At 32.9% G+C, this 63,943-nt stretch overlaps 1 protein-coding gene across 1 annotated transcript; it reads left to right on the top strand.

Moving 5' to 3' along the window:
* Nucleotides 1-17,483: 17,483 nt before the first annotated feature.
* On the top strand, nucleotides 17,484-27,217 carry LOC105800048 (centromere/kinetochore protein zw10 homolog). The gene is made up of 14 exons (XM_052633519.1): nucleotides 17,484-18,308; nucleotides 18,468-18,605; nucleotides 18,832-19,005; nucleotides 19,269-19,430; nucleotides 21,681-21,914; nucleotides 21,989-22,138; nucleotides 22,747-22,839; nucleotides 23,741-23,836; nucleotides 24,565-24,693; nucleotides 25,623-25,700; nucleotides 25,803-25,961; nucleotides 26,045-26,198; nucleotides 26,689-26,771; nucleotides 26,863-27,217. Exons 1-14 carry the CDS (start codon nucleotides 17,760-17,762, stop codon nucleotides 26,947-26,949), a joined length of 2,286 nt encoding a protein of 761 aa, XP_052489479.1. The 5' UTR covers nucleotides 17,484-17,759; the 3' UTR covers nucleotides 26,950-27,217.
* Nucleotides 27,218-63,943: the final 36,726 nt, after the last annotated feature.

Genomic DNA, 63,943 nt, shown 5'->3' with positions numbered 1-63,943 from the left:
CTTACTATATAGAATAAAATACAGTTCCTAAAATATTATTTCTTTTGTAGTTAAAATATATACCATGAAGTGAGTCGAATTACTGTTTAGCTAAAACATATTTTTATGTAAATTTAATTATAAATATTTTATACGGTAAACTGAGACTCCAGCTAAACCTGGGAAGAAAACAAACTACTAATGGATAAAAATTTTACAATAAATTAAATTTTTCGGATCAAAAATTATATAACAAATATACCTATAAAATTTCATATAAATATTAGAATTATTTTGATTAAAATGGTAAAATAAAAGTTTTATGGGTAATATATGTAGAAGCTCAATTTCATCTAGCCCAAACAAAAATCAAAAAATAAATAAATAAAATAAAAAGTCGATTAATACTATGTCTATTTGCAAGAACCCAAACCTGCTAACTGAACCCAATACACCCAAGCCCGAATACAAAAAAACTCAAAAGCCCAAAACTTAAAAATTTTTTAAAACCCTAATCCCTTTCGCACCGCAGTCTCGTCACGTCGGCAGGCGTGCCATTTGACACTTCCTCTGCCACTACCGCCGTTGACTTCGCCCTCTACCACCACCACTTGTAAAATAGCAAGAAGACAAAAAAGCAAAAGACAGGAAAACAGAAATAGCGAACAAGCAAAAAGAAATAAATAAAAAACAAAAACAAAGAAAAAATGACAATATATTTGTATTTTGATTTGGCTACAAAAGCCAAACAAAAATCCTATGTGATTTTTTACACTGAGAAATCGAATTCAAAAAAGAACAGAGTTCTAAAAAAATAGTTTTTTTGTTCTTTTTATTCGAAGCAAACATAAAAACAAAAAACAAAAAACAAAAACAAAAAAAGAAAAGGTTTTTACCTATTTATCGGTCACTGTCACCACGGTGGTCTTCGCCGATTTGAAAGGTCTTCGAATCCAGTGAGATTCGACGAGGGCCTCGTCGAAAAAGATTGAAACTAAAAGGTTTTTTTTTTCTTTTTTGGACGGCATTTTAGGGGTTTTTTACCCTAGATCCGCGGTCTATACGTCAAAGAGTCCAAAAGGAGAATTTTTTTTGGTACTCTGGCCACCGGAGGCGGCGGCCTTCGCCGCCGATGACCGATGGCTATGGCGGAGACCAACTGCACTAGGGCTGGACAGAGGGGACATTTCAGAGACAAGGGGAAGAAAGAATTAAAAAAAAAAACTAAACTCAAATGATTTTTTATTCTCTATTTTTTTTTACTTGTATAAGTGTCTAATACGACACCGTTTTGGGTTTGACTTCCAAGCACCCAAAACGACGTTGTTTAAGGGACAACCCAAAATTCGACCCGACCCTTCCTAAAATCCGCGTGTTTTTTAAGGGAGGGGATAATTTTCTGCTAAGTCCTTCTGCCTTTAAGGGTTTTTCAAAGTGATCCTAATTTTGTTCTGTTTCCTTTTTTAAAATTATACCACTTAATTTTGAATTGTTTCATCTTAGTCCCCAGACTATCGACCCTTTGGGGAATGACGTGTACTAGGTTTGGGTTATTTCCCCTTTTGGTCCCTGCACTTTACTAAATTTTTAATCTGACCATTTTTTACTGTTTTATTTATTTATGCCCTAAAATTTCATTATTGTTTCGATTTAATCCTCTGTTTATTTAATCCCACCCCTTTACTTTCTGTCATTTAATTTCCATCACTTTTAATCTCCTTATTTATATTTTTACCCTATAATTTGCGTAACTTGCATTTTTATCCTTAAGGTTCTTGATCATTTCATTTTAGTTTTTTTTAAATGTTGATGTAGTTGTTAAATGATTGTTATTGCTAATTAATGTTTTATGTTTAACATTTTGTCATTGCTAATATTATACAATCATGATCATAGCATTATCATACTTTCTTTTATTATTTTACTATTATTACCATTATTAAGTAGTATTATTAATCAACTAATTTTTTCCCACTACTACTTTTATTATTATTTTATTATCATTGTTTTTACCCACGTAAGTTATTTTATTTTTCCCACTACCACATTATACAACACGTTTAAATATTCATTCATTTTTATACCAACACTCGAATAAATTAATCGCATATTGCACTGAATGTTGTGTTCGTTTTTATACGACGCATATTTGGTCATTTGAATTGATGCAATGTTCTTTATTTTGAGGATTTGAGAAATTGCGCCCCTAGCTTACGAGGTACGATTTTCTCCTTGAATCGAAATAATCGAATATCCCTCTTTTTTTAAAAAAAATTAAAAATATATAAGATTTTGACAATAATTCAACAGTGAGCGTTCTTATTCAAGATTTTGTGCCCCAACTTACGGGACATGACTTTTCGTTTTGGTTGACCCGAAATGAAAAAAACCTCCTCACTAAAAATTCAATTTAGATTGAGACATTTTCAATACAATCAAATAACATCGCGTGAAAGGGATCGTGTTTTAAATCCTCTTCAAATTCTCAATTTTTGACGCTAAGACTCCAAGTAATCAACTAGGTACCAATTTTGGGCGTTATGAGTGTGCTAATCCTTCCTCATACGTAAGCGACTCTCGAACCTATTTCTCAGATTTTGTAGACCGAAAATTATCGTTTTAGTAAAATTAACCTTTTATTAAAATGATTAAATCTCGAGGTGATCCAATCACACCTAATAAAAAGGATTGATGGCGACTTCATCTTCATTATAAAATAAAAATTGATTTCCAAAAACGGTTTCGACAACTTGGCGACTCTACTGAGGACTAATAAAAGAGTCAAGCCATGAGTTGATTACTTTTTGGTCTTTTTGTTGGAAATCAAGAATTTAAGTTTAATTTAATTTGTGATCTTTTCTTGCATTTCATCATTCATGTTTTGGTGATAAATAATGTCTTTATTATCTCGGGTTACATACATTTATTTTATTGGTTCGAGATCTTCTCTTTGTATATTTTCGCATATATTGCTCGTCATAATCGTTCCATATCACCCTTTTTAAGTGGAAGTGAGAAGCTATTTCCTTTGTGGGGTCTTCACCTCCGTGTAGGATAGTGGATTACTTTCGGGATACATCCGTACCTATGTAGTGAACCCTAAGAGCCTGCCCTAGGAAGAACCATGTCAAACCTTTAGCGGTTACCCAAATAGATTACAAAGAAGAAACATTTTAATTGGTATCATTTGTTTTGTTTTCAAGCTTTATACAAAATATTGACTTGTTTCTTTTTGTTTTGGTTGTGGTTGCCCATTTTCATCTTAGAGGAAAGGTGTTGATTCATGTTCAGTTGCTAAATAGAGAGTTTGTCATAGAAAAAAGGGTTTCTTGATAAAGTGGAAGTATTCGTTTTATGTAAAGAAACTCGTTTTCTAATAAAGTTGTTCTAATAGAATTGAACTAAAATTAGTGCCATTTTGTATGCATCTTTTCCATTCTTTACATGCATTAAATTTCATGAAATCCAAAAGTGCGTCGAGTTCAAAACTCTAGCACAAAGCCTGATAGACAACAAAGAATTGGAACTCTTTGAAGATATCGAGAGGGAAAGATGTTTGTGCCTCTAAAGAGGTAATTGAAAAAGAGAACTTATCAAGAATTTATCAAGAACTTGTCCCTACACCCCTGGAAATGTTCTGAACAACTGGATTGTTGAAGAAATCTTTATAGTTTTTAAAACTACTTCAGAGTAATATTGTTCAGAACATACCTATTGCTCTAAGTCTGGAAACAACAGGGATCCTTTTGTGAAAAAGACGCATATCAATTATCTTTATTCCAATGAAAACAATGCATTTTTATGTCCCATTTGGCAAATATTTTACTATTTCCTTCATTATACTCATACCACACATATAATTTTTCTTGAATTTATTTATTCTTTGGGTCTTCTTTTAGTCCTATAACAAGTCTCCAGGTATCAATAATATGGGTAACACTGCTACTCACTTGGAGTTTCCTCTTGAGCAAGATATGTGTCTAGAGGAACCTCATGACTTTGAAGATGATCGAGATTATAACTTGTTTCCTGATTTGTTAATGATGGTAAAGCAAGATGAGAAATAGATCCTACCCCACAAAGATTCAATAGAAATTGTGAGCTTAGGGGATGAATAAGCAAAGAAAAAAGTGAAAATCGAAACTTGCATCATAGCAGAGATAAGGCGAGATCTCGTTGAGTTACTCCAAGAATTCAAAGATGTCTTCGCATGGTCGTATTAAGAAATACCTAGTCTAAGTACTGATATCGTAGTGCATCGGTTTCCTATAAAGGAAGAATATAAGTCGGTTCAGTAGAAACTTCGAAGGATGAGACCCGACGTCCTATTGAAAATAAAAGAAGAGGTCAAGAAATAATTTGACGTTGGTTTCCTACAAGTGGTCAAATATTCGAAGTGGGTACCAATATAGTCCCCGTCTCTAAAAAAGATGGGAAAGTGCGAATGCGCGTGGACTACAGGAATTTAAACAAGGTCAGCCCAAAAGACTATTTTCTGTTGCCTCACATGATAACCTAGTGGACAACACGACAGGTCATTCACTGTTCTCCTTCATAGATGGTTTCTCCATATACAACCAGATAAAGATGCATCCTGAAGATATGGAGAAGACCACATTTGTAACAATGTGGGGAACATTTTGTTATAAAGTGATGTCATTCAGACTGAAAATTACGGGAGCAACATATCAAAGAGTCATGGTAACTTTATTTCATGATATGATCCACAAAAAATTGATGTTTATGTCGATGATATGATAACAAAATCCAAAACAGAGAAAGAGCATTGGAAAATCTTGAGGAAACTATTTTTGAGGTTGAGAACATTCCAACTAAAGCTGAATCCAGCAAAATGCTCTTTCGGGGCCACGTCAAGTAAATTGCTGGGATTTATAGTCAGCAAGAAAGGGATCGAGATTGACCCGAAAAAATTCAAGGCTATATAGGAGTTACCACCACCGTGTACCCAAAAGGAGGTCCGGGGTTTCCTAGGGAATTTAAATTACATTTCTCGGTTCATTTCACAACTAATTCAGAAATGTGACCCCATATTCCGTCTCCTTAAGAAACATGATGAGTCGGTGAGGAAAGAAAGAGCAATCTATTACCTCAATGAGAAGTTCACTGAATGCAAGACAAGATATTCGTCAATCGATTAAGCTGTGTTACACCTTAATTTGGACAACCTGGAGGCTGAGACAATACGTGTTGTACCATACGACTTGGCTCATCTCAAAAATAGATCCTCTAAAGTAAATGATGGAGTCGACCGCGTTGAATGGAATAATGGCTCAATGGAAAATTCTACTCTCTAAATTCAATTTAATCTATGTAAACCAGAAGGCAGTAAAGGGGAGTGCAATAGTAGATTTCCTAGCTAGCAGAACTCTAGAAGATTACAAGCCTTTAAATTTTGATTTCCCAAATGAGCATCTAATTTATATTGCAACCACTGAAGAAGGTGATCCAAGAGAACATCCCTAGAAACTAAATTTTGATGGTGCCTCAAATGCCATGGGTAATGAAATTGGGGCAATCTTGGTATCCCCATACGGAGATCATTATCCTTTCACCAGTAAACTTGATTTTGATTGCACAAATAATATGGCAGAATACGAAACGTGCATCATGGGTATCCGTGCAACTATAGAATGTAAGATCAAGACACTGGAGGTAAATGCGGATACTGCACTAGTAATCTATTAACACAAAGGTGAATGGGAAACGAGAGATCCCAAGTTGATTAATTATTGAAAGTTGGTTCTCGAGTTAATTGAGGAGTTTGATGACATCACCTTCTGTTACCTCCCGCGATATGAAAATCAAATAGCCGATGCCTTGCTACCTTAGCTTTCATTATCAAAGTGAACAAACAAGAGGATGTAAAAACCTATCCAGATGAGCATTTATGAGGCCATGGCCCATTGTTACAACGTTGAGGAAGAAGAAAGGGATTATCACCCTTGGTACCATGACATATTGCAATATGTAAAGAATCGTAAATACCCTGAACAAGCGACTGAGAATGATAAAAGGATGCTAAGAAGGCTAGCCAACGAATGTGTCCTTGATGGGGAGATTCTATACAAAAGAAGGAAGGATTAGGTGCTACTAAGATATGTGGATGTTGTTGAGGCCAACAAAGTCCTAGAAGAAATCCATTAGGGAATTTTCGGAACACACGTCAATGGTTTTAAAATGGTCAGGCTAATCATGAGATAAAAATATTATTGGTCCATCATGGAAGGGGACAGTTTAATACGATGCCATTTTCGGTTTGACTTCCAGACGCCCAAAGCGATGTCGTTTAAGGGCCGACTCGAAATCCGACCCGACCCCTCCTAAGATCCGCGTGTTTTTGAAGGGAGGGGCTAATTCCCTACTAGGTCCTTTCGCCATTAAGCGTTTTTCAATGTGGTCCTAATTTTGTTCTGTTTCCTTTTTTAAAATTATATCACTTAATTTTGTATCGTTTCATCTTAGTCCCCAGACTATCGACCCTTTGGGGAATAACGTGTACTGGGTTTAGGTTATTTTCCCTTTTGGTCCATGCACTTTATTACATTTTTAATCTGACCGTTTATTTACTATTTTATTCATTTATGCCCTAAAATTTCGTTATGGTTTCGATTTAATCCCTTGTTTATTTAATCCCGCCCCTTTATTTTTTCTTATTTAATTTCCAACACTTTTAATCTCTTTATTTATTTTTTTACCCTTTAATTTGCGTAACTTGCATTTTTATCCTTAAGTTTCTTGATCATTTCATTTTAGTTTTTTATTTTTAAATGTTGATGTTGTTGTTAAATGATTATTATTGCTAATTAATGTTTTATGTTTAACATTTTGTCATTGCTAATATTACACAATCATGATCATAGCATTATGATACTTTCTCTCATTATTTTACTATTATTACCATTATTAAGTAGTATTATTAATCAACTAAAATTTTTCCCACTACTACTTATTACTATTTTGTTATCATTGTTTTTACCCACGTAAGTTATTTTATTTTGCCACTACCATATTATACAACACATTTAAATATTCATTCGTTTTCATACCAACACTCGAATAAATTAATTGCATATTACATTAAATGTTGTGTTCGTTTTTATACGATGTATATTTGGTAATTTGAGGATTCAAGAATTGTTCCCCTAACTTACGGGGTATGATTTTCTCCTTGAATCGAAATAATCAAACATCTTTCATTTTTAAAAGAAATTAATTAAAAATTATAAGATTTTGGCAATAATTAAACGGTGGTCGTTCTTATTCGAGATTTTGTGCCTCAACTTATGGGACATGACTTTTCGTTTTGGTCGACCCGAAATGAGAAAACCTCCTCACTAAAAATTTAATTTAGATAGAGACATTTTCAATACCATCAAATAACATCACGTGAAAGGGATCATGTTTTAAATCCTTTTCAAATTCTCAATTTCTGACGCTAAGACACCAAGTAACCAACTAGGTACCAATTTTGGGAGTTATGAGTGTGCTAATCCTTCCTCATACATAACCGACTTCCTAACCTATTTCTCAAATTTTGTAGACCAAAAATCATCATTTTAGAAAAATTAAGCTTTTATTAAAATGATTAAATCTCAAGATGATCCAATCACACCTAATAAAAAGGATTGGTGGCGACTCCATCTTCATTTTAAAATAAAAAACCAATTTCCAAAAAGGGTTTCTACAGCATGGCGACTCCACTGAGGACTAATAAGAGAGTCAAGCCGTGAGTTGATTACTTTTCAGTCTTTTTGTTGGATATTAAGAATTGAAGTTTAATTTTATTTGCGATCTTTTCTTGCATTTCATCATTCATGTTTTGGTGATAAATAATGTTTTTATAATCTCGAGTTACATATATTTATTTTATTGGTTCTAGAGCTTCTCTTCGTATATTTCCACATATATTGCCTAGTATAATCGTTCTATTCACTTTTCTTAAGTGGGAGTGAGAAGCTATTTCCTTCGTGAGGTATTCACCTCCGTGTAGGATAGCAGATTACTTTCGGTATACATTCATATCTATGTCTTCGTGAGGTCTCCAGCTCCGTGCATACGTAGGGAAATGTATTCTCCTCAAATGAATTCAGTTTGTATGAGCCTATGATGGGTGAAGATTAAGGAATCTGCCAGTTTGAGTACCCTTACTTTAAAACCAAACAACATGTAGTGAACCCTAAGAGCCTGCCCTAGGAAGAACCATATCAAACCTTTAGCGGTTACCCTAATAGATTATAAAGAAGAAACATTTTAATTGTTATTTTTTGCTTTGTATTCAATCTTTATAAAAAATATTGACTTGTTTTATTCTATTTTGGCTATGGTTGCATTGCATTTTCATCATAAAGGAAAGGTAACGATTCATGTTCAGTTGCTAAATAGAGAGTTTGTCAAGGAAAAATGAGTTTCTTTATAAAGTGGAAGTATCCATTTTATGTAAAGAAACTCGTTTTCTAGTAAAGTTGTTTTAATAGAATTGAACTAAAATTAGTGCTTTTTTGCATGCATATTTTCCAGTCCTTAATGCATTAAATTTTATGAAATCCAAAAGTACGCTAAGTTCAGAACTCTAGTACAGAGCCTGATGGATAATAAAGAGTTGGAATTCTTTGAAGATATCGAGGGGGAAAGATGTTTGTGCCTCTAAAGAGGGAATTGAAGAAGAGATCTTATCAATAATTTGTCTATACACCCCCGAAAATGTTCTGAACAACTAGACTGTGGAAGAAATCTCTATAGTTTTTAAGACTACTTCAGAGTAATGTTCAGAACATACCTATTGCTCTAAGCCTGGAAGCAATATGGATCCTTTTATGAAAAAGGCGTATGTCTATTATCTTTATTTCAATGAAAACAATACATTTTTATGTCTCATTTGGCAAACATTTTATTATTTCCTTCATTCATACTCATACCACACATATAATCATTCTTGAATTTATTTATTCTTTGGGTCTTCTTTTAGTCCTACAATGGGTCTTTGGATATCAATGACACGAGTGACGCTACTGCTCACTTAAAGTTTCCTCTTGAGCATGATATGTGTCCAGAGGAACCTTATAACTTTAAAGATGATCGAGATTATAACTTGTCTCCTGATTTGTTAAGGATGATAGAGCAAGATGAGAAACAGATCCTACCTCACAAAGAGTTAGTAGAAATTGTGACTTAGAGGATGAATAAGAAAAGAAAGAAATGAAAATTGGAACTTGCATAATGGCAAAGACAAGGGGAGACCTTGTAGAGTTACTCTAAGAATTCAAAGATGTCTTTGCATGGTCATATCAAGACATGCCTGGTATAAATACTGATATCGTGGTACAACGATTTCCCATAAATGAAGAATGCAAGCTGGTTCAGCAGAAACTTCGAAGGGTGAGGCCTGACGCCCTGTTGAAAATAAAAGAAGAGGTCAATAAACAATTTGACGTTGGTTTCCTTCAGTGGTCAACTATTCGAAGTTGGTAGCCAATATAGTCCCCATCCCTAAGAAAGATGGGAAAGTGTGAATGCGTGTGGACTACAGGGATTGAAATAAGGCCAGCCCAAAGGACAATTTCTCATTGCCTCACATCGATAACCTAGTGAACAACATGACAGGTCATTCACTGTTCTCCTTCATGGATGGTTTCTCCGGATACAACCAGATAAAGATGCATCCTGAAGATATGGAGAAGACCACATTTATAACAATGTGGGGAACATTTTGTTATAAAGTGATGTCATTCAAACTGAAAATTGCGAGAGCAACATATCAAAAAGCCATGGTAACTTTATTTTATGATATGATGCAAAAAGAAATTAAGGTTTTTGTCGATGATATGATCATAAAATCCCGAATAGAGAAAGAGCATGTGAAAGTCTTGAGGAAACTATTTTTAAGGTTGAGAAATTCCAGCTAAAGCTTAATCTAGTAAAATGCACTTTCAGGGTCATGTCAGGTAATTTACTGGGATTTATAGTCATCCAAAAAAGGATTGAAATTGACTTGGAGAAATTCAAGGTTATACAGGAGTTACCACTATCGCGTACCCAAAAGGAGGTCCGGGGTTTTTTAGGGAGATTAAATTACATTGCCCGATTCATTTCACAACTAACTGAGAAATGTGACCCCATATTCCGTCTCCTTCAAAAACGTGACCTAGGAGTATGGGATGAAGAATTCCAGAAGACTTTCGACAAGGTTAAACATTACTTGTCTAATGCTCAAGTGCTGATGCCACCTAGCCCAGATAAACCACTGATACTGTACTTGCCAGTATTTGAAAGTTCTATGGGATGCGTACTAGACCAACATGATGAGTCAGGGAGGAAAGAAAGAGCAATCTATTACCTCAGTTAGAAGTTTACTGAATGCGAGACAAGATATTCGCCAATCGAGAAGCTGTGTTGCGCTTTAATTTAGACTACCTAGAGGCTGAGACAATACATGTTGTACCATACGACTTGGCTCATCTCGAAAATGGATCCTCTAAAGTACATGATGGAGTCGACCACGTTGAATAGAAGATTGGCTCAATGGCAAATTATGCTCTCTGAATTTGATATAATCTATGTAAACCAGAAAGCAGTAAATGGGAGTGCAATAGTGGATTTCCTAGGTAGCAGAGCTCTAGATGATTACGAGCCTTTAAATTTTAATTTCCCAAATAAGGATTTGATTTATATTGCAACCATTGAAGAAGGTGATCTAAGAGAATATTTCTGGAAACTAAATTTTGATAGTGTCTCAAATGCTATGGGTAATGAAATTGGGGCAATCTTGGTATCCCCAGATGGAGATCATTATCCTTTCACCAGTAAACTTGATTTTGATTGCACAAAAAATAAGGCGGAATACGAAGCGTGCATTATGGGTATTCGTGTAGCTATAGAACGTAATATCAAGACACTAGAAGTAAATGGGGATTCTGTAGTAGTAATCTATCAACTCAAAGGTGAATGGGAAACGAGAGATCCCAAGTTGATTAATTATAGGAAGCTGGTTCTCGAGTTAATTGAGGAGTTTGATGACATCACCTTTTGCTACCTCCCATGGTATTAAAATCAAATAGCTGATGCCTTGGCTACCTTAGCTTTCATGATCAAAGTGAACAAACAAGAGGATGTAAAACCGATCCAGATGGGCATTTATGAGGCTCTGGCCCATTGTTACAACGTCGAGGAAGAAGAAAGGGATGATCACCCTTGGTACCATGACATATTGCAATATGTAAAGAATTGTAAATACCCTAAACAAGCTAGTGAGAATGATAAAAGGATGCTAAGAAGGCTGGCCAACGAGTATGTCCTAGATGGGGAGATCCTATACAAATGAGGGAAGGATCAGATGCTACTAAGATGTGTGGACGCTATTGAAGCCAAGAAAATCCTGAAAGAAGTCCATAGGGTGTTTGCGAAACACATGCTAATGGTTTTACAATGGCCAGGCAAATCACGAGATTCAGATATTATTGGTCCACTATGGAAGGGGATTATGTTAATTTTGCCAAGATGTGCTATAAAAGCCAAATTTATGGGGACAAAATTCATGTGCCTCCTTCACCTCTCCAGGTGAAAACTTCTCCATGACCTTTCTCTATGTGGGGTATAGACGTCAATAGGTCAATCTTGCCAAAGGCTTCCAATGGTCATCGATTCATCTTCGTGGCCATTGACTACTTCACCAAGTGGGTAGAAGTCGCTTCTTATGCTAATGTCACAAAGTTGGCAGTTAGCAAATTCTTGAAAAAATAGATCATATGTGGGTATGGAATGCTAGAAATGATCATATCTTACAATGCATTGAATTTGAACAATAGTACGTTAGCGAAAGTCTGTAGTCAATACAAGATCAAACATCACAACTCGTCACCATATCACCCAAAAATGAATGGTGTAGAGGAGGCGGCTAATAAGAATACTAAGAAGATTGTTGGGAAAATGATACATACTTATAAAGATTGACATGAGAAATTACCATTTGCCTTCTATGTTTATCGAACGTCTGTCAGAACCTCCACCGGGGCAACACCTTTTTCATTGGTTTATGGAATGGAGGCAATTTTACCCATTAAAGTTGATATTCCTTCTCTCTGAGTTTTATCAAAGTTGAAGTTAGATGAAGCAGAATGGATTCAATCTCGATATGATCAGTTGAACTTGATAGAAGAAAAGAGGCTAAAAGCTATCTGTCATGGTCAGGTGTACCAAAAATGAATTATGCGAGCTTATGAGAAAAAGGTTCGCCTCAGAGAATTCAATGAGGGAGACCTAGTGTTGAAAAAGATCCTTCCCATACTAAAGGACTTTAGGGTAAAATGGATGCCGAATATGGAAGGACTTTATGTGGTAAAAAAACCTTTTTTGGAGGAGCGCTGATTTTGACTGAGATGGATGGCAAAAACTTGGCCAATCTCGTGAATTTAGATTCAGTCAAGAAATACTTCACCTAAAAAAAGGGGAAAGGCCAAGGTAAAAACCCGCAAAGGGCTTCTTGAGACCAAAGGAATTTTGAAATGAAAACCTGAAAGGGGTGACTCAAATTTTGATCGAAGATTGGGTGTGTAATAATCGTTTCCCCTCAAAGGTAACATGGAGGAAAAACTTTACATCTTGGGCATCAAAAAAGTACTCTAGATAACCTAAACACTTATCAGGCTCAGAATGGTCTTCAACAAGTTTGCTTAGAGAAGCTCATACTGCGATATCTAGGGCACCTAATTTCATCTTACTCACTTTGTATTCTGGCAGCGTTCTCCACTTTGATTAATCTTTTCATTAAGAGCTTTGCCCTCAATAAATTTCAGTCTTGTCCATTGTTATGACCTTTTTCAAGCATTTTTTTTGCATTGAAATAACGATTAATGGACTAACAATATTAAAGTAAAAGGATTTCTACATATTGCTCTGAAAGATTTCTAAATAGTACAGGGGCCTGAAACAGGACCACTAGTTTGAACTAACCAAGTTAGAAGATCTTGAAACGAATAGTCCAGATTACCATTACCTCTTCGGGTTTCCTATGAAAGATACCAGACCTGAACAAGAGGGCATGGTAACGCATTAGTAATAGAACCTTGATGAACAATGAGCAATGTCAGCCTAAGCACTAAAAGGGGACCATTCTCGAAAACGACATTTCGCATTTATACAAATATCATTCATATACATCTAGTTAGGAGCATTTGATTCATTTTGATCATATCATTTTAATCGTTTGGCATAAAATATAAGCATATTAAATGGATTCTACAAGTCTTGTTCCCTAAAGAGCGGTGTAATAGATCAATGAAACCATAAATCCTATACCCCTAAAGTTGCAGTGGGTCGGATTAAAGCTACAATAGCGAATATTATCTCCCTGAAGCTGCAGTGGAGCAAGATAAAGCTACAAATCTTATACCACATAAGTTGTAGTAGGTCAGATTGAAGTTACAATAGCGAATCTTATCTCCCTGAAGTTATAGTGGAGCAAGATGAAGCTACAAATTTCTATACCCCTGAATTGTAGTGGGTCGGATTGAAACTACGATAGCGAATCTTATCTCCCTGAAGTTGTAGCGGAACAAGATGAGGCTACAAATCCTATATCCCTAAAATTGCAATGGAATGGATTGAAACTACAATGGCAAATCTTATCTTCTTGAAGTTGCAATGGAGCAAGATGAAACTGTAACACTAAATCTTACCTTCCTAAAGTTGTAGCGAAGCGGATACAGTATAGTAGAGTAACCAATGGACTGAAAGAGTGGACTATTTGAAAAAGAGTGGACAAAATTGGTCCTCTTTTAAGGTCTTTGCTCCATTCCCATTACACGACAATGAGCAAAGAGGGGCAGCTGTAGAGGCCCAATTTTGTCCAGCCTAAACAGAAACCAAAAAATAAATAAATAAAATAAAAAGTCCATTAATACTAAGTCCATTTACAAGAATACAGACCCCAACCCAAACCTGTTAACTTAAAACCAATACACCCGAGCTCGAATACAAAAAACCCAAAAGCCCAATACTACCCAAAACCCAAAAGCCCAAAACTTAAAAAATTTCAGAAACCCTAATCCCTCTCAAGCTGCAGCCTCGCCACGTCGGCAGACGTGCCGTCTGACACATTTTCTACCACCATCGTCGTTGACTTCACCCTTTGCCACCACCACTTGTAAAAGAGGAAGAAGACAAAAAAGCAGAATACAGGGAAACAAAAATAGCGAACAAGAAAAAAGAAAGAAAAAGAAGAAAAAAAAACAATATATTTGTATTTTGATTTGGCTATAAAAGCCAAACAAAAAACCCTATGTAAATTTTTACACTGAGAAATCAAATACAAAAAAGAACAGAGTTTTAAAAGGTAGCTTTTTTATTCCTTTTATTCGAAGCAAACATACAAAAAAAGAAGAAAACAAAAACAAAAAAAGAAAAGGTTTTTACTTATTTATCGGTTACTGTTACCGCAGTAGTCCTCGATGATTCGAAAGATCTTCGAATCTAGTGGGATTCGACGAGAGCTTGGTCGAAAAAGATTGAAACTGAAAGGTTTCATCATTTTTTTTCTTTTTTGAAGGACGGCATTTTAGGGGTTTTTGACCCCAGATCCGTGATCTATGCATCAAAGGGTCCAAAAGGGGAATTTTTTTCGGTACTCTGGCCACCAAAGGCGGCGGTCTCCGCAGCCAACGACTGGCGGCCGTGGCGGAGTCCCACTGCACTAGGGCCAGACGGATGGGACATTTCAAAGACAAGGGGAAGAAATAATTAAAAAAAAAACTAAACTCAAATGATCTTTTATTTTTTTTACTTATATTAGGGTTTAATACGATGTCGTTTTCGGTTTGACTTCCAGACGCCCAAAACGTCGTCGTTTAAGGGCCGACCCGATATCCGACCCGACCTCTCTTAAGATCCGCGTGTTTTTGAAGGGAGGGGCTAATTTTCTACTAGGTCTTTCCGCCTTTAAGCGTTTTTCAATGTGGTCCTAATTCTGTTCTGTTTCTTTTTTGAAATTATACCACTTAATTTTGAATCATTTCATCTTAGTCCCTAAACTATCGACCCTTTGGGGAATGACTTGTACTGAGTTTGGGTTATTTTCCCTTTTGGTCCCTACACTTTATTGCATTTTTAATTTGACCCTTAATTTACTATTTTATTTATTTATGCCCTAAAATTTTGTTATGGTTTCGATTTAATCCCCTGTTTATTTAATCCCACCCTTTTACTTTATGTTATTTAATTTCCAACACTTTTAGTCTCCTTATTTATATTTTTACCCTTTAATTTGCATAACTTGCATTTTTATCTTTAAGGTTCATGATCATTTCATTTTAGTTTTTAATTTTTAAATGTTGACGTTGTTGTTAAATGATTATTATTGCTAATTAATGTTTTACATTTAACATTTTTATTGCTAATATTACACAATTATGATCATAGCATTATCATAATTTCTCTTATTATTTTACTATTATTACCATTATTAAGTAGTATTATTAATCGACTAAAATTTTCCCACTACTACTTATTATTATTATTTTACTATCATTGTTTTTACCTAGGTAAGTTATTTTATTTTTGCCACTACATATTATACAACTCGTTTAAATATTCATTCATTTTTATACCAACACTCGCATAAATTAATTGCATATTGCATTAGATGTTGTGTTCGTTTTTATACGACGTATATTTGGTAATTTGAATCGATACAATGTTCTTTATTTTGAGGATTCGAGAAATTGTGCCCCTAACTTACGGGGTGCGATTTTCTCCTTGAATCGAAATAATTGAACATCCCTATTTTTAAAAAAAATTAATTAAAAATATATAAAATTTTGACAATAATTAAACGGTGAGCGTTCTTATTCGAGATTTTGTACCCCAACTTACGGGACATGACTTTTCGTTTTGGTCGACCCGAAATGAAAAAAACCTCCGCACTAAAAATTCAATTTAGATAGAGACATTTTTCAATGCCATCAAATAATATCGCGTGAAAGGGATCATGTTTTAAATCCTCTTAAAATTCTCCATTTTTGACGCTAAGACACCAAGTAATCAACTATGTACCAATTTTGGGCGTTATAAGTGTGCTAATCCTTCCTTATACGTAATCGACTCTCGAACCTATTTATCAGATTTTGTAGACTGAAAATCATTGTTTTCGTAAAATTAACCTTTTATTAAAATGATTAAATATCGAGGTGATCCAATCATTCCTAATGAAAAGGATTGGTCGCGACTCCATCTTTATTTTAAAATAAAAAATTGATTTCTAAAAAGGGTTTCGACATTATATATATGATGTTTTTTGTTCAAGTTTCATTATCTATTTCGTTAATTTATATAAAATGAAAAACAAAAACATGCGATATCATATAATATAATTTACAAATAAAATATTTTTTGGTAATTCAGTAATTAAGTTGTGACCGTTGATTAGTGGCACCAATTTAATAAGTGGCTTTATAAATAGTATAGATAAACAAAAATAATAATAATGAGACGAGATCCACTTACACTGATGTAAAAAATTAAAGTGACTTTAAATTTTAGCGTAACTTTTGTAAATGGTCCGACTAGTTCGCAACATGCTAACCTACCTTTTTGGACAATCAATCCTAACATAACAAAAACTTACATCGGTTGCTACAAACTTGGTTAGAATAGAGACTTAACAACAAAATATTCGATAAGAGAATTTTCATGGAATAAGGGTTGTATTTATAGACACTAAGTGTCCTACCAATCTTAGGATACCCTATTTGACTTAGGAAAAGAGTTACTTGCACGAAAAGTATCCTAGATACATAATATCTTTATTTCCTATTTTTAGTTTGTCTCGACTTTTAACTGACGAACCTCAGTTCGCAACTCAACTAGCGAACCCCTAGTTCGCAACTTGATTGACAAACCCTAGTATGCCAAATTGACTGGCGAACTTAACTTACAATGAATATGGCGAATCCCCCTTTTTGCATCCTTTAGCGTGCACCAATTCGCCAAAATATTGGTGAACTCCTTGTTAATACGCTTTTGGCGAATACCAGCTAGCCAAATCAATTGGCAAACCCCTAGTTCGTCGAAACAGGCGAACCCTCTCTTGTGAGGCTAAAACTTCCAAGCCCTATTTCGGGATGTTTCAACTCTTCCTCACTTAAGACATTATTTTTTTTAATTTAACTAGAACAATTTCATTCGACTCAAATTTTATTTTACTTGCATCGATTTGAAAAAAAATTCAAATTGAGTTAAGATGATAAAATGAAAATCATTAACTCGAAAGATTTTCACTCGATTCGAACGAACACAAATATATTTGCTAGTTAAAAAATTAATATTCTAGATAAATCGAAAATATTAGAGCAATATTTTTAATACCATATATTATTCAACAACCCCTGCAATGGATCAAATCTTCAAATCACAAATCACTGTTTAATTATAAAATGACAATTTTAATTTAAGATATAAAAAGTAGTACGGATATTAAAACTGTTTGACATCATTAAAATCTCAGAGCCACAGTGTAGGAGGACCGGAAGTGGCAGTTGGCAGGCAGTTAGGGAGAAAAGAGAAAGGGCTTAGGCCTTTGCGTTTGGGATTTTAATAACCAAACCGGACAAACGTAGATTAGATTAGACCAAACAAACTTAAGTAAGCGGTATCGGCGTACGTTAGTCTCTTCCAGCCTTAAACCTCCAAGCAAGAATAATCTCTTCCCAGGCTAACCCTTGAAACCCTCTCCGGCACCCTGCCACAACCGTTATTCCATCAGATCCTCTGACATGGACCCACTCTTTGACCGAATCAACGTCCGCGATCTTCTCTCCGGTCACAACCTCTCGGACCCTTCGACGCCACTATCCACACCGGATCTCCGCCTCATCATCAGCCGCCTCGAATCCCACTCTCTTCATATCAAATCAAAAGTCCGTTCTTACCTCCTTTCTCACCGCGAAGACTTTGCCTCACTCTTCTCCCAGTGCAGCGATGCCGTTTTCAAGACTAACGAAATCTCTGACAACGTCTCCGGTATTCTCTCTTTGATCTCCGACCGACCCATCGATGTCGAGATCCGTAAGTTGGTTGATGAGATTGGGAGGACAACGAAGGAGGCTAGGGAAAAGAGGGAGATGTTAGGGTTGTTGAAGATAATCGTAGGGATCTGCGAGAGATTAGAAGGCGCCAGATCAGCTTTTAGTGATGGACTACTCAGATTTGCCGCCGAGGAAGTTAAAGAGTTGAAGAAGGCTTTGAGGATTGGCGATGAAGAAGAAGGAGAGCCTATCGTGTATGGTTTGCTGCGGAAACAGTGGGCGGATTTATTCGATGAGGTAAGTTTATGTTTGGTTACTGAGAAAGCGGCAAACTGAGAAGAGTGGATAGATGAATTTTTCACGTTTAATGTTTTGATCTCTCTCTTTAATTCTTTTTTTGGTATTATTCATTTTATTGGTGATTTGTTTTTTTAGAGGAATGATTTGGGTTTGTAGATGCAAGACTTGTTTTCCAAGTTCATGGAAAATGCAGTTCGGTTCGAGCAGGATTCTAGAACAATTAGAGTGAAATACAAATTATGTGTTGATAAAATGGATGGGATTGAACTTCATACGGTCATGGAAGCAATGGATGTAAGTTTTTCTATTATGTTCCTTTTGCTTATAGAATGGACCAACTAAATCTTATATCCGGACAAGTTTTTATTATTTTGTTTCCATGATGGAGCTATTATGAACATCGGTAGGTAACATTGAAAATCGTCTGCTATCAGTTAACTGTCTAAGGTTTTGGTGGTCAATTAGTCCTGTTACATTGTTGTTAGTACGTCGTGATGATGATATGATAATGTTTTTTTAGGTTGCTGGAATTCTGGATTATAGTCTTGCGAAAGCAGCTGACTTGATAATTAAGCATGCCATCACTCCAGCTGTAAGCTATGGATCACCTGCAATGTTTGCAGAAGATGTAAATCAAGGTTCAGAAGGAATCTCAGAAGCAGTACTGAAGATATTACCTTCACAAGATTGCAAGGTGTGTGCTCTCTACTGAGATTCCAAATCCTTGGTTGCTACTTGCCACACTAGGTTTAACTAATTAGGACGTAGTTTCAGAAAATAAAGCTGGCTGATATGTTCTTTGGAACATGAAATTGTATTACTAGTTGCTTTCTTTATGTACAACAATTCCTTCTAACATGGATCACATAGATGGTAAGATTCTAGTTCATCAGCGTCAAGCATTTTTCTTGAAAGAAATTCATGGACAGCGTCAAACATATCCTCTGTAATGTTCAGATTGTAGATGTGGATGGAGATGCTATCTATGCAAGAGTTATTCAAGTCATCAAGTTTATTTTCAAGCATATATGCTTTGAGAATGGTTCATGGATTCGTTCTTTTGGAAGGTTAACTTGGCCAAGGATATCAGATATTATCATCTCAAAGTTTCTTTCAAAGGTTTGTTTTTCTAATGGTTTACTTAAAAAAATATGCTTTCTGTTCTACTTTGCTTGCAGAATTCTGAATACCTGTGATAAGTGTCCGTAATTGATTTCCATGATATTCTCGTAGTGAATGAATTGTTGTTTCTTTGACATCTTTTAATTTATGCCACTTTTTTCGTATTAAGTAGTCTTGCAGTGAATCTATACAAGTTGTAAATATGGAACAACCAATAACATATTGTGTATGTTGCATCTAGAGCTTGTATTTTGGTAGTGCTGCAAACAAATTGGTGACATTTTAGTAGGGACAGTTCAGGGTACAAAGTTGTATGACCTTTCGATTTAGCTGCTGGATCATCTTTTTAATCTGCCTTTAAGAATTTTGAGCATGGGTTTGCAGGAATTAGTTTGTGCATTAAAGAGATGAGATGGCTAATATTTAGTATTTAGCGTCAAATGGTACTATCAAAGGTTATTATTGATGAAAACATTCACTTCCAGACATCTGAGATAACATATCATGTAGTATTTAGAGCATGAATTTTGGTAGTGCTGCAAACAAATCGGTGACTTTTATTAGGGACTTCAGGTACAAAAGTTGTATGACCTTTGATTTAGCTGCTGACTCATCTTTTAATTCCACCTTTAAGAATTTAGCACGGCTAGTTTTGCAGGCAGTATTTTGTACCTTAAAGAGATGAGATGGCTAATATTTTGTATTTAGCATCAAAGGGTACAAACAAAGGTTATCATTGATGAAACCTTACATCTTGGGACATCCGAGATGTCTGTATGATTAGTTCATATATTCATGTCTATATATAAATTTATTTCCTCTTATTTGTTCTAGTTTTATGGTGGGTTGTTTTGTTGTTAGTTTTTCTTACTTAGTCATTTAATGACTAACACTAATTAGGATCAGGGTTTATTTGTACTCAAAGGTCAAGGTTTAAACCTTGCTATAGCCCTAGCATAAATTATGATTTCTGTATAACCTCTCTTTTATTATCTAGTATTTGCTTTTACGTGCCTAGGATATGAATAATATTTTCTTTCTTTTGATTTTAAATTAATAATTTGATATTGAATAGATAGTTTTATATTGTTCTAATATTTGAAATTAATAACCTTTACATGTAGGGGTTGTAAACTTTATCTGTTTTTTTGTTTAATCAAATAGTTTTTCAGTTTTTAAATGGAAGTAGAGTACTTTGTCATAATTTGGATAAATCTTATAATTATTTCAGTATTTCTAATAAAAATTAAAATGGCAGTATAGAATAATGAATATAAATCTCCATTTTCTTCAGTTAAAAAGTTTCTAATTTACTGCTTATATGTATACATATTATAGATTATAGATTATCTGTTGCCTTTTATTTTCATCATTCTATAGTATTTAATTTTGGCTAATATAGTCAGTTTTACTAATATACTCTGGAGACTCGACATTAATTTCTTTAGATCTGTGAAGCTTAATTATTGGTAAAGGTATATGATTGTAATTATTTTCTGTGGAAACATTGGGCAGTGCATTAATCACCCGAGTGGAGTGATCTAGAATTGCATTATGTTTTACATTCAGACCTTGGGAAGCTCAAATACATTTATTGTTTTATGGGCAGGCTGAGTCCTTGAACCTTTTTAGGGGCATAAAGCAAGCAATAAATAAATAGAAGGCTATTTGTGCTTAATATTCCCTTCGCTATTTTGCACTGCCTTGATTCCAATTATTGTAACATTTGATTTCTTTTGACTTTGTAACCTTTATATATTTGGCTGTTTTGTATGACCATGTGAACTTAATAGTCTGTCTTCTATACTCTCTAGTTTGATCTGTCCAGTCTTCACTAAGTCCTAAGAACCTTTGGCTCTAAATGCATTCTGAATGTTTTGTAGAATTAAATTGGAAGCAATTTGAACCAATTTGCAAAATGGTTGACCTTGGCATGATGCTTGAAATTTTCTTTTACAAATCGGTTATTTACCTATTTCCTTCCTTGTGTCTGGAAGTGAAAAACCAGGGGATAGAGTTGATTTAATTTATTGATTGGTTTCCATATTTAAGGTTTGTTCTATTTTGGTGAATAGTAGAATCAAGACATGATATATGGAACTTGGTACATTGTCAAAAGGACCTATTTGCTTATTTTGTTTGGTTGGGATTATGGTTTGGTAGTATCATAGATAGGTCTGTAAAGAAGCGACTGGGTGTTTTTCCTTTTTTTGCTTTGTAATAATTGACATTAGAATCTTGCTTTAGGTTGTTCCTGAAGATGCTTCCAAACTTGTGGACTTTCAGAAGATAGTCAAGTGTACATCAGAATTTGAGTTCTCTTTAAAGGAAATGATGTTCTTATCAGCATCCGATGGAAAAGATTACAGTTTGAGCAGTTTTTCTGAAAATGTTGAGGTTCACTTTGCATTTAGGAAGAAAACAGAAGTCTTGGGAAAAGCTAGATATTTACTCCTTCAATGTGATTTCTCTGTTCCTCAAGTAAGTTTCTAACAATTAAACTTTTGGGCTTCTATCTTTGTTTTATTTCTTTTGATTAATAAAATTTTCTTTAGGATTACACTTCCAAAGGCCCTTTACTGAAGAACGATGGAATGGCTATAAATTCTTCCAACCAAGTTGTTGATTTGATTTTTTCATCTGAGAGGTGTGTGGTATCAAAAGCAGCCTCCCAACTGATGGAGCTCGTGCATCAGACACTTCAGGTAAGCCAATAATTTTCCTATTTTCTTCTTGCAATACCATGGTCCAATTTCTTACCCGTTGCAACTTGATAGTCTGAGTTTCTTTCATGTCAGGAGAAACATAGTTTTCTTACTCATGAAGGATTGCAAAAGCTTACTGTTACTGCCAACTCTTTATAGTTTAATCTAGTTTTGTAGTTATATTGTTAAAAAAAGAGGTATGAATGTTGTCTAAATTAGCTGAAGCTATTTGCAGTTGGTCACCCCATGCATTTTCATTTCTATTGCCATGACTTATGCACGTAAACTTCAGGACATGACTTTATCCATCACAAATTCTTGCAGGATGTTTGCTTGTCATCTACAAAACTTGATAGTCTGAGTTTCTTTCATGTCAGGAGAAACATAGTTTTCTTACTCATGAAGGATTGCAAAAGCTTACTGTTACTTGCAACTCTCTATAGTTTAATCTAGTTTTGTAGTTATATTGTTAAAAAAAGAGGTATGAATGTTGTCTAAATTAGCTGAAGCTATTTGCAGTTGGTCACCCCATGCATTTTCATTTCTATTGCCATGACTTATGCATGTAAACTTCAGGACATGACTTTATCCATCACAAATTCTTGCAGGATGTTTGCTTGTCATCTGCAATTGTTGCTTTGGAATTCTATCATGCTGTAAGAGATGCTATACTTCTTTATGAAGCTGTTATTCCTGTCAAGGTTTGTTCATTTGAGATTGTGAAGTTACTTTGCCTTATCCATTTAATTTATCAAGACACCCTAACATGATTGTTGTGAGCATGTCTGTGTTTATATACATGGTAGTATTTGATTCCTGGATGTGCACACTGAAAGCCAGTGTATGCCCCATGTGCTAGTCTCGGTCTGTGAGACTCACATCCATGCAAGGGTAAAAACATTCTGAGCAACCAGAATTTCTATAATGTACTGATATATGCGCATAAATGTCTATCATGCAAAACACCAGAGGTTTCGAGCCCGAACTCCAATGTGGTGCCCTTTTAATATATGTGCCTTTTGCACACCTTCACTAAAAAACTTGAAGTGTCTTATAACCATTGTATGGGAGTGTGTAATTCCATTCCGTTTATCCTAAAATGAGTTGCCATGTTTTCACATCCTTAAATCTCTTCAAAATCAAACATCAATATCTGTCAACCATATACCAGCTAGGCTATCTTTGCACATCCTTGATAATTTCCGTTATGTTGGTTCCTGAAATCTCTCTCTCAACATTTGCTTTGTATTGATTCTTGTTTCTTTGAACAGGACAAGGTTCTTACTTCTAAACAAACAATAATATTATTAATCTTGAAGCAAAGTATCTTTTAGTTTATGAGATGCCTGGTCTTTCTTTTTTACATCCAATGAGTTGGTTGTGCTTTAGGTTAATCATGTGCACATGTGATTTTGACCTTAAATTTACAAACCTTCTCTGGCTCTCAAAGAAATATCATGAAGGTTACGTGTTTGATCACCCACTTTCCATCATGTACTTTGATTTGAGTGCTGTAGAAGTTACGTATATTCCATATACATGTTTTGCACGTTTTTGTTTATCATGACTTATATTGGTAACCTTTATTTTTCTCTTGTGAAGTTAGAAAGGCAGCTTGACGGTATCAACCAGGTTGCTATTCTCATGTACAATGATTGTCTTTTTTTATCTCAGGAGATACTTGGGCTTGCATTTGAGGTATGTAGAGAGTTTAGACTTAATTATAACATGCTTCAGAAAAAGGAAAGAAACAAAATGAAATGCAGATATATTATACTATTTGGAATATCTATGGATATTTGCAAATCTGCAACTAGTACTAGGCTAAAACTGAATAAATCCTTATAGTTAATTCAAATGTCATGACTCCTTGTCCTTGTATTGTAATCAGTTGAGCCCGTAAGTTATTGCTCACAATCTATTGAGCCCTTATTTGGAGGGAAAATTAAAATCGTTAACTCCTTTTCCCATCTGGGATAGAGGCATTAATGATATGGGATAATAATATACCTTGTGAGATTTTCTTGGTAGGTGTCCACATGAAAAGTATATATGACAAATGTGAAGCATCTCTCAACATGTGCCCTAAAAATGTGACATGGAAATATTTATTCCACATGTTTTCCATCTGGCTATTCTATCCAAATTGGAAGACCATTCAATCAAGGGCTCACTTGTTTTGAATTAAGTGATAAGGGGTTCAATTGATTGCAATAAAAAGATAGGGCCTCGTGTGATAAATTTAATTGAATAAGCTGGCTTATTTTGTAGTTATCCTTTGCCCTTTATTCCAAATAGGGAAATAGATGCTTATGTGCTATTCTTTTAGTGAGTATATTTGTTTAATCTAAAGTGGCTTTGTCCTCCATTATTTATTTATTTACTTTTTATACATGTTAACTAATATATTTGAACCTACATTTCAGTATCGCACAGACTTTCCAGATTCTATTAAAGAACATGCTGTATTTGCTGATATGGCTCCAAGATTTCATCTCATGGCTGAAGAAATACTGCAGAGGCAAATCCAGATTGTTATTTTTAATCTGAGAGAGGTAGTTTGCCTTTATATGTTTATCTGGTTTGAGTTTTGGCTAGAAATTTTGAAGGATGATTACATAAAAAAACCTATTTTGGTATTGTCTTTCATAGATTTCAAACTAGAGGTGTCTATAGGCCAGGCCTAATTAACTCATTGAAAGCCTAAGTTTGGGTTTGTCCTACCCCTTTATTATATGTTAAAATAAAGTTATTATATTAATATTTTAAATGTATTTTTGATGTTTGAATTGAAATTAAATAAAAATTTAGAAATTGAAGCTCAAGTCAGGCCTAAGCTGATTGTGGTCTAGCCAGGGTGCGAATGCGTTGGATAATTCAAGTTCAGCCTTTATTAATTTAATTGGTTACAATTCAAAAATTTAAGTTTCTAATTAATTACAAAGTTACAAGGTCAGTTTTATCTTGTTCAATTAAAATGTAGGTCTCATTTTCTTTGTTACTTTTTTTACCATTTGCAAATACGGATAAAACTGAGGGAGGCATATGGTCACCACACTGATGTGTGCAGTTCTTGCACATGACTTGCTTTGATTTTTTTTTTTTTTGGTGTCAAAATATGGAAATATCCCTAAAATAGAACACACATAAAAATACTTTTCTTGTTCAAACTCAGTTTTCTTCCCTGTTTTTGCTTCGAACTATTTTGATTTCTCTTAATTTCTTACAGCATTGCAGTGTTAATTTTTGTTAGGTTGTTTGCAAGTCTAAAGTGAAGTTCCCAGAAGGCATACAAATTTGTAAATTTATTGCTTTGCATTTAATAAAGTTGGGAATGGTGAAACAATATCTTTGATCTAAAAGAAGAATAATGGTCGAATTATGGCTCAGATAAATCTGAGGAAGTTTTCATGTGATAATTATCCCAATTTTCATCATCATTTTCCTTAGTGAATAACTTTTTGCTAATATTTCTGTCTGTTAGGTCATAGATGGTGCTGACGGATTTCAAAATACCCATCAAATGCAACAATTTGAATCTGCTAAATTCAGCATAGATCAGGTACTGTTGATTTATTTTATTGTTATACTCCTTGCTGTTGTTATTTTTTTGGTTCTGTTTTTCTTTTTCATCAGATAGTGAAGCTGAATGTTTGATAATCAGGCTGTTTTTATTCTTGAGAAAGTACATATAATATGGGAGCCACTGTTACGGCCTTCGACTTATAAGAGAAGTATGTGCATGGTTTTAGAGTCCGTCTTCTCTAGAATCACTAAAGACATACTTTTGCTTGATGATCTGGCTGCAGAAGAAACGTTACAGGTCTGATCAATCACACTTCATCATAGTCTTCATAGCTTTTACATATTTAAGTTAAATATCTTAATCATTAACTTGTCGAACAGCTCCAAAGACTAATCCATATGATGCTGGACAACCTATCTTCTTTATTGAAGTCTCTGATTTCTGCTTTTGACTCTAATGAAAAGTCAGAAGAAGATACCAGCCGTCCTATCGATGATCTTATACCATCTTTACGAAAAATTCGCAAAGTAGGAGGTATGTTTCTCTTATCCTTAAAACTCTTGATTACGGTTTTAAGAAGCTTGAGTTCAACTCAAAATTCAAAGTTCGAAGCTTGGCTCAAGTTTGATTGAGTTTTTACTTTTAAAGCTCTAGATTGATAAAAGTCAAACTGCTCGAGCTCACTGGATTAGGCTTGATTAAGTTCAAATTGAGATTTTTAATACTAGCTAAAAATTAAAGGTCTATTAGGTTTAAGCTACTTAGATCAAGAATTAAGGTTCTTGGATTCAACTAGGTAAAGCTCAAGTTGAATTCAAGTGTTTTTAAACTGAACCCTGGTAATTTGTGAGTACACGTTTCCTGTTTATGCTTGTGTATACTTGAGTATTTATATGTTGCCACATTTTGTATGGCCTTGGCTCTTGGGGAAGAGTTGAGTAGAAGTTTATGCTTAAATGTAATTTCTCGTAATTAAATTTCACATTATTATTTATTTTTATTTATTCGTTTTGGGGTATTGCAGAATTGTTAGATATGCCTTTAAAATCAATCACGTCAGCGTGGGAAAGTGGAGAACTTATGAGCTGTGGTTTTACAATACTAGAGGTATTGATTTAACAGTCTGTTGTTTAAGGTATGGTTTATTGAGGAGTGTATTTGTAACCTACCGTTTTTTTTTTTAAAACATTTATGGCAGTTGAAAGACTTCATCAGAGCAATATTCGCAGACTCAACGTTGAGAAAAGAATGCATATGGCGTATAGAAAATGTGAGTTTGTATTAGGAGTTTTACAGTTTCCTTGGGACTTTCGTGATCCCCACTCTGCTAATATTAAAAAAAAAAAAAGGTTCTTTTTATGCATAACTACCCTAAGTTAAGGTTTTTAAACCGGGAAAAAAAGAAAGTAATAATTTTGTTTGCCTTGCAAATTTTTTTTTTGGCCATTCCTTGCAATTTAATTAGTTTCAAACTTTTTTTTTTCTTCTGTATTGTATTGTAAATCATGATAGGTAACTTTATGATATCTCCTACGAGTCATATTTTTAGTCTATGAACAACGGAGTATGGTGTAGTGTTCCGTGGTAGGTATTATTATATCTATACTTGGTACCTATAATTTAATTGGTATTACAAGTCAATTAGACATAAATTCAATTGAAAAATTATTAAAATATTTTTTATAAAGTTATATAATGAGGATATTTTATGTTTTATATTATATAAATCAAAAAAGATAATCATAATAAAATTTGAATTTGTTACCCAACTTTTAAACATTTAATTTTGTTATTTTAATCAAAGCATCATTTGGGTTTTATATGAACTCTTATTAGGTAAATTTTTACATGCTTTTTTTTCTTCAGAATTTTGGCTAACCGGATCAACTATTATTACGACACACTCATAATGTATATGAAAAACAAAATTATTTACATAATTGAAAATGAATGCTGTGCAACTCCATGTTAATTTATACAAGTTATCTTTTTGGAACTTTAATTATCCATCAAATTAACAAAATTGTCTTTATTTAACAAAAAAAGGGGGCATGACTACTCAACAAAGCAAAGCAATGGACCAATATTCTACGCAACAGGTGCATTTGAGGGTATCTATGTTAATTAAGCTACCCATTTTAGAACAAGTTGACACAAATTGCCACGATCTCAACCGCTGGTTATAGAAAACACTTCCTACAAGTCAACATTTCAGCTGGCCTTGACCAGTTCCAATCTCTCTATGTTTCATTTCTCTGTGCTTAATCCAGTGGTCTTGTAAAAAAGAAAAAAACACAAGGAAACTAGTTATTCTTTTCGGGTTGTTATTTATTTATATGCTTTGGATTAATTGGGTAATTAAAGTTGGCATATGTGCCGTTTTACTTAATAGTTTACTGCCGTTAAATTTTTATTTGCGGAAGTTCTAGGGTGAGCCATTAATATGAGGTTACGATGACCTGAAATTTGTTGAACAGGTTAAAAAGTTAAATTACTTAATTTAAAAAAAAATTCTCATGTTATAAGCAAATTGTTTTTTAATTAATTAATTTCTTAAAATGTTTTATGTTATATATTTTAATGATTCTTTAATGTATTATGAATTACTTAATTTTTTAGAAATCTTTTATGTTTTAAGAAATTATTTATTATTTTGAAATTACTTCATTTCTTATAAATCTTTTATGAGTTGCAAGTAATTCTTTCATGTACTACGAGCTACTTAATTTTTAGAAGCCTTTCATATTTTAAGTTTTGTATTTCAAGTAATTCCTTCTATTGCTACAAATTAGTTAATTTCTTAGAACCTTTTCATGTTTTAAGTAATTCTTTTATATTTCTAGTAATTATTTCATGTGTTAGAATATAATTAATTTCTTAGAATCTTCTCATATTTTAATTAGCGCTTTCAGGATTTAAGTAATTCTTCCATGTATTATAGATTACATAACTTCTTAGAAACTCTTTCATGTTTTAAGTAATTTCTTCATGCGTGTAATTTTTAGAAACTTTTCAAATGCTTTAAGTAACACTTTCAAGTTTTAAGTAATTCTTTCATGTATTACTAATTACTTACTTTCTTAACACTCTTTCATATTTGAAGTAACTCTTTCATGTATTATGGATTATTAATTTCTTAAAACTCTTTCATGTTTTAAGTAATACTTTCATATTTTACGAATAACTTAATTTATTAGAATCATTTCATGTTTTAATTGTCTTTTTCAGCGTTTAAGTAATTCTTTCATGTTGTATGAATTGCATAGTTTTAAAATCAAATTACACCAAAGAGGTGAATCGGTGTTTGAAAAATTTAAAACAAAAAGCTAAAAAATGACACACATAATTTAGAGTGGTTTGGCCATAAATGTCTACCTTCGCTACCTTAGCTTACTAGGACTAAGGATTTTTCCAATTCACTAATTGATACCTCTCAAGAATAAGATATAACCTTTACAATTCACTATCTTTTTAATAAGATAGATAGAACCACTTCCCTATAAGGTTTTCTAACTAAAATCTTAATTAAACCCTCAAAAATAGAGAATTAAAAAGTAAGACTGAATGAGTGCCTCTAGAAGGTAGATATACAAATAAATATCTCTCTAAAATACAAATAAACACTAGTGTAATGACTTGAATTTAGTTAGTGTCGAAAAATGCGGTTTTGAAATTCAATTTAAGTAAACTAGTTCGTGAAATTATAATGGGAGGATTTTTGGAGTTAGTATGAAAATAAATTAAAAATGGTAAAGAAATTAAATCAAGAAAATCATCAATTAAAGTTTAGGGACTAAATTATAAAAATTCAATCGCTATTAAGTTTTAATTTAGAAAATGTATAAGGACCCAATTGGAAAATATGCAAAGGGGCTTAATGGTTATTTAACCATTAGAGTTTGTGAATTAGTTGATGACAACGATTCTTCTAATCCATTTCTATTTATAAATTAGATTAAAATAGTTAATCATAAGTTAACTAAAATAATTAATTAATCACTAATTATATATATACTTAGTGGAGGAGAGAAGACAAAGATAATGCCTTCATCTTTTTCCTCTTAAACCGAACCAAATAGAAGAGAGAAAAGAAGATTAAGCTTCCTCCTTCACAATTCAATTCCAATTAATTAAGGTAATCTGTAACACCCAAAATAGGACCTAAGAGTTTAGGGGTATCTTAAGAATTTTAGTCTTAGAGTGTTCGGAATTTTGCGACATGGTATATCGATAATGTTTTCAATTATGGTTTTTAGAAAATCAAATAAATTTTTGAAAAAGTATTTTAGGAACCTTTAATTTTAGAAAAAAGACTGATTTGTAACAGAGACAAAATTGTGAGCTTTTAAGAGGCAAATAGACCAATTTTTAAAATTGAACCTAATATCACCCCACCTACAATTTTTCACAAAGCTTTTCCCTATAGCATTGTTTTGCCGTCCTTACTCTTCCAAGTCTTCCCCAAATGATTTTTGATTTTCAAACTTTAATCCTATTGATTTCTATCATTCCCCAAGCCATTTTCCTTCATAAATCTTCAAGAAAACATCCTAAGATCTCATTGAAATCATCATCTTCCTCATGTGTGAGTTTTATGGGTTTAAAAAAAAAAGTCTATTTTTCTTCGATCAAAGGTAACCGTTCGTCTACCCATTGTTTTTTAATGTTAATTAGTCTTTAAAATTTAATTATTAGGCATTAAATCACATATTTTGATTAAAAGCAAAAAAATAGAGTTATTAATGTTGAATTTTGGGTTTTTGAGTGAAAATGTGATTTCAAAGTGTTAAACGATAGGTTTTGACATGATTAAGAGGTTTCTAAACTTGTTTTGAAGTGTCGTTAAATATTTCTTGAGTTTTAATGAATTTTTTGGAAATAGCCATAAAACATGTCAAAAATTTTGATACCATGAATTGAGTATTTTATTATAGTTTAAAGGTTGAGAATTAGTTGTAGGTGAATTATAAGATGAATGGAATTGGTTTTAGGCGAAAAGAGTGAGTATAGATCGAAATATTCGAATTTAAATCTTGCTATTTTAAAGGTTTTGGTTATATGAGAACTTAGTTTAGGCTTATGTTTTTGATTGCTTATAGTGAGTCATTGGCTGATTTTTGAATGTATTGTTGTGTGAATGTATTGTGTTGAAGCTTCGGATTCGCTAGGAGCATCTATGAGCTAGATGACAAGAAGGCATTGGTTGTTGCTTTAGGATATGAACGCTATGTTAATCCGACCTCTTCTATGTAAAAGGGGACTTTTCTTAGAATATCGGGCATAGTGGGGGGTATGTAGAAATACCTGTGCTAAAGTGGCATGCCCTAAAAAGCACATGTCATACTCGACTGACGCTGGCTCCATACCGCAAACACACTGGGTGGGAATTTGAAATCCGCTGAAAAGCTGATTTCAAAGAATCCCATACCATTGCGGGTATGAGTAATGTGTTATTTGGGAATTTTAGTAGTAGCCTAAATTCCTACTCTAAATTTTGAGTGTAAGCTTTCTTATAACTATGTTTATGTTGTGAATTATGTGCTTATGTGAATGCAAATATGTGGTTGTAATAACTGCTGCGAAAGTGCAAATGTGTACATGTTATGTATATGCTAAATGTTAGTGACAGTGTTTTACTAAAAATGCAAATATACAGTGATTGTGCACGGATAATTGGTAAGTGATATGTGTTTGTTTAAGATATTTTGGCCTTGTGATCTTGAAACTGTTGGATATAGTTGGCATGCCATAAGATTGTGAGTACTCACCTATATGTACAGTGATTTTGGGCGTTGAGGCCTTGGGACATGCTAGAGGGATAAGAGAATGTTAGCTAAAATCCATTCAATGGGACATGTGAGGGGAAATAAGGAGAGCGTTAGCTATATGCTTCACTTATGGGATATGTTTGACTCTATGAGTCATTTGGTGTGATTGGAGATCCGTGTATCCGATGTGTGGTGATAGTGCCCACTTTATGTTTCATACCTCAAGAGCCAACTTATCATTATACGTGATTGTGAGAAATGTGCTACATGACTAATGGAATATGCGTTATATGACATATGCTTGAATGAGTATGTAAATGCTATGTAAATGAACTAATAGATAATGCATGAATAGGTATTATATGACATTAGACATAAGAACATTGTATTTGTATATATATTTGGTGGTGTTGTGGATGCATGATGACATGTTTGCATAGTGATTATTCTATTCATTCATTGAGCTTGTTTAAGCTCACCCACTCTTTTCAACATATGCAGAGTAGTGACGTGTCAATGTGGGCGGTGTGGTTTTTTTGAGGGAGTGATCCAAGGAAGACTTGTTAGTATTTCGTAGGTGCTCATTATTTATTTATTTATGAATTGAGAAATAAGGCAATGTGGTAGACTTGTTTATAGCCATGTTAGTTCTGAACATTTTGTTGGTTTTGCTTTTGTTTATGAGGTTTATGAGTTATAAATATGCTTAGGTTTATGAACATTGATGATGGCATGATGTTTCTTGCTTGGACACGTTTCTAACATTTTTAACTGTTAAATTTAGCTGTTTAGATGATTAATTTTCGAAGTATTTGATGCATGATGTTTAGAAACTAAATTGGAATGGACAAAATACTTTTGTATGCTATATTTTTGAGGTCTGTAGCAGAGGTATCGATAATTGGGTTTTAGAAAAGATACCTCTGTGTTTTGAAACATGCAGGAAAGTTAGAATAGAGATTTGGTATTGATACCCTTGCTCGAGTACTGATACTCGAGGTAAATATATCGATACTCTATGACAGGTACCGATAATTTTAGACAGTATGAATTTTTGTGCAAGAAACAGAATGCAAGTTTGGTATCGATTTTCCAGGTGGTATCAATACCACTTAAAGAAAATATCGATGCCCTAGGGTGTAACACCCTAAAACCCGGCCTAGAAGTTTAGACCGAATCTCGGAGGTTACATTGATCACCGAAGTGATTGTAGAAAGTTTTTACAAAACGAGTTGTTTTAGACTTTGTCAGAAAACTGTTGCTTTGATCGAGCTCAATCATTTAACAAAATATGCCGAAATCAAAACGATAATTAGGATACGATGAAACATGTTCAAAAATAAAATCCCCAATTTCCAAACTTCAGTACTAATAAAACTTACGTGTATATGACACAAAATTTGTACCACAGTTTTCAAAACAGTACTTATAGTCCAAAACCATTTATTTAAACTTAGAATTAAAGAAACACTTTATTAGCATGTTTAAAAACATATCACTCCGAGACTTCCGGTATGTCGAGTCTAGCTTCAGGTTACGAGAGTACCTGAAAGGGAGGAAACTAAGGGGTGAGCTACACGAACTCAGTGTGAGTCCGATATGTAACACGCGACCAAGTTACAAAACAGAATTTCAAATAGCAATTCAATAACGGAATGTACTTACAATGCAACTACAAATTGGAATGCCACACATGGAATCAATGTCCCAATCATAACTAACAATCAAAGTACATCATATCATTGTAAATGTATTTTTCAGACAAATAGATGCTCGCGTAACCAGAATTATGTGATGATGCAAAATAGATTAAAAAAACAACCCAATCCACCAACTGAACACCACTCCGTCCCCCAATCACACCACAAATGAGCTAGAGAAAGCCCAACCAACCATGCGTACCATATAGGACCTCGAAAGACCCATCCAACTTGACACTACACAAATGTGGAACTAAGCCAGGTGTATATGACACAAAATTTGTACCACAGTTTTCAAAACAGTACTTATAGTCCAAAACCATTTATTTAAACTCAGAATTAAAGAAATACTTTATTAGCATGTTTAAAAACATATCACTCCGAGACTTCTGGTATGTCGAGTCTAGCTTCAAATTACGAGAGTACCTGAAAGGGAGGAAACTAAGGGGTGAGCTACACGAACTCAGTGTGAGTCCGATATGTAACAGGCGACCAAGTTACAAAATAGAATTTCAAATAGCAGTTCAATAACGGAATGTACTTACAATGCAACTACAAACTGGAATGCCACACATGGAATCAATGTCCCAATCATAACTAACAATCAAAGTACATCATATCATTGTAAATGTATCTTTCAGACAAATAGATGCTCGCATAACCAGAAGTATGTGATGATGCAAAATAGATTAAAAAACAACCCAATCCACCAACTGAACACCACTCCGTCCCCCAATCACACCACAAATTAGCTAGAGAAAGCCCAACCAACCATGCGTACCATATAGGACCTCAAAAGACCCATCCAACTTGACACGCCACAAATGTGGAACTAAGCCACGTAAAGAACAATATGTAGTTGAGTTGCCATATGTATCGTACTATGCAGTAAACCACTATACAGACGTGTTGCAGTTGAAGCTGCCAAATCAGATCAGACTTCCTTCTCTTCACAAAAAAAACCCCAATTTTATGCATGTGAATGAATGCACATCAAGCATAATTGATCTCACAAATACATAAACTCATATTCAGATGGTCATTTATAGAATTTCCATGCGAATGCAAAATGCACACCATTTAGAATCAGAAATACATAAACAGAGTACAGAATCAGAAATGCTTTTACATATACACAGGCTCAATAACAAATTACCTCAGGTCCTATCACCGGACAAGGTTTCAATTCACAAGCACATTAAAAACACACTTGAACAACTCGAAATTTTAACACTACATTTACGAATAAACACATGACTCTAAGCCGTATAGGAGTCCCTAATACTTATACAGAGGCCCCAATAACCATTGGACGACACAAGAAACATAATGGATTAAGTTATGCTGCAAAGAAAAAATTGCGAAACAGGGCCACATGGCCGTGTGGAAGTGCCTAGGTCGTGTGGGGATCAACATGCCCATGTGAGGGAGGCACACACTCATGTGAGGGAGGAACACGACCGTGTGTAGGTGACACATGCCCGTGTGTAGGTGACATAAGTCCGTGTGTCCAGGGAACATGGCCATGTGACAACCCGTGTAACTCTCTGTCCATTTGTACTAAAATATGATGCAGGGTAGACACGGCCGTGTGGAAATCTCACACGCTCGTGTGCCAACAGAACACGACTATCTGTCCAAAACACACGCCCGTGTGAAAAATGACCAAAAAATCCCTAAATCCACAAAATTAGCCACACGACCATGTGGCACCAAAATCATCCCAGAAACCCTAATCTCCAATTCCACACAGCCGTGTGAACCGGCACATGCCCATGTGGCCGCCCATGTGGTCACAAAACCACCCACAAATAGCTTAAAAATCGAGCTTTTCGATCACTAAATTGAGCCCCAATCAAGGCATTTCAGAAACCAACCATAACACACTAAATTTTAGGTAATTATACACGATACAAGCCTCAATTGCTCAATTACTGAAACACACAAAAAGATTGCCAAATTCCACAACAAATCGTTACCAAATTTCACAGTTCAGAACACACACGAAGTTACAGAATTTTACAAAATTGAATCAACAATTCGTAAATAAGTTTAAAGAGGTTTGAATCCCACACCTGATTCGAGATCAAAACGCCTTGAAATCAATCGACACACGTCGACGACCCAATACGAATCCAATGCTTTTGTCAACTAGACATTGACTTGATGACAAGGAAACCAAAGCTTTCTGAAACCAAAAAAAATGTCGAATTTCCCAACGAAAGAAAAGAAAAAGAAAATCAATCGCAAGAGGAAAAAGAAAAAGGAAGAGATAAACGTGGAAGATGAGAGAACGTGAAAAAAACTAATTTTTGGGATCTTTTCTCCCCTAATTACCAAGAAAAATAAAATAAAATAAAATAAAATAAAATAAAAATGAACTAATATGTATTTTAACCACAAAATAAACACTAAAAGTAAAATACAATAATTCCTCAAAATACACACCTGAGGACTTGAACCCAAGACCCAAAGGTACACTAACACACAACCAACCACCAAACTAGCAGGCCCATTCTGACACTAAAACGTAGAAACTAACCCAATTGTTTGATCTAGCCACTGACCTTACCTACAAATCTCAAATCTTCTAACCTCAAAAACTGGGGTGTTACATAGGGTCAGTATCAATACCTACATGTTTAACTTTGAAATTTTGCTAAGTGGTCCAAATGCTTGAATTTTTAACATGGTTAGTTACATTGATGTATGTCTAGCATGATTTAATGATGATTAATGCTTGTATGTCTTAAAACCTGTGCAAATGTTATGAATGACATGTGTCGGCTTTAATATAGTGAACACTATGGCATACAAGTAGTGAGATGGTGATGTGGCATCTTTATATTCAGGCTCAACGATCGGGTCAGGTATAGGGTGTTACGTAATCAATTTATTTTCATGGGATTTTTATAGATTTTTTATCAACTAAGCTTAATCTTTCATACCCAAGTCTTAAATTACTAAATTGTTAAGTATATGTGAAGTTGTTGTTAGTAGGTTTTTGATGAAATTGAGCTTAATTTTGATGAGAAATTGAAGTATGAGTTTGAGCATGTTGGGACTAAGTTAGAAGGTAGTGGAAATTGGTGAAAGTGATTAGAAATTTAACTAAGCTTATTAGCTAATTTTATGACATCAGAGACTTAATTGGATAAATTAAAAGTTGTTAAGAAATTATTATAAAGATTATAAGTAGAAGGCCCCTATTGAATGGATATGGAATAGGATTTTGATTCGAAGTTAAATACCAAAAAGTATGAGTATTTTAGAAATAAGGGCTAAAATGAAAAAAAATACAAAATATGTTTTATTATGTGTTTTTATGTGATTGGGTGAAAACTAATATCATTTCTATACTTGAATTATTGTATGTAGCTAAAGATGACGTCGGGCCGTCCCGAGAGAAGAGAAAGGCGAGAGTCATAAATGAGTAGCTAATGCAGTTTATTCTTTCATTTTTTGTTTTAATTCATAGTTTAACTAAGCATTAAATTGAGTAAAGAGACATTAGTGCTTTGTCTCATTAAAGGTAAGTTCTATCTATGACTTGATATTTAATTGAATTTGTTACTTGATGAAAAATGTGTTGATAGCATAAATGATGATTTGGATATGATGATTTGGTATAAATATGTGAAAATATGGTAATGAGATTATTGAATGTAATTAAAATTGAATGTATGAACTTATAGGTAAATGGCATGTAAAAGATAACTTCAAGCATTGAAATGTGATATTATGTGAAATGTAAAATATGTTTAATAGTCATTGAACTTAATATTCTTTGCAAGGAGACACTAATGAATGGAAATAAGTTGGTGAAATAGTGAAATGAACCTCATTTGATTAGTGAAATGGAAATCATGCCTATATGCAAAGTAATGTGTGTTGGATTTGTTGCCCTAAGTGTAGTATATTCATTTGTAGACTTGTAATTGTTTTAAACAGATTGGTTAATAAGTTTATTCATGAATTACATTAATATCCTTTGCATATAATGTTCTCATGTGATTTTTTCATGTAAAGAAAAATAGAAGCAAATATTAGCTCACTGGTTGTCCAACGTTTAACTAATGCTAAGCGACATATGTGATCAGATCGTAATACGGAAAGACAACTTACATTAGTAAACGAACCTAAACATGTCCTTAGCCTAATATAAAATGAGCAAACTAACCATGCCCCATGACCTGACATCACATGTAGTACTTATTTTAAGTCATTTCCGCATTTAAATGAGCTTATTTTATTGACATTTTATAATTAATTATTGCATTTCCAGTATTAATAGGTTAGGAACTAAAAGTTAATAAAAAAATGTTTTTACGCATTTTTTACTAATTTGATGACCCGTAAGGCCGACTCGGGCTTCGTAACTGACTAATGAGCTAATTAAGTGTGTAGGATACCATTTCAGGTCCAAGCATATAAGGAATAATGATCAGACTGTGAGACAAGGAGCCCGATAAGCTAATAAAGCTGCCAAAGGCCCGAAGCATGTTTGATGTCGTGACAAGGAGTTGATTTCCTTAGCGTGGAAGAAAAGAGTTGATTTCCTTGGATGGCATATTTGAGAAATTTCCATAATTGGACCCTAACTTTTAGCATAATATTTTATTTTTCAATATCTAAGTGTATCTCAGGATTGAGTGGTAGCTAAGTAAGTCGTTGCCTATATAAACAACCTTAGGGTTACCAAATTGTAAGTATTTTTAGACCTAGACAATTTTCTATTCAGTTTTTGCTTTCCTTTCTTTTCATGTTCGTGTAGTAGAAACTTTTCTATTCCGATGTGAAGACAATCGTGAGCGGAGATTGCTCCGGCACCAAGTTCCAATAATATTTATGAGCATTCTTCTATCTCTTCTTTTCTATTCTTTTATTTATATTTCGTTAATTCGGCCGATTAATCGTTGTATAAATATTAGAATAGATTATTTTGCTTATTTCATCTGTTGCATGATTCGATTATTAAACTAATTTATTTGTTAAATAATTATTTATATAAAATTGAGTATTTATTCAAGGGTATTTATTATATTAGGGAGTGATGCCTCTAATAGAATATCGAGACAGATGAGACTGGAAGGGTATCTTGTCGTGTATAACTTGTGCTAAGTGGTGAGACCGAAAGGGTATCCGTATGCCTAGGAGGAGGCCGGTAAGGTGACTTAGGTGGTAATCCTTAGTGAAGATAAACCGGGAGGGTAGTCATAGTTAAGGGTGATAAATAACTCAAATTAGGATAATTAATTATTTAATTAGATAGTAAGGGATTTAATCAATCATAGGCTAGAGGCTGACATTGTCGACACTAGGAATAGGAAAGTCCATTAGGTTAATTTAGGTTTAGTTAATTTAATTATTTTAATTAAAATATTAATATGGACTAACACTACTAATTCATGACTCGATTAGATTAATAATTATTTTCTATAACTAATTTAAAAATAGTTTCTCCAATCTACAATCCCTTGGGTACTATCCTTGGAATACTTACCGGTGTTCTGTTGTAACTCTCCATTTTGCAATGATCGAACCAACATAATTTAAGATCATTTGAGTAAAACATTAGTATAAATATTTGAATTCCTTCTTGGAATTAGAATGAATCAGTACTGGAGCTTTTATCAATAAAGTTTTCAACTAATTAAAACTCTGCTGGCACCTATCTGATCAAACAAATTCAACGTTCTTGAAATAGCTTCGTCATCAGCAATACAATTATCAAGAAATTTTTATTAATTTGTCTGTAATACAAATTTTTAAATGCTAAGTACACTTTGAATTAGTTTTATAACAGATCAATATATCATCAATAAAAACAACAACGAACCTGTCGAGATATGGCTAGAAAAAAATCTGATTCATTAGATCCATAAATGCTGCAAGAGCATTAGTCAAATCCAAAAGGTATAACTAGAAACTCATAATGTTCGCAATGACTGAATGTTGTTTTTGGCACATCTACGTCTTTAATTCACATCTGATAGTAACCAGATCAGAGATCTATCTTTAAGAACACTGTAGCACTTTTCTATTGATCGAATAGATCTTCAATACAAGCCAACAAATATTTATTCTTTAACGTGGCTTTATTCAACTGTCGATAATCTATATACAATCTCATCAACCCGTCTTTCTTTTTCACAACAGAACAAATGTGCCCCAAGATTGTATACTCGGTCGAGTAAAATCTCTGTTGATTAATTCTTGCAATTGAGCTTTTAATTCTTTTAATTTGGTTATAGCCATTCTGTAAAGAACAATCAAAATCGGAGTAGTCTCTGACACTATTTCTATAGAAAACTCGACAACTCCTTAAGAAAAACATCTATAAAATCGTGAACTGTCGCTATCTGATCAATTTTCATTTCTGATACTCTAGAATCCAAGATATAAGATAAAAATGCATTACAGCCTTATCAGATCAATTTTAGTATGGATATCACTGAAATCATATTCGAAACACAATCAAACTTAGCAGCTTGAACATAAATTAATTCTCTGTTCTGACATCTCAAACCAATTTGTTTCTATTGATAATTCACTACAACATCGTAAATAGTCAACCAATTCATGCCCAGAATAATGTCAAATTCGTTAAATGACAGTAACAGCAATTCAGCAGGAAAGTCATAGCCTTGTATTTTTAATGAACACTATTTACAAACCAAATCAACTATGACACTCTAGCCTAAAAGGGTTCGTTTCTTTAACAACATATCTAGTTGACTCAACCAGTAAACTTTTTTCCGTTACTAATGTTGTGTATAAATATATGAAATGTGTCGTCCTAATGTCTTTTAATGTATACACAGTAATATCAAAGATAGAAAAGATACCAGCAATAACATCAATAGCTAGGACTTTCTCGCGCACTCAGATTACGTAAGTTTTGACAGGAGCTCGAGCTTCAAATCGAACCACTATGTCTTTTGTTCGCTTCTATCGACTCTAGTTGTGCCTCAAATTTCTGGCCATCTACCTCTCGTAGAAATAAAAACATGTCTTACATTCTAATTCTATTCAAATTAGTTCGATTCGGGCAGTCTTTCTTATAATAATCTAGAGATCCACAAATGAAACAGGACTCGTCTTTCAATCTACATATCCTAGAATGGTTCCATCCATAAGGCTATATTCAAGTTTATTTACATTTCTGACGCTACCCGCACTGGCTACTAAAGTCATTAGTGGTCTCACATTTCTTTGTTTCATTCTATCTCTACCAGAAAACCCTGATGGCACTTAAAACAGTTACTCAGTTCTTTCATTTTCTTTGGCAGGGAATTAGAAAACGTTATGAACACATTTTATTTATTAAAGTTTCAAACTTGTGTTTCACTCTGTTTCTTGTGGTAACAAATTTCTTTCATTTTTTGAGCTCGAACAAATAAAATTACGAACTTATGCAATTACATTGCACTCACAAGCATCTGAATCTCATTATAATCCATCTTCAAAACGAATACACAATTCCTCTTTATTTGACACAATCTTATGGGCATATTTATTGAGGTGAACAAAATCTCGCTTGTATTCCACAACTGATCTGTTTTCCTTGCTTCAACTCAATGAATTCATTTTTCTTCTAGTCTAAATAGCGTTTGCTGACATGTTTCTTTTCGAATTCAATTTGAAAGAAATCTCAGTTAACCCATTCTTTCGATACTATAGTAGTTAAAGTCAATTGCTAGGGAGAAACCTCTCTTGTAATAGTGACTCGATACACCTCAGAAAATCTTTGAAAAACACAACCTTTCATCCAGAATTCTCTATGTGCTTTCTAACAAGTACTCAGCTCTAGTCGAATCATCATTCACTTTACCGCGAAACTCTTCGGCTCTGTACTTTCGGACTTCATCAATAGGAATTTTGTGAGTATTCGATCATATAAGGCTTTGAGGACGAGGGTGTAGAGGTTGTTGACCCGTAAAATTGGCTCTTATAAAATCGGTAAACTATTCTAACATCATATGGAAGAAGGCTCCACGAGCCTCACTTCCCTAGCCCTTAGAAATAAATTCACTATGAGTAGTCTCATGGATCGAGGCTTGAACATTACTCTCTACTTCATCGAAATTAGCTCGGTTGGATTCAGATGACATCTTTTATCTATATGAAAAACAAAATCAAGTCAAGTTAAGAAACATCACAATATCACATGTTATAATATGACATGTATTTCTATACTCAATACATGCTATGTTTAATCCAAGAACCGACTAAATTGTAACTCTGATACCACTAAATGTAACACCCTTAACCAGTTTCCGTCGTCAGATTAAGGTTACAGGATGCTATGGTGATTAAAAAGTCTAATAATAAATCAAAACAATTCAAAGTTTAATTTAATCATGATAAATCAAGAGCCAATCATTATTCATAGCATAAAATCGGGCTTGCGGAACCTAAAAATCAATTTAGAAACAAGTAAGAACTAATCTGAAACAAAACAAAAAAATGTGAAAAATACTATAAATAGGGGTCACACGGCTATGTGACATGGCTAAGGCCATGTGGTGTTACTCTATACGCCTGTGTCCTCAAACTGTGTATAATTCGAAAATAGGGTCACACAGCCGTGCTGCCAGGCCATGTAACATTCGTAAACTGTGTGAAAAATCCTGAACTTAAAATCAAACAAACCACACGGCTGTGTGGGGTGACCGTGTGTGGCACAAGACCGTATTACAGCCCGTGTCCTAGGCTATGTGCACCAAAAATGACTTCAAAATCAAGCTATTTCAACTACCATTTCTTAAGTTTCGAGCCATACCATTTCCATTCATATTCTTCTATTCAAATCACACTAAAACATGCCAAAGCATGTCAATATATAACATATATCACTCAACCTAAGTGCCTAACCAATGTGCCCTCATTGGCACCACAATTCAAAGACTAAACCATTTCACACTTAACAATCATAAGCATGTAACTATCATCCATACCATAGCATCTTACCACATTTCAAACCAATCTCACAAGGCATGGTTCAACTCACTTATGCATACATGAGCAAGGCTATACCAAAAGTACCAAATAAGAAATGCTTTCACAACATTACATAACCAAAATATAAAATAACAAAATTATGAACAGGGAAACTTTAAAACTCCTGGTACATGCCACTTATAACCTGATATGGATAAGTGTGGATGAACGCGAAAGTGGATCGTAAAATTTGTTCAAGTCGCAGATTTGACTTAGGGATCTAGACGTTTGAAAAGATAGAATAGTAAGGAATAATAAATCAACAATTAGAATAATAAGGAAGAAAATAAATAAGATAAATGGAAAGATAGAACGTGGTATGTAGAAGTCCTAAGAAGCCTTGGAAACACGAAGAATCCACAACCCTTTTCAATCGACTCTAATTTCCCCTCCAAAAGAGAAACTTGGAAAGAAAATGTTTGAAGATGATCCGCATTATCTGAAAAGATTGTTAAAACTCTTCTAAAAGAATACTCAAGAGAAATTCTTGAAAGAAAAGCTCAAAGAGAATTTATTAACTTTAAAGTGAAGTTGAATAATAATTAATTGTATGATTTGTGTACAATGAAAATGCCTATATATAGGCTAGCTAAATAAATTGAAATAAAACTTTGAAGTATACTAGAACTCTAATTAATCTCAACAAGAAGTAGTTTTAAACTAAATTTTCTTGTTGACAGATAACTACTAAATAACTTAAACTACTTAATAATTATTAAAAATTTGGAATAAGAAATAATAAAATAATAAGAACGGATAAACATAATATTTGTCTCATATATAATAAAAATTAAGCCCAAAATGCGAACCTAATATGATTTAAACTCGACTTAAAAGCCTGAAACCCGTAATTCCCATCATAATAACGTCTAGAAATTCTACTTGCTCAGTCTTTATTAAAACGGTTATAACTTGAGCTCATGAAATCAAAATCGAATGATTTAAAGTGCGTTTCGAAGCTAAAAGATGGATCTTTGAACGCCATGATGACATCTCAGCCCAGAAATGCTTGTATCCCATCTGAAAAGTTGTTGCAAGTATACTAATTTCCCAAACTTGAAAATTGGCAGCTTCGGTGAATGAAATTTAATAAATTTCACCCTATCCACATTCCCACTTTCCTTGAAAAGATTCATCGTCAAATTTTGTATTTGATCAAATATTGGTTTGATTTGCTTGGCCTTTGACATTGTTGTTGGGCCTTAAGGTAGTGTGAGCCTATCACATCCATGGGTCTGAAATTGGGCCTTGAGATTCACATCATTCCCCCCTTCCTCAAGAAGATTCGTCCCCGAATCTTTAGCTGCACAGTAATAAAAGGGATTAGAAAAAATGACAATAAAATGAAAAAAATACTAACCTAAACTTTCTTGTGTGCCAAAACTATCTCCAGGATCAAAGATATGATTTTGATCTCCCAAATGAGCATGGATCAAGTATCTCTCCTTCAAAAATAAACCATCAACACTAAACAAAGAAATATTAGAAACATGAGTGTTCAAGTAAAAAATAACCTGTAACTTTCTTTGAATATACATGGTCATCAATAAGAATTTCCAACGATGAGTCTTGAATTTCACATAATTATAAAAATCAAGAATGTTAAGATTATGTAAAAATTCATCGTTAAAGGTCAAGATAGAAAATTTTGTTGCAAGAGAAAATATATAAAATGCTTTAATAAACCTATCTTGTGTAACAGAGTTACTATTTTTAACATTTACAAATCTAGATAAACCCATAAAATCAATTGAGCTTTCAGACCAAGGTTTAATGAAATTTGACCAACGAGAAAGCATGTTGTAAGGAAAAACAAAATCAATAGCATACTTATCAAAAACATTTATTGTATGCCTTCTTAAATCAATTTCTAATATTTCCTTACCATTCTTACCTTGTAGTACTTTTGGAGAATTATTAATGTTCAACTTACCTCTCTCCCACAAATGAAAGTGTCGATCAATGGTAGAGTAATGTAATTGGAAGTCCGTCAATGGATTCTTAAAACCCTGAAACAAGGAAACACCACTAAACAAATTCGAGTTATGGTTCGTTAAAACATAACCATTCCTCACTTTTGCATGAACATTTTCTTATTTTTCATTTCTTTTCCCACTTGAGAACTCTCTAATTTTGCCTCATATGTATTTTCACTCACCAAAAGTGGATCGTCAAGTAGACTTTTATCACTCAAGGTCTCTTTTCTCTCTGTCTTTTTAATTTTTTCTTCCTCACTTCCAATATCCACCTCACAAGTATTATAAATATTTAATTAAGTACAATACATCTCAGTAGGAGAACATAACATTTCTATCTCATCTAGCTCCATAGATTCGAGGAAAAAAATTCTCACTATCATCTTTTTTTTATCAACAAAACATGTTGGCACAATCACGACTATAGTTCCCATGCCCTTTACACGTAAAACATTTAATTTCACGAGCTATTTGTTGTTTTGGTGAAAAATTAGTAGAAGTGAGCTGCTTAGAATATGTAGAAGAAGGTTTTATAGGAGCCCCACTTTTTCGCTCAAAAGGTTTAGTCTCATCACATTTTGGCAACAACTTATTAGTAATATAAGGAGGTTTCAAAAAAAGTAGAATTAGAACTCGTACCTCTATAATATTGCGATGCACCAAATGGACAAGATTAACATTGTTGAAATCGCTGCTCAATCTTAACTGCCATGTGTACCGCCTCCTCAAGATCAATGTAGGTTTGAAGATTAAGAACATGCTATCGAAACATTCAAGACATCTACAAACCGCACCATGGTAGTCTCTTCATCTTCTCGCACATTTTCTCTTTGCATAAGCATCTCCATCTCCTTAAAGTACTCATCAACAGATCGATTACCTTGAACAAGGTGTCGAAGTTTCATTTTGAATTCTCTGTAGTAATGATAATAAATGTAACGCTTTCGCATCACTTATTTCAATTCATCCAATGTTTCAATTACCCTTTCGTAGTTTCTTTATTGATTAATTCCAAGTTGAATCCACCAACTCAATGTATAATCTGAAAATTCACGGGTCACCAATGGAACTTTCTCCTTCTCCAGACATCTACAATAATGAAAAATGATCTCAATTTTAGCCTCTGAATCACAATATGCATCTAGATTATTCTTCCCTTGGAATGATGGAATGTTGAACTTTGGTTTAGCTACAAAAGACTGACCTCGACCATAAATACCCAAAGTTTCATCAGTGTGACCATATCCTTGTCTATCAATATTAGAATGAATATGAAGCTATGCATAATCCCCATCATCATCACTATCACGAGCACAAAGTTGTTGGTTCGAAGAAGTCTCCAAACGAGTAACAACTTGAGTTAGCATTTGAATTTGATTGGTAAGCTGATTAATGCTCTCTTTTAGTTACGTTTGATACTTAGTCAAATTGGTCATCCTTACAATATTCTCAAAAGTAACATTTTTTTTTGTCATCGGATGGTATCTCATCATGGTTTTTACGGTTACGAGTGTCATGAGTCATTGTGAAAGCCTAAAAAAAAAAACACAACACTCAAAAGGGAAAAAAAACAAACATCACCTTATGCACCCAGAAATAAAATTAAATTATCAATGAGGTAAGAATTAATCTTATTAGTCTTTTAAAAGTATTTATGTAAACTAATCAGAATGTATTAGAATCAAACTAGCAAAGCAAACCTAGTAGCACTAGGAGTCCAAAATCGGCTAGACACCAAAGAATTATGTTGCAAGGAGGAAGGAATGTGCAACGTGCTTTAATATACTAACACAAGAAACAATAAAAGGTTAGAATGCTTAAAGGAACAATAAAAAGCAAAAACAAATGAAAACCTAAGGCTAAGAGTTAATGAAAATCTCTGAAACCCAAAAACCCGAAAACTTGCGAAGCAACTTGACAAACTTCGTTTGAGGTGTTCTCGATTTCCAAAAATCATGAAATTTAAACTAAAGCCTCCTCAAGTAATGTATATTTTTTTCTAGAAATTTTTGGCACAAAATTCAATCCACATAATATTTTTTTCTTTTTTTTCCGTATTTTTATATTTTTTCACTCTTTCAATCACTTTTTTGTGGGAAATATTTTTTTATATTCTAAAATAGAGCCAAAAAATAATATGTAAAATTTCAGATCATTTGAAAAACTTTTATCCACTGAATTTTTTCCAAAACTTTCTTGGTAAAAAAATTTATTTTGAGGCTGTTTGTTGGAAATCAGTTTATAAGAACAAAAAGAATACTTAAAATACTCAAATCTGATACCAAATGAAACAAAATGAATGTGGATGAATGTGGAAGAGGATTGTAAAGTTTGTTCAAGTTGTAGAATTGACTTAGAGCTTTAAATGTTCGAAAAGAAACTTAGATTTTGACACAACCTGAAACGCAATCAAATCCAAGTTAGGTAAAACAAATAAAACAAATATTTAAGATAAATAAAATAGAATAATAAAGCAACAATTAGAAAAATAAGAAAGAAAATAAAGAAGATGGATGAAAAGGTAGAACGTGGTATGTAGAAGTCCTAAGAAGCCTTGGAAACACGAAGAATCCACAACCCACTTCAATCGGCTCTAATTTCCCCTTTAAGAGAGAAACTTGGAAAGAAAAAGTTTGAAGATGATCCCCACTATCTGAAAAGATTGTTAAAACTCTTCTAAAAGAAAACTCAAGAGACATTCTTGAAAGAAAAACTTAAAGAGAATTTATTAACTTAAAAGAGAAGTTGAATAATAATGAATTGTATGATTTATGTACAACGCAAAGGCCTATATATAGACTAACTAAATATATCTAAATAAAATTGTTAAGTATACTAGAACTCTAATTAATAAAAAAATAGTTTTAAACTAAACTTTCTTATTGAAATTAAGCTCTTAAATAACTTAAACTACTTAATAATTATTAAAAATTTGGAATAATAAAATAATAAAATAATAAGAGCTAATAAATACAATATTGGACTCATATACAATAAAAATTAAGGCCCAAACCCAAACCCAATATGATTTAAACTCGAATTAAAAGCCCAAAACTCATAATTCCCGTCATAATCACGTCTAGAAATTCTACTTGCACAGTGTTTATTAAAAGGTCATAACTTGAGCTCATGAAATCAAAATTGAGTGATTTCACGTGCGTTTTGAAGATAAGAGATAGATCTTCAAACGCTATGAAGACATCGCAACCCAAAAATTCTTGGATCCCATCCAAAAAGTCATCGTAAGTTTTCTAATTTCCTAAACTTGAAAATTGGCAGCTTTGGTGAATGAAGTTTAATAAATTTCACCCTATCCATGCCTGTATTATTCCCGCTTTCCTCAAAAATATTTATCCTCGAATATTGTCTTTGGTCGAATCTTGGTTTGATTTTCTTAACCTTTGACATTATTGTTGGGCCTTGAGGTAGTATGAGCTCATCATATCCATGGGTCTGAAATTGGGCCTTGAGACTCGCATCATAACCTAAATCAAAACAATCACAATTTATTCTGAATCATTAAATGGATAGTGTGAGCTCAGACTTGAACTTCCAATTGACATAAACTTTCGATGATCTACAAGAAGTCAAATATAATGGATGTAAGCAAATCTTTGCTTAGTAAGTTCGAATTAAACTTAAACTTTAACTTGCCGTAAAGGTTGTAACCTAAGCATTTTGCAATTAAATTCATAAGCAAGGTCATGAGTTCATTATTAACCTATACGTATCACAAGTCTCACAAGATTAGTGAGTTCATATATACAAACTTATAACTTTGTCATGTCATAAAACATGTACAAGTAAACACATTTGACATACCATTCATTCCACATCTATTCATTTAACATTTCACATTTTCATTTAGAGTGTTCATTTCAATTGTCCGTTTTACATATCTATCCATATAAACATTTTGTATATATAATTCATGCAACTATTTTCATATATCCAATTCATATAATCATTTAGTATATTTGTTTCCATATTCTTGATTCACATAACCATTCCAGTATATCTATTTCATATAACCATTTCATGTTACACATTTAGCACATAATCACTTTGTATATCACATTTCATTTTAATAATTAATTTCAAATTTTGCATTTAATGTCTCATTCCCTATAATCGTTTCATTTTATACATTTAACGGCCGATGGACCAAATGAAATAACATCGGATACTCGGGAAAAATGCTCGCACAAAGTGTGACTGTGATTGTAAGTGTAATTGTAAATGCTTACACGAGCTATGAAATGGGTCTGCTCAAATGATTTGTGGGCTGGGATGTTAGGTTATTTGATGTTGCTCACACGAGCTGTGGAGAATACGCAACAAATGCAGGACCTCAGCCATCGGTAAGACATCCAAGACTAGCACCCGAAACTGTAAATAGCCCTTAATGACATATCATTTGTATCCTAAGCATTTACGAGGTTCATACGGGCCAAGTTTCATATCTATATCATTTAGTCATAGACACATTATTTCATCACAAGAGTTTCCCATTTTCACACATAACCTTTAATTTAATTAGCACTTCAACTTAGCCCATTTCATCCTTTACCACTTAACCGGTAAATGAATTCAATCACAACATATATATAGATAGATTTTATATCATAAAAAAATCAACTAATTAATTCAACTAAGTTACAGATTTACCTAATCATAATAGCTACAGACACTTCAATAAAGACTACTCGACGACTTTTCCTTTCCCGTAATTACTAACTGAGTGATCCGTTTCTTAATCTAAATATAATAACTTTATTCAATTAACCAATTCAATTATCATAAAATTTTGAAATTCATATATTTGACCCTTAATCAAAATTTTACACTTTTACCCTAAACTTTTATTTTTATTCAATTTAGTCCCTAAACATGAAACATTCAATTCAATCATAAATTAAACCAAACAAGGCCAACCAAATTTTCTATAATTCCCATACAACCCATGCTCGTAATATTTTATAAGAATTTCATATAAATTTGCTATTTTTAGCAATTTAGTCATTTAACATAAAAATTAACCAAAATCAATGTACAAAATTGTCCTATTTAACTATCAAGCTTATAAATCTATCATAAAACTTCAAAAACATCACCAATTCATTAATGACATAATTGGAAACATTTAATAGTTTTATGAATTAGTCTCTGGGTTAGCTAGATTAAGCTACAACAATCTCAAAAACATAAAATCACTAAAAATGGGTAAAGAAATCACTCACATGCAAGGTATTGAGCTTGGCCGAACCTCATGAGGTTTATCAATGGTGATTTCGGGTGGAGAGGTTGAAGGTGATGAAAGAAAACATAAAAATGGCTTTTACTTGTTTTTGTTTTTATTAATTAACATTATTTTTAACATAAAAATAACATATAATCTAATGAAAATTCCTTCAAGTCCACTATATTGAATTAAGGGTAAATTTTGATTTAAATCCTTGCATTTTAACTTTTCAAACCATTTAACTAACAAAAATCTATAGTGATTGATTTTTTCAACTTTTACAATTTAGTCCTTTTTACTTAATGAACTATCTAAACGTTAAAATTTCTGGACCAACATTATATATACCTATATTGTATCTCCGTAAATATTTAATAAAATATTTATGGGCTCGGTTTATAGAAATGAGGTCTTGATACCTCATTTTCCAAAACCACTTAACTTTAGGGGAAAACTAGGAGTGAGCAAAATCTGATTTGATTCGAAAAACTAGATAAAAAATCCAAATTTTGAATTAAATAGTTCAAGTTATTCGAGTTATTCGGATCAACTCGAATAAAATATCAAATTTTTTTGTTTAACTCGAATATGAATTACGCAATTCGAGTTATTCGAAAATCCGAATAAGAAAAGACAAAACTACATCGTATTGATAAATGTTTACCTATTCTAAAGTTAAAAGTCAAAACCATTAAGTTAAAAGGGGAAACTATGTCTTTTTGATAAATGTTTACCCATTAAGTTAAAAGGTAAAACAATTATATTGTTTATATAGTTAAATAATCTTGTACTTCGTCTACTTGTTAAATAATTGGTCCATGTAAACGCAACATTGAGAATAAATAATAGGATTCGCTAAGTTGACTTGATTTGACTCGAAATTTTTTAACTTGATTCGATTCAATTCGAAAAAATTTCAAATTGAGTTTGGTTGATAAAATAGGATTCACCAACTCGACTAACTTGAAATTTTTTTACTTGATTCGACTCGACTCGATCGAATGCTCACCCCTATGACAAACCACTTGTACTTAACTATTTGTCCAATTAACAAAAATTATCAAATCAAAATGTAATAAAACATTATAATTAACTTGTAATTATTAATAAATACTATTTACATACTCACTCGTCGGATTGGTGGCCCCGAAACCACTGTTTTCGACACTACTGAAAACGTGCAATTACAAATTAACTTAAAAACCTTGGCTTCCAACTAAACAAAAAAGAAGAGAACATTTAAGTTTAAGAAGAAGAACTAGAGAGTAAAGTTGAAGGAAAACCATCCCAACATTTTCTTCTCATATAAATATACTCAACTTCTCTTAGTGGACCTTGACAAGTGTCCCTTACATTCAAAATTTGTCCTTTAATTGGCCTACAAGGTCCAGGAGAAATATAAATGAAAGTCATGTACATTTGTTATTTGACTAGTCAATTTAGTTGGTTCCCAATCAGATCTCGTTACCAAAACTTGCTTGACACAATGTTTGAACAAACTATACCTTTGGTGGTAACATACACAGGACTTACTCTTCTTTTGTCGAATTCTTTCTTTAATTGAAGAATACTACTAGAACTAAATCTTGATATGCTCCAACTAGCAGATACTCTGTACGCCAAAACATTTGTTCATCCTAAGCTTATAAATTTGATGGACTATCTACTAGAGTGTGCCTAAACAAACAAATTTGCTTCAATATGCCCTTTACTTAGATCTGCCAAATTTAGGGTGTTACAACTCTCATTTCCTTAACAAAAATTTCTTCCTCAAAATTTATATCGACATAAAATTACCCACAACTAAAATTGCATAGCCATCTCACAGTCCAAGCGTATAACACTAATTGGCGAAATTCCCCTTGTACTCATAAAAACTTCTCTTCAGAGATGTATATTTAGAGATTCCATCTAGCAAGAATTCCAACAATCTTATATAAATGGCGGATTCTAAACTTGGTGGTTACTCTCGATTTCAGACGTCACTGAACTTACGCTTTGACAGATGTTGAATTATTATTTGAAGATCTGAACAATTACCAAAATTTTAAACTTCCCTTATGCATTTAGTTCCTTATAAAGCCCATTTAATAACTTTACTAAAACATCAAAACCCTAATTTCTTTTCTGTCAAGCTTTCACATTCTTGTCTTCGGTTCTCATTTTTCTCAGAGGTAATACTTTCTTTTCATCTCTTTTCCTTTCTTTTCCCTTGATACGTAAAAGGTTTAGAACTACCATACAAGGAAAAGTTGACCTAGTTCTTGGAGACCAAAGGGATCCTCTATTCCAACCTTGCTTTCAGTTTCTAGATAGTCCAAGGGGATACCATATGAGCGACAACACCGAGGCTTTTATTCTTCCTCTTTTCTTTCTCCAGGTCGAATTTCATTTGCCTCCATACGCCTTCTTTTGCTTTGTGCTCCATGAGTACGGTATGATACCCCATATATATACACTTGGTTCATTAGTTGCATACAAAACAATTCTAAATATAATCATAATCTATAAACATATATTTAATTTGCAAAATTTTTTCACCTTAAACCATCTTAAATCGAACATAAAACTTATGATAGAACATTAAATGTAATCGAAGTTAGGACTTTTAAATCACATTTAGGCAAAACATCTGAACAAATTAATGGCATAGTTAAACAACATTTAAATGTACTTTTCGAGTGGCATTCATAAAATTTTTGGACGACATAATAATGCTCAATTTAAGACATATAAATGTCCAAAAGCTAACTTATATAAATGATGAAAATCTTACATGCATAGGTTGTTTCAGACAACATTTTAACATGATGAAATTATTCATGAATTACATTAATATCCTTTGTATAATGTCCCCATGTGGTTTTTGCATGTAAAGTAAAATAGAATCAAATATTAGCTCACTCATTGTCTAATGTTTAACTAATACTAAGCGGTATTACATGGACGAGTTGTAATATAGAAAGACAACTCATATTAGTAGATAAACCTAAACATGTCCTTAGTATAATAAAAAATGAGCAAACTAATTGAAAGACTAATATGTCGTCTATCAAGTCCAATTGGAAAGATGCTTTGTCTTAGGCATTAGAGTGTATGACTCTTAGAAGATAGAGACATAGATATAACTGACTAGACTAATAGTACATCGAATTGGACCCAAGCAGAATAGATCTTGAATCTATTTATGGATTTATTCACTTGTGACATTCATAGTGTGTCATACCTTAATCTCGAGTGGATGATGGACTATGTATGTGCGACTCATATACTTTGATGTAAGTAAAAGCATGAGTTCACATAGATAAGGAACCGTAAGCTAGTACGTTGGGTATCCGACTTCTACAGTATGTAGCATCATTCACATTAGTGGAATTCATAGCCCAAAACATGGGTAAATGATATTCTCTTATTGGCATTACATGATAGATGGAAAGAAAACGTGGCCACGAGTCATTCGTCTTTGTGATGGATGACTTAATTATTATTTGATAGTAACAAACTTTTCATTTTCTTCCTGATAGTCATTACTTTAATCGACAGATAGGAGGATACTCTGGACCGGAATCATGGGGAGTACTACCTAGTCATTTCTACAAATTTAAAGCCCCAATTAGTATTCTTTTTATGTTATCCAAAAGTCTCTTTTTATATAATTTACATAATCTCCATTTACCAATCCTTTATGTATTTTGGTGTTCCTAACCATCCACTCGTTTTTTGTTTAATCCCCCGTTTGTTTAGCAATACATGTATGGGAATCCATACAAAGGATAGCGAAAACTCTATATGGTTGATCATTTGAGCCCACTTCAAGCTAGATTGACTAATCAACCCGTCTTGGGGTAAAGACTTCTTCTACTTACTTTTTATTCCTCTGACTTTTCATGAAGGAAGATGTAATAGTTACCGTAAGATAAAATAGGATCATATTGGGAGAGTGGATTTATCCCAAAGAGATTAAGGATATCCAATAAGGGTAACATACTTATGATAAGGTCATTGGACGAACACTGATCAAATAGCTTTTATAATGGTATGTCATTAAGGAGAGCTCAGTCATGATACTATAGTGGAATGACTTCATGACTAAATGAGTTTATAATTAATAGGCAAAAATTTGGAACTTAAATATAATTCATTTGAGCCCTAATCATGTGACACCCTAAACCTGACCCGACCAAAACAGACTGGTCCGAATTCAAAGCAACACATTAGCCACCGAAGTGACTCTCCAGCACAAAACCACCCCAAAACACACCCCAACCTTATAACACCTAAATTCTAACTAATATCTGCCTAATCTTATTGCGGAAGCGATTTGTGAACCATTTTAATACTATTTTTAAGGATTTAACCCTAAGGGTATTTTAGTCATTTTACCACTTAAAACTAAACGATCCCGATTTTAATTCTAAATGATTACCAACTTCCTTTTAATTAAATTCATTTTAATTAACCATTTTTGCTTAATCTATTTACTAATTAAGGCTATATTAGCTAAGTTTGATTACTTTAATCATATATATACAATTTTAATTAATCTAATTACAACTAATAAATAGTATGTATTAATAATTTAAACATTCAAAATCATGCTTAGAAAATAATAATTAAATCATACAATGGACTTGCCTTAGCCACAACGCTATCCACTCCTTGACAAGCTACAATTAAAATGTATTAGTGAAAAATTCATGCTTCAATCACCATGATACCACTTAGCAACATACCATAATCTACACAGCATTTAACTATAAAATCAATCATTAAAAAAACAAGAATAACATCTCAAAATTAAAATCCAAATAAAAGTCTCAAATGTCAGTGCCACAATGCCCTCTAATGTTTCTAAAGAAGAGTCCTTAATCTATACCACCAAATAGCCTTAAACTTGGACTAGTCTTGCCCTTGCTCCTCAACTCCCTAAAGTCAGAAAAAAAAAACTCTGCACAAAGCTGTGCGGGTGTGAGCTGAAAAAGCTTAGTGAGTGGTCATAAATTCAATAAGTAAATCACACAAAAACATACTTAAACCAAGGCTAATCATGTATCAAATTTCGATTACATGAATCATAGTTTCAATTATATTTTCATGCTCAATTATAACATTCAATTGATTGAAATATCCAGCAACAATGCAACATCATAACATCATAATTCCATATGATATTCCACGAGTAAAAATTACATTCATTATGGCATATGGAAACATAATTTAATTAACAAACAAACACTTATATTGGCAAATGACATCCATGAAAAAATATAAACATGTGATCATCCATTGGATAAACAGATCTCCGATCTCCCAAATATCGATTACAATACTCCGGTTGAGTGGGGCGTAGCCATACACTCCCTTATATCGCCTTGAAATTGCCAATAATTGAGTGGAGAAAAAGGCTTAACACTCCCTTATCCACTCCAACAAAATCAATACTCCTAGAGCCATATGCTCACCAATAATGCATATAGTGCTGAGTACACATTAATCCTATAGCATGCCATCTATATCCAATGGATCAACCATGCAATGTTGCCAATATAAACAATCATACAGGGCATAAAAACTTATATTTAAGCACTTAATTTAGATATAAAAATTCAATTTAAATCATGTCACCTAGCAATTTTAGTACCAACATAGATAAGCACAATAAGTGTCTTTTTCCATGGATCTAAAACCAATCATAAAACCATCATCAAGTGCTCTAATATACAATAATCCACGCTCCAATTATTATTCAATACAATCCAAATCAATCATACCAAATACACAATTCACAATTTCCATAAATCATTTACATATATGCTTATATAAAATTAAAATCAATTTTAATAATCTAAACCATTTGAGATACAATTGAATCATTAGAAACACAATTCAAAACATTAATTTAGAATGTAAATAGACATGTTTACCAATTGCCTTTAAAAACCACCCACCTTCACACTTTGCTTCTCAAGCCAAAGTGTATAAGTAGCTGTGTTTGGACCTTGATTCTGATTAACAATGACCTCTCCTCATTGTGGAGCTTAAATAGAGGTAAAACACATGTTACAAGCTATCATTAACAACAAGAAAGTTGAAAAAATCATGAACTACATGAATCTAAAACGCCTCTCCAATCTACTTTACCGAAAACTCACAGTATAACCGAAACACAAATTTCAGCCCCTAAATGAACTTCTATGCACCAAAAAGCATTTCTAATCTATAAACACAAAACCTAAGCATCAATTTCATCAAACAACCTGTTTCATAATTTTTCGAAAAATCAACTCATGTTCTTAGTTAAAAACAAATTTGTCAAAATTGATCAATCAAACGAGTTTAATATTTTGTTTTCTGATAAAAAACCTCTTAATAAACATGGTTTGAGCTTAGATATCCATTTAAACTTGGATTCCAACTCAAAACCATGAATTCACCATTGATGAATTTCATGTTCAAGAGAGGAGATCAAGATTTGAAAAACCTTTTTTATTGATTTAAATCGAAAATAATGATTAAAAATAACTATAAAATGAATTTAGAATTGAGAAATTACCTTCAATCGATCTAAAATCATCAATATTGAAGATTGGATCAAGATCTTTGAAGAATTCGGATGAGTTTTTTCCCAACTTTAAAAATCTTTTCTGGAGAATTTTGAGATAATTTAGAGAAAAAAAAAAGATGAGATCTAACCTTTGATATGTGGACTTCGAAAATGAAAAAGAAAAACGAGAAGAAACGCTTGGAAATCGGGTGAAAATTGTGTGTGAAGTGAGGGGATTGCACTGTTTTTGAGTTAAAGAACCCCCACCTGATTTTCAAAAATTGGGGAAATTGCCATTAGGCCACTCCCACAATTCCCTTGTTTTACAAAGTAGTCATTTCCCTCCGAAATTTTGAAAATATGGGTAATTTTCAGTAAAACCACTCAAACATTTCCCTTGTTTTGCAAAATGGTCCTATGTAATTAATATCTTAAATTCTCTCAATTAAACCCCCATTTTAATTTATTTTTCAATTCTAATTTGACCCAAAATATTTATTTTACCCAAAAATATTTTAAAACTATCAAATTAAATTTTCTGAAAATAAATTTATTTTCTGGAATATTATTTCTTGATTTTTTAAATGAAATTAAGCTAACTAAACTAAGAAAAAAATTATTAATAACCTCAATTAACTCCTAATTTTTCACTCAGAACTCGTTAAACTTACCTGAAACTACTAGGCTTATTTTTAGGGCCTTACAAATCACATATCTCCAATCGGTCCCACTGCTAGCCCGTTGAAACTAGAAATAATTGCATGATGAATCAAATGAATAGAAATTGATAGAAATGAAAAAGTTAGAGAAATTAGTTACATTTGGAAATGAATGTAGTTTCACACTAAGTATGGAAATGACCTAAGAATTAATTTATTTTTTTGAGTTGTTATTGAATTAATTGAAGTTCAAAAATGAAATTAAATTAATTTGTCATTATGAATCCGTTGAATGTAGAAATTAAATATATATTCTCATAGATTCTTTTACGGTAAAGTTGTCATGATTTTAACGGAATTAGAATCAAGTTGAGAAAATCATTTAATTGGAAAATTTTATTTATTTAAATTAAACTAATATGTAATATATATTTTGAGAAGTAGAAAAATATATAACGGGTTGGATTAAATTATAAAATGATGGATTAAAAGTCCAGGAAGCATATATAATTAGATCCAATACAAGAAAGGCTCGAATCCCCATCATAATACATATAAGGGGAGACACACCCTATTAGCTCCCCCTCTCTCTTAGTTCAACTACGGGATTAATTTTTTTCTATTAAATAGGCATTAAATGCATTCTACTAATTCAAATAGGGTTTGACTTTCTCTCCCTATAAATAGATGACACTTGTATGGCTAAAAACACAATAAGTTATACATCGAGATATTCTATTCTATTCGAAAATAGTGAGAATTTATTTATAAGTATAAATTCTATTTTCTGGAAATAACAATTTTATCGGTTTCTATAAGAGAGAGATTTACTTTCATACTGAAAGTAAATAAAATATTTTATGGTTATGTGTTTGATTCAAAAGTGTTCGAGCTCAACTCGAACAAATTCGTAGTACGAGAATAGCGGGGAAGGTCGTTCGGTTGAACCATCTAGCCCAAAACACAGTTGTGATTTTGGGAAAAATTTTATTACTATAAATATCACAAACCAGCTTGATTTTCAAAAATTTATTTTTTCTTTGTGCAAGAAAATCATTTTCAAACCAGATTTTTTCAAACAATGTGCTTGTTTGAAATAAGCCAAAATAAATGGCTAATGAGTTACATGATAGATATGTATTTTGGATTAAGCTATGACTTTTAATCTATGAATTATGAAATAAGATGCATAATTGTCCAAATTTATATATGTTCATAAGTGGTATATGCCAATGTAAACTTGATAGAAATAATAGGATACAGTTGGCATGCCAATAAGGTTGTATTCGCATTTCTTTATGGGTATGATAATAATGTGAAGACTATGTTATGCCATTTTAGGATCCAACATTTGTTGTCTACTAATCATATCTTATTTATTATTTTATTGCTATTAAATCCTTGTCTTAATTTCCATTTAAGGCCCTATTTAGATCCAACTCCAATTCCGCTAATTTTGGTCACTAAGCAATTTAGTCCCTGTACTATTTTCTCTAATCAATCGAATAAATCACTTTACAATTCTAATTAATAATTCCATACTTAATTCATAAATATACTTAGTTTAAGGAAATTCATCCTCAAACCTAGTTCCCCAACACCGATGAAAATCGAGTCGTTACATACACACGCTCTCTCTCTATATATTCTATGGTACGCCAATTATATCCCAACACTTTCCAAGTAGTTTAGCAGGATTGTTTAACAATTAAGCATGAATTCTCACTTAATTTAATATCTCATCATTTCATTAGAATCATCTGATAGCATAGTTGCACCATATAATACATTAAACACATGCTTAAGCATTTACCTACACTAAAGATCATAAAAATTAGCAAAAAATACAATTAAACCCCAAGAAAGCAGCATTGCATATACAAATAATTTAAATATCTAACTCAGCATACTAATCTTAAGTAAACAACTTAATTTAATACAATGTAACACAAAATTTAGAGAGCACAAATCAAAACCATTCACTCCTCAACATTTTTTTTTACATTCCTTTAGGCCTTAGAGCTTTCGGCCACCTCTTAAGCTTCAATTTCAATACCAAAACAATAAAACAAGTTAGATTAACATTATTCATAAATATAAAATACTAAATCTACTTGAAATGATGCATTCAAGGTTGCGAGAAATCAACTTCACTTCTTAAACCCACTAAAAAAAACCTCTCACTTTAATCTAACTTTTAGAAATTTAGTGATTTAATAAGGATTCACAACTCATAAACACTAAATCTCTTATCTAAAATCTTTTAAGACAATATAAAATCTTAACTCTCTTTCTCATTATAGAATCAACCCTTACTTTTAAGAACTCATCTTAATCTAACTCTAATCTAAACTCCAACAATCTATTATTGATCTAAACTTATAAATACTCAAACCTTACTCAAAATCATCAAGAAAACAAAAATAAATCAAAACTTTATCTCCGATCTTGCCTTAGACATGAAAAAGAAGAAAATGAGAGAAAATGATGAAATAACAATGGAAATCTTTTGGTTGAAGAAAAATTTAATTCAAATCATGATTACCTTGCTGAAATTGAATGGTTGTATCAAGAATCAAAGAAAGATTAAGAGAACCTTTCAATAAATACTTTGTAAACTCTTATAAAAATGAAATATCATAACCATTCCCTCTTAAGACCTTTCGGCTTATTACCATTTAAAACCTTATCTTGTCTCTAATCCTAAAATTCCCTCTTAAGACATATGCCTCTTTAATTTTGACATTTTAACAAACTAGTTCGTACCTTAATTTTCTAACTTCTAATTTCTAGCCAATTTAATAACATTTAATAATGGAGATTATTTTGTACCAAGTTATAAAACTAACCCCTAACCCATTCTAAAAAAACCCTCTCAATTTAACTTCCTAAAACGCCTCAATTTTTTTTAGCACTTTATGAAATTTTTGTCATAAAAAACTTTTGTGCCATTACACAGATTGTGTTTAATATGAATGCTTGTACAAAACAATGAATGAATGAACAAGGAGAAATGGTTCACTAGATCTACTCATTGGAGTAATATGTGTTTTCTTTGTATAATGTGCGTATTGATTTGGGGTTAATTTAGTTATTTTTTATATTATTTTACTAGACTAAATCTAAAGTGGAGCTAAATTAAGAGATTATGTTAAATAATTATTAAAAATAGAATAAAATTAATTAAATAAAGTTTCACGTGTATTTTAATGCGGCAAAGTTGTTATGACGAGGTTAAAATAGAGCTTGCGTAAATTATTATGTAATTAATTCTAATTTCTTAACTAAAATTAATTAAGAGTCTAAAATACATATGTGGGCCTTAAGGTGACCCAACTAGGATCAAAGTAAGGCTGATGAAGATGGAGAATATCCTTACCACACAAGCAAGTAAGGTGGACAATATAGAGAGCCTTTGTTAGACTCAATTTGCCGCTCATATGGTTGTTTCAACCTAGGACTCTTTATTTTATTGATAATTCTAAATAATTATAATTTTAAAAAGGTCTCTACAAATATCTCATATTAGCTAAAGAGAAATTGTTTGATGAAAATTGAAGAATGGATGAGAACTAGAAAACCTTAATTTTCAGTTCACTTATTCAGCTAACAAGAGAGAGTTTATGGCATGTAATAGACCTAATTAGGGTTTCTAAACATCCCTATAAATAGAAAGGTTATTGCTAATATGGAGGCAAGCCTTTAGGAGCCATATTTAGTAGATTTAGATTTTAGTTTGTTGTATTCTCCGTTTCTACATACTTTGTTCTTTTTTACTAGGTTTTGTAACATCCTATTTGCAGTGAAATCAGAATAGTGGTTTCGGGACGACAAATCTGACGACTAAATTTTTATTTTATTTTTTAATGTCTATGAGATGTTAGTAAGGTCCTATTAAAATTTTGTTAAGAAATTTTGACGTTTTCATGCTTAATTATGTAAAAATGACTAAATCGTAAAAGGTACAAAAGTAGATTTTTATTATTTAAAGGTTTCAAATAGCTATGGAATTTTAATCTAAGGGACTTGGATGGTAAATATACCAATTAAGGGTTAGTAGACATTCATGGATGAGGTATTAATGTAATTTTGAATGATTCTAAAGTTCATGGTGAAATTGTGAAATGATGGGTTGTATGAATTGATAGAGTTCCCTAGTGAATTTGGCTAGCATGAGATAAGGATTAAAATGCTTAAATTTCAATTTATGAGCTTAAGGACTAAATTGTAAAAAGTTAAAATGTTTAGGGCCAAAGGGTAAATATGCATAAATGTGGATTATGGATTGAATTGAATGTTTGAGTTGATTGAAACACTTAATTGAATAATTATTTAGTTAGATCAAGATAAATCTCAACCGAATCCAAATCGAGGAAAGGTGAAAATCACGGATTAGCTCGATCATATTTCTACGCTCTAGTCATCAAGGTAAGTTCATAGTATTTCAATACGTAATTGAATTTTTACTTTTATTTCCATATTATAGCTATGTAATTAAATGCTTATAGTTAATTATTCCCTGAATTGCACATACGTGCCCCTGAATTACACATACGTGCCCCTGTTTATACTTCGGTAACTTTGAATCGAGTAATATATGAGTTGTGTTAAATTTTTGTGAGGTTAAATGATATAATATGTTCTTACTAAGCTCTATAAGCTTATTTGTTCTTGTGAATTATTTTGTAGATCGTTGTTGCTGACATTTGGACGGATCAAACTTTTGGCTCACACTATCCATAGATGTTAGTAGTTTTTGTGTCTCCTAGGGTAGTAGCATGTATATGTGGCTATATAGGTTTTTTTGGTACAATATGACAATATACTAAACTAATTTATTAGCTATTTTATCAAGATTGTAAATAGGTATCTTTTTGGTATAAATTGGAATGGTATGAAAGTGAATACTTGTGGTTTGTTTTGGTTTATGATTGAATTAAGTTGCTATACTAGGAATGGATCAATGTTGACATGTTTTAGTTGTTGATGTTTGGATATAATTGCAGTGTCTATGAAGGGCACATTGGTTGGTTGATTTTAGGAAATTAAAATGGTATGTTTATGTTGAGTTACTTATGGTCACAATTATGGCATGTCTTAAGATGATATTGAACTAGATGTGCATGTTTTAAATGTGGTATTGCATATGTTTAGGTAAGTTTGTATGTTTGTTTTTAAGGTGTCGTATATGGTATATTGGTTGAATGGTTTTACACTGGTGAACTGGTCATCATGTGTACAAAATGCTTTTAGGTACATACTTGATTTGGTGATGGAAGTGGCTTGATTTTGGCCAATTTCATGTCCACACGGCCTGAGACACGGGCGTGTGACTCAGCCGTGTATGACACATGGCTGTATGTCCCTTGTAGGTTTTAGGCCATGCAAGTCAGGCTGTTACACGGCCTGGTACACGAGCGTGTGTGGCTATTTCAAGAGTTACATGGCCTAGCACACAGGTGTGTGGCTTGGCCGTGTGACCCAACTGAGAGAGTTATGTGGGCACGAACATGGGCTGGGACATGGCTGCGTGTCCCTATTTCGAGAGTTACACGGCCTCATACACGAACGCTTATCTTAGCTGTGTGAGTCACATGGCCTGGCCACACGGTCGTGTGACCCCTGCAATTCAAATTTTCTAATTCTTCTTAAACTTTAGAAATGTTTCCAATTTGGTTCCAAATTGATTCTATCATATTTCTAGGGCCTCGAGGGCCCGGTTAAGAGACAATATGCATGTAAATGAATGATTTATGATGTGTTTATATTAATGTATGAAATGTATGTTTTTATGTTACGGTTATACGGTAATACTTTGTAACCCTATTCTGGCAACAGATACGGGTTAAGAGTGTTACAGGTTCAGTTTGAACCTTAGTCTTTTCTATTAAAGTATTCAACAATTTTGTTTCATTATTTTTTTGCAAACTTCAAGATCAATTAACTATCAATAGATTATGCAACTCCAAGCACATTCGATTCAATCAACTAAGCAATTTCTTACTCTTTCTTTTACTTTAATTTACTTGTATTCTTTTGCATGTTTAAATTAAATCTAAGAGTTATGGTGTCTAGATCTAGAAGAAGCTAAGTCTCTAAGGAGATTAATGAGTGGATGTGGGAGTAGTTAACGGAGGAATACAAGTTCCCCATTGGGATTAGTTGGTTTTAAATTGTGTGTACTTAAACCCTAGGAGTGACGACCTTAGGAAGTCATCTAGGTTAAACGAGGTCAGGAGATAAGTTTGCCGAGAAAATCATAATTTATCTTAGTAGGGAAAGTAAGGTCGGGAGATAAGCGTGTACTTGTCAATTAGTTAATTAGTAGAGGCCGAGAGGTAATACTAGTTAATCAATAGTTAATTCCATTTAAACCCTAATTCTGAAGTTAATTACAACCACTGAAACGAGTTAATCTTCTACCCATTATTTTGATATAGTTGTTTCTTTTTTTTTATCTAATCTAGTTAAATTAGTTTATGCTTGTTTTCTATTTTCTTGTATATCGTAATATAATTTTTAATTATTACTATTTAGACTTGTTCTTGTAGAAGTAGATTTCTAGTTTAATTCATCCTCTTTTAGGTACGATCCTTGGAATACTTCCGTATGTTCCATTGTCCACATCTATATTACAATTTGACATATATACTTGTTGACGCTGCTTATTTAATTTAATATGTTTTTGGTGTGGTATTTTCTAGTCAAATGTTCACATGTTTAGCGGCAGTCAAGTTGTTGGCGCCATTGTCAGGGAGGTTTCGGTATTAAATCAAAATTTTATTTTCTACAATTAATAAGATAAATAGGGAAGTTTGAAATTATAGATACGAGTTATTTTGTTTTAATTACTATTTTTTATTTATTCTTCTATATTGGATTCTAGCATATGACCCGAAGCGGAGGCATCCCAATCAAGTTGTATCCTGATCCGGAGCAACTTCTAAGGTGCAACCTCCAAGTAAGAGAAGATGATCCACCACGGTAATTAACTTACCTCGGGAGAACCCTTTATTTGGTGATCCACCCGAACAACAAGAACAAATTTGTGAAGAACTACCAATGGCTAAAAGAATGTTGCGCGATTTTGCACTACCTACATTAGATATCGTGCGAGGCAGTATTTTCAGACCGACGACCAACACCAATAATTTTGAGATAAAGACGATTACAATCTAGATGATCCAGAATACATTGCAATTCAGGGGAAATATGATAAAGGATCCAAATCAACATTTGAAGCGGTTCCCTTAACTTTGTGATACCTTCAAGCGTAATGGAGTAATCGATGACGCTGCTCGTCTTCGGTTATTTCCATTCTCATTATGCAGTAATGTGGTCGATTGGTTAGATTCACTAGAGTGAACTAGAAGAAGAATTTCTTCAT

Source organism: Gossypium raimondii, chromosome 7 (assembly GCF_025698545.1).
Source record: "Gossypium raimondii isolate GPD5lz chromosome 7, ASM2569854v1, whole genome shotgun sequence".
Taxonomy (NCBI): Eukaryota; Viridiplantae; Streptophyta; class Magnoliopsida; order Malvales; family Malvaceae; genus Gossypium; species Gossypium raimondii.
Note: the sequence above shows the minus strand (reverse complement) of the source record. Positions and strands in the feature narration are given on the sequence as shown.

Coding starts and splice junctions, on each gene's coding strand:
- LOC105800048 (XM_052633519.1), top strand. CDS start 17,760: ATGGACCCACTCTTTGACCGAATCAACGTCCGCGATCTTCTCTCCGGT. Junction 19,431..21,680: donor TCTCAAAGTTTCTTTCAAAG/GTTTGTTTTTCT, acceptor ATCTTGCTTTAG/GTTGTTCCTGAAGATGCTTC. Junction 22,840..23,740: donor AAGCTGTTATTCCTGTCAAG/GTTTGTTCATTT, acceptor TCTCTTGTGAAG/TTAGAAAGGCAGCTTGACGG.